Source organism: Polypterus senegalus, chromosome 9 (genome assembly GCF_016835505.1).
Source record: "Polypterus senegalus isolate Bchr_013 chromosome 9, ASM1683550v1, whole genome shotgun sequence".
Taxonomy (NCBI): Eukaryota; Metazoa; Chordata; class Cladistia; order Polypteriformes; family Polypteridae; genus Polypterus; species Polypterus senegalus.
In genome coordinates this window covers 168993690-169055498 of record NC_053162.1, presented here as the reverse complement: position 1 = coordinate 169055498, position 61809 = coordinate 168993690, and the positions used below count along the sequence as shown (strand labels likewise).

Genomic DNA, 61809 nt, shown 5'->3' with positions numbered 1-61809 from the left:
AGGATTGTCAGACATGGCATGGCACTAAAAAGTCAGAGAGTGTTTGTCAAGGTTCAAAGAATTCACTAAACCTAGTTCATTAAACAAATGCAAAGTCCTCTCTAGAATTCTTCTGAAGATAATTAGCCTGAGAACAAAGGCCAGGTCCTTCTTTGTTTTTAATAAAGTTTAGGCCCTTTGTTAACCCTGTAGCCATTTGGCATCGAATGCCAACCATTATGTCAGAGCTCATGTCGTACATACATCACGTGCTGAGCAACCACATGGTATTATAGTGAGCAGACACATAAAAGGGTGACATTCATGAAAAAGGAATTTTACAAAATGATGCGGATGATGGTTTTAGCATCACAACAAAAATCTGCAAGTGCAAAATCACATAAAAATGTAAAATTATTCACATTTCTGACATTAGCAGGCATAAAAAGATATGAAACACACTATATAGTAGAAATCTATAAGATAGATAGATCCCAGCTGCATAGGCTATCCAGCCGTCCGCCACAATAGATAGATAGATAGATAGATAGATAGACATGAAAGACACTATATATTAGATAGATAGATAGATAGATAGATAGATAGATAGATATGAAAGGTACTATTAGATAGATAGATAGATAGATAGATAGATAGATAGATAGATAGATATGAAAGGCAATATATAATACATAGATAGATAGATGTGACAGGCACTGTATAATTGATGGATAGGTAGATATAAAAGACACTACATAATATCTATCTATCTATCTATAATAATCTATCAATCTACAGTATCTATTTATTAATTATATAGTGCCTTTCATATCTATCTATTATATAGTGCCTTTCATATCTATCTATCTATCTATCTATCTATCTATCTATCTATCTATCTATGCCTTTATATCTGCCTATCTATCTATCTATCTATCTATCTATCTATCTATCTATCTATCTATCTATCTATCTATCTGCCATTAATAGATAGATAGATAGACAGATAGATAGATAGATAGATAGATAGATAGATAGATAGATAGATAGATATGAAAGGCACTATATAATAGATAGATAGATATGAAAGGCACTATATAATAGATAGATATAAAAGGCACTATATAATTGAGAGAAGAAGAAAAGCACTGAATAAGATAGATGGGTGGGGATGGCACTATCAAACAGATGTGAAAGGCACTGTATATGCTATAACACTATAAAACAAACTAATTTGAAATAAAAAGTCTGATTAATAATTAACAGTCATGTCCAATCCAGTAGCAGGTCTGCTTATTCTAAGAGGAGATTATCAGAGACAATTCTATATTAAAGTTGTTAGTTTTGGATGACAATGCAATGCCATTTTTCTTTTACTTTTTGCTAGGATTGCAGTGTCAATGTTAGTTGAGTGCGTTTTTCCGTAAGCCAGTGGATGATGCAGCTCAGCACTCTGTGTGGTCACCTCTGTCGTGGAGCCTGTGCCTTTGGCAGCCATCATCCTGTGCTGATGCTTGTTGTTCTTTGTGTTGCAGAGAAATGACAATGTTTAGCTTTTTTGAGCATCTGGATGTCTTGAGCATTGGATTTCCCTCTGGTCAGTGTCGGCATTACTAACATCCATTGCCTTGTTCTACTAGTAATGCTTTCTTAGTAAGTCATCCTGAAGTGGGGCCAAATGTCCCTAAGAATGTAAAGACTTTTAAACAAAGGGAAAGCTTTTGCGCCTCTTGGGGCTCCCAGGTGGGTGGCTACTGTAATTGATGACGGCATATTCTGAGCCGGTGCTCAGTTTCCGAGTGACTTCCAGTGGTCCAACTTGCAGTCTGTCCTTAGTGTCTTTATCAGCAAATTGGTAAGCAGAATTTAGCACGTCCGTGCCTTCATCCTGGATTTAAAAGAAAATGAAAGAAATCAGAAATGTTTTGTACATTAGTAGACGTGTGTATCTGTAGACTGCTGGTATCAAACAGCCTGTCTTCACACATGTCAAGGCTACTGGGATCTGACACAATCCCACTCCTAGAAATGATAGTGATGAGATCAAACTTCTGGGAACTGAGACACAAGTCTGATTAGCTGTAATCAGACTGGAGTGGAAAGTCAAATTAATCTATACCAGATCAAAGCACCATAATACATAGATGTGATGGGACCAGACTGCCAGCAGGGAATGGTGATGAGGTAGAGCCAGTGTGGAGCTTCTGGGTAATTCTCTGTTTTGTCATGGTGGGGTCCTAAGGTGACCCTATTTTCTCTTTAAGACCATAGCAGAAGGCCCCAAATCTCTTACTCTTACCATACTGTCAGGGTTTTAACTTCTAGTTCATTTCATTTACATCAGTAACCACAGACAGTTAGGAAGAGTACAGAAGAGGCAGGAGAAAACAATTCTGCATTTAATCATACATTATAGATAATACTGAATGCCCAAAACAGCAGAACACATGAGTGTTGGTAAAATAACTCAACCTCATAATAGGCTACCATGTGGCTCTTTGTTCAATTATGCTGATTGTTCTCTGGTCAGACGTGTCCAGCATGGCCCTTGATACAGCATGCCGTCTGCATGGCTAAAACAGAGACAGACTGAGAGATGACCTGTCCTCAGGATGGAAAATGGCAGAGAGAGAGAGAGACAAAAAGACCACCATGTCTTTGCAGGCCTCTTTTATCTAATTCTAATGGACCCTGGCACACCTCTTGCACAGGTGGGAGTGTATAGTTTCCAATGAGCCAGCCTAGGCAGATTCAGCCCTCATTCTAGCTCATACTGTTGTCAGGGATGCCAGGGGCAACGACCCGGCCGGGACGCCGTGAAGGACCGGAAGAGGGTCAAGGCCCACCCTGGATCACGTGGGGGCCGCCTTCCTGGTTGCTCTGGGGGCCACGGGTTGAGGGCATGGAAGCCCCACCCTGTAGGGGCCCGTGGTCACCGCCAGGAGGCGCCCCAATGCCTTGGGGACCTGTTACCTCAGCACTTCCGCCACACCAGGAAGTGCTGGGGGGAAGAATAAGGACGATACCCAGATAGCTGCCGGGAGAACAGCCAGCACTTCCGCCACGCTGGGGAGTGGCCAACGGGGGAGTGTCGGAAGCACCTGGAGCTCATCTGGGTCATAAAGGGGCCGTCTCCCTTCATTCAAGGCTAGAGTCAGGTGGAAGTAGGATGAGGCATGAGGAGAGTGTGGAGGCGGCCCAAAGAGAAGACATTTGTGGCCAGGACTGTGTTTGGGGTGTTTTGTGCACAATTGACTGGGTCTGAGTGACCATATTTGTAAATAATTGTAAATAAACATGTGGTGGCATCAAAAACAACATGTCCGCCTGTCTGTGTCCGGGTTGGCTCCACATCGTCCTGAAATATGGTACCTGACTACAGTCTGGCATTTGAGGCATTTGGTCAAGTCTGCATAATAAATGACATAAAGGAGAAAAGAGGGTAACCTAAGACCCCATGAAGACAATACAACAGGTAAACAGAGATGTGTACAGAAGGTTTTAAAGAGCAATATTAATTGTTTTGCAATCCCAAAAATGACCTTCCCACCCCAAGGAACTCTTAGCATTTCTCAGTTTCTCAATCACAATAAAACAAATTTTAGCATCAGTTTTGAGAAACTTTGTGAGAATCAAACCTTCCCTGTTTCGGACATAACGAGCAGAAACCAACCCAGCATGGAACGCCAGTTCATCGTAGGATACACTTATAAACAATCAGTCAGACCACCTATCCCAGCAGGCATAGATGTAGAACAGAGAAAGTAGAGAAAAGGAGAGAAAATACAGTATGTTAATGTAAAATTAAAGAAATAGAGACCTTATGGTGACTTGCCTTTGTTCCCACCTGTTCTTGAGATTTCATTGATTGTAATAAAACATAATACAGTAAGACCCCGCTTAACTTGGAGGACACGTTCTAAGAAATCCCAGCGCTAAACAAAACGGCGTTAAACAAGGCATCTTAACACATAAATAATGGGTCTAGGTGAAACAGGGCAGAGAATAAAAAAGTTTAGGTTTTTTTTGTTTTATTTTGTAACATTCACTTTGTTCGTCAACCCCTTACCCCCCATACACCGTTGTGAAGAGGGGGGCTGAACACACCCCAAGGAGACGCTGTCGCTCCTCTGAAACCCCTCTTAATACAAGAAGCACCTAGTGATTAACTACTGGGTTGGTTTTAAGATGACATTTACAATGGTCTACTTCAATAATAAAATAAACTACGAGATTAAAGTGGACATTTCAAGATTTAAGCCGAAATGTCCACTTTAATCACAAAATAGAAATTTTCAATGTGTCCCTAACTTTTTTTCTCTGTGGCTGAAATACTCTTCTTCTTCTTTTGGCTGCTCCCGTTAGTGGTTGCCACAGTGGATCATCTTCTTACATATCTTTCTGTCCTCATCATCTTGTTCTGTTACACCCATCACCTGCATGTCCTCTCTCACCACATCCACAAATCTTCTCTTAGGCCTTCCTCATTTCCTCTTCCCTGGCACCTCTATCCTCATCATCCTTCTCCCAATATGCCCAGCATCTCTCCTCTGCACATGTCCAAACCAACACAATCTCACCTCTCTGACTTTGTCTCCCAACCGTCCCACCTGAGCTGACCCTCTAATGTCCTCATTTCTAATCCTATCCATCCTCATCGCACCCAATGCAGATCTTAGCATCTTTAACTCTGCCACCTGCTCTGTCTCCTGCTTTTTGGTCAGTGCCACCGTCTCCAGCCCATATAACATAGCTGGTCTCACTACCGTCCTGTAGACCTTCCCTTTCACTCTTGCTGATACAAGTCCATCACAAATTACTCCTGACACAAATGTCCAAATTACACAACTAAAAGCCACATAATTTACAAAAATACGCATAAATGCCCCACAGAGGAGAGGAAACACAAAACCCCTGGAACAAGAGGCGAGTCCAAATAAAAAAAATTTTAAAAATGAAAAAATATTTACTGATAATTCCCAATAGATTCAAGAATGGTATAAACAAGGCAGAAATGTATGCCTGAAAAGGCACAAATCCTAAACAAAATCCATTACTTGAGAACTAAAGACTGAAGCACGAAAAATCCAGAAACCAGAAAAATGAATTATTATTATTATTGATTAAATGTGCATTCCAAACAACAACTAACCACTGAAGGGCCTACTCCCAGCCTATAGAGTGACGGGGGTCCATCAGCAGTGATGTCAGGGTGGCCCCGCCTCTTAGTTCTACCCACAAAATACAAGGAACATAGGAGAATACACAGATAGTAAATACTTAAGAAACAAAACAACAGTAACAGAAAATACTAAAATACAACAAATACCCCCAAATAATACTTTACAATAAACAAAGAAGACACAGAAAAAAAAAAATAAACATAGGCCAGGACAGACACTCTGGATGAAGCATGATATCCTTTATCAGAGTAGACAAGAAGTGAAGAGCGCCACAGAGTGGTCATTCCAGACAGGACAGTCTGTGTCGCACATCCTCACCTGCACAGCGTAGGCACATACGACAAATTCTGGAAGTCGCCTGTCCTCTAGCATCCCGCTGTCCCGGGCAGAGATGACAATGTCAGCATAAGGAATTTCATAATCATTGGGAACATCTACACATGAGAGAAAGAAACAGGAACAACTCTTTTTAAAAAGCTGCGTGCTTGTCCTCTTCATTATGCTTCCATCCATTACTTCATTACTTCATGACTGCAGAAAAAAGTACTACAGATGATCATTTATTACTGATAGTCAATACAATAAACTGCGTTGATCAATTGTTAAGTAGACTGTGCTGTTTTGTTTATGGCAGCGGTTCTCAACCTGTAGGGTGGGCCCCTAAGGGGGCGCGAAGTAACAAAAAGGGGGGCGCGAAGATGTAAAAAAAAGAAAACAAGAATCAAAAATATAAAGAATACATCTGTTGAACCCAAAACAAATTAACTTAAACTACATTCTGATGCTAGAACAATAAATATAGAGTAAGATAAATGTCGATAAAAGTTAAGTAGGTATAATAAAATATGCATCTATGATATATCATTTATTAAGAAAGAACAAATTGGCATTAGTGGGCTCCTTTCAAAAAAACATTTGGGGGGCGCGATTAAAACTGTTATGAAAACTCGGGTCGCAAATACTTAAAGGTTGAGAAATACTGATTTATGTAATAATTAGCCTCAGCTATTTCAGGGTCTCCTTTATGCCAATTACAAAAACCCATTTCCTACTTCCATTTAATTTTATTAGGCATGTAAAAGTACAATTCACTTCATGCTTTACTCTCTTTTTTCCTGTTCTTAAAAATCTTAAAGCTTTCAAAGCAATTAATGATGTGGTGGATGTCAGTTAAAGAAAGGAATATTCACATATACATATTGCAGACACAAGAGGCATAACTAGGGGGTCTTCAGAGGCTTGTGGGCCCATAGAGGTGGGGATACATAGCCTTGCTATCTGCTTGTAGTTGCAGGTGAAATTATAATGCTTTATCTTCAAGGAGTATAGCCCCCCATACCCATAATTCATGTGGATCTTCAAGCAGGAACTGTTAGTGAGATGCTGACTGATGTTGATCGCTATTGAGAAAGGCTGGAGGGCACTCTTTAATTTACAGACCCACCTCTAACTCTAGAAGTAATTTTTGGGCAAAGCCACTATGAAACCCTCAGAATGTGGTTTAAAGCCTACCCTCCTGATAGAGCAAATAGTCTGTAAAGAAGAGATGAGTTGGGGTGATAGCTCAGAAATATGGGCAAGGACTTGATTAGGTGACTAAGGCATGGAAAGTGAGGAAGACTTCATATAGGATGGGTAAGTGGAGGCAACAGGCTTTTATTTGGATAATGTCTGATACTTAATGCTCTACCTGTGTTGCTCGTTTCCTTTTGTGCGTCTTCACTGAATTTGCCATGTTTACATAATGTGTATTTGAGTTTCATTATGTTGGGAGCAGAAGAACACCAGGGAGCATCTCCTTATTAAAATATCCATCCATCAATTTCCAAGATGTTAACTCAGGTGCTGGGTCATAGGTAACCTTTGTCTATATTGGAAGGCTGAATACTGCTCCACTGCAGGGGACGCTAGAGATGGGAAAATGATACCGAAGCGTCGAAGCTTGTGTCAGTCAATCTGAAGCATAGTGAATCCTATCACTGTGCCAGCGCTTGTGTCAAAACACCACTGTCACGTGACACGGGATGTTTGCAGCTTCGAACGTCATCCGTGTTTCACAGCGCACTTTATTGGTTTGATATCGTTTCCTTGGTTTGATAGCTCTGGCGTTAAATTAACAGGTAGCCTATATAAAATGCATCATTCTCATTTAACAATGTTGGGTTATGAGGAGAGAGAGATTTGGAGAGCTTTGGTGACAGATGGCGACTAACAGCGGAAAAGGGTGTTCAAAAGTTAAATAGTATAAATGGACAAGGAACTTAGCAGAATAAAATGAACAGACTTTTCTGAAATTTTACTGGTGACATGAGGATGAAACAGTGAGTGCTGCTTCACTTGCGCTTTTGAGAGCTTGCCTTGACCTTAGTTAATCACCAGATGTCGCTGTTCATACTGGGGCTGAGGTTTCGGTGCTTCGTAACAAATAGAAAGAAAGCTTCACGAGGCTTCATTTCCCTATCACTAGGGGACACTCAGTAATAGTAGGTTAGAGTTTCCAGTTAACTGAATTCACAAACCTTTAAGAAATCGATTGCCAGCAGAACACTTTAGACCAGTGCTTCCCAAACTCGGTCCTGGGGACCCCCTGTGGCTGCAGGTTTTTGTTCCAAGCAGCTTATGTTTTTAATTGGGCTCCTGGGGTAATAAAGTGAATTGTTATTTCCCAAATTCTGTATTTTGGGAACAATATTGAAATTAGAAAACTAAGGTTGGTAAAAAAACATACTGTATATATATATATATTAAAATGTACCAATCAGTTATATGGGAATAATTCATTTTTTTCTTTTTAACTATATTTTCATCTTGATTTTCATCCTTCTTTTCCAGGTGTTCTAATTGTTTAATTAATCCATTATTTACTAATCAGTTGGTCTGAAGCTAAAGTAGTCGCAGCCTTTGATGATTCAGTTCCTGGGTGTCTGCACTGCTCATTTTGAATGGTCATTAATAAGATACAACGAAGGGGGAAAACTACACAGAGAAAGGGCAAACTACAGTATAACAAAATTAACAAAAGAAAGTTAAGCATTTAGATCAATAGCAAAAGCAGGAATATTTCTAAATGTCTTATAAATGGAAAAATCATGCTGTTGTGCTTTTCTGAATGTAGAATAAGATAAAAAACAAAATACTAGCTAATTAAATGAGATCAGCGATCTCAGGTGTTGTCACTGATTATGAATCTGGTTGGAACAAAAACCTGGAGCCACAGGGGGTCCCCAGGACCGAGTTTGGGAAGCCCTGCTCTAGAAAAATGTATTCATTAAAATTTAACTAAATGAGGCCACCTAATGACTATGTCTTTCACTTGTTATGGGAAATAATAATAATCTTCTTATTGTATGCTTCAAATTTTGGGCATCCTTTATTTTAATTTAAGTGCAGTTATTGCATTGTCTGCATCAAGTGTGCTGGTTTTGAAAAAGGGAAACTCTTTTCTGCTTCATGGAAATGTTCAAATTCAGCCTGGTAAGAGTGAAAGTTAATGAATTAGTCATCAGTCTCTCACTTGTACGATTCAACAAAATTCATTTACTCTGGAGATTTCTCAATCAGCCTTTGCGGGATTAGTGTTGTGTTTAAATGAGAGTTTTAATCAAACACTTTGGTCAGTAGACACTAACCAGTCCAAAGTGAATTGCTAGATATTTGTGCTTGGTGTGTTTGTGCGTGTCCTGTGGTGGGTTGGCTCCCTGCCTTGCGCCCTGCGTTGGCTGGGATTGGCTCCAGCACACCCCCGTGACCCTGTAGTTAGGATTCAGCGGGTTGGCAAATGGATGGATGGATGTTAATTCATGTTAAACAGATATCCCTCTTCCAATGGGAGGACAAGAGGATTTATTACCACCATGTTGTTAAAGATGTCACTTGTCACATCAGAGCTAAGACATAAATTAACTCCTTTTTTAAAATTGTTTTTCACTTATTTTTCCACATCCTGCAATTTCAGTATATATGCACTGTAACCTCTTTGAACCAAATGCCTCTAAATGGATCTTCCACTTACCATCCTCCAGGACTGCTGAGTAGATGGAATCTCCCGTAACCTGAGGGGCTTCTGTCACTGTTCAGCATATGGGCAATGATGTCACTTTAACAGGCCTCTCTATCTCCTTTACTCTCACTTAAACAGCTGTAGTCATCAAGTGTGATGTCACCCCAGCATAGATCCCTTTATCAAACAGACGCTTCAATAACCCAATTATTCACAGAAACCTTATTTCTAAAATTCTATGAAATTCTTATTCTTGTTAGAAAAAACAGATTATTGGCCTCTGAGAAACCTGATAAACAGAGGTAGATTTCTCCACGAATAACCCAGTTAAGTGGCACAATGTCAGACTGTGCATATATTTGCTTTGCAATGCACTTACTTTCAGCAGGCGCAGGTAAAAAGCATTCACAATGTACATTTCTAGAGTCGAATGTTCGGGCTATCACATTATTCCTTCTCCTGGCTAAACAATTGGTGTCAAAAGTTTAGACATCACTAAATATATGTTGATGTACTGAATGTACAGTGCTGAACTCAACAAGGCACTCTGGAGAGCAGTAGGGTAACACGTTAAAGGTGACATGTGCAATGTAGTCCGATGACATCTTAAAGTAACGAGTGTCTTACTGAAGTAAGAAATACCTGCGTTATTATTATTATTGTTCCAGCAGCACTGCGTGTAGGGCACTCATAGCGCGTCCTTTGTAGGGCTCAAAAACCCAGCCAATCAGAAAAGAGTTATCCAGTAACAGAAACATATTAATAATGTATCAGTTTGATTAAACAAATTTATAAAATAATCAGAGGCTTTTGTGCTTCTTTTTGGATTCATTGGGGGGCAATCATAATGTTTAACTTTTTTTGAGCAGTTTCCTGAGATCAGAGTGTTTTGACAAAGCAGAACTCCAAAAGATTATTTACACACATAAACAAGGAATTTTAAGAAGCCAGGTTTCTTGTCACAGTCAGGTTATTCACCGTAACCTGGTTATGTGCGTGCATGTAAACACACCGTCTGTCACTCTCACTTAAATTACCTGCGACAGTGAGCTTCTCTTTGGATCACACACAAAGGTACAGATGCAGGGTGGGCTGGATCAGAACTTGTAGTAATGCATTGTGGGAACTCAAATATAAAGTGGAAAGTGAAGTCAATGACCTGCATGCAGATAGGAGTCCCTCCTATTGCCTGAGGGGCTTCTGTCATCCATCAGCATGGGTGTAGCAATGTGTCTCTGCTGACCCTAACAGGACTTTGTTTGATCTCCCTTATTATTTTTTCCTCTTAATTTACATTCTGCAGTGAGCTTCTGCCATCCCATCATCCAAATTCAATAATGATACGTATGTATGTCAGCCACATGCCTCCTTGATGATGATAAAAATATAATAATAAGAGAACTGAAACATAGGTGACTGGCCTGCTGCACAGATAAACTGGTAGCCTCTGGGGGGGCTCCCGTTAATCTTCAGCATGGGGGCAGCAATGTCACTGAGCCTGCTACAGCTGGCCTTCACTTTTTCCGATTGCCATTTCAATTATCTTCACACAATGAGCACCTCCACACTCCCCATGTATGTATGTATGTGAGTCTCCCTCCTCCACTATATGATCTCCTACAGTCCTACATTCTGAAGAACTCACATTGAGTTGACAGACAAGTCACTGGCCTGATAATCTAAGCCTCAGGGGGTCCTATTGCTCCTCATCTTGGGGTTGCAAGGTCACAACATTGACTCTAATAGGCCTGTGCTTTATCTCCAGACTAAATTGCCTCTTACACTTACAGCTGGCTGTGGCCACAATACCACATTTTCTGATAAAAATGCAGACATTAGTCTCTGTGCCGGCATTTTTAATCTCTGAAAATGGAAATTTTTTTAAGTGCACTCCTGAGTCATGCATTATGGAAACGATGGCCCGGCCTTGCAATATGGATGAGTGAAAAAGTAGAGCTTTGAACAGGCAGACTCTAGCCGCAGTCTGATTGGTTCGTGCTTATTACGTTGCCCTTCCCTGATTGGATCCTGCTCAGTACACAGTCTCAGCCACTGTGCTCCCCTTCCTACTCCGGTCATGAACTATTCTATAACGTTTCAGTAATTATTTATTGCTCTGATGCTAATCTTTTTGATCATAAAATCGGTCATTATGATATCATTTGACGAGAAGAATTTATAATTAATTACAGAATTACTGTACTTGAGGGTTCCTCTAGAGCAGGGGTCCTCAATCACAGTCCTGGAGGACCGCAGTGGCTGCAGGTTTTTGTTCTAGCCCAGTGGCTTAATTAGAAAGCAATTCTTGTCAATAAATTAATTTCATGGCTTGTTAGTGACTTAACTCTGCTCTGTCAGGTCGTTCTCATATCCTAGATTTTCTTCCCCTTTCTAAGGATATCATCCAAATGATTTGAAGGCTAAAATGGATGAGTAATTCTCAGTTCTTCACTTTTTTCTCTTCACTTTCCTTCCAAGTATTTAAATTAAACCTAATAGTGCATAATGAATACACACAGGTGTAAATGGTAACAAACTAAATAGAGAAATGCTGGTCTCTCTTGTCATTTGCATGTTATAGCTAATTAGGAGCAATTAAAAACCAAGAATACAACTGTTTAAGACTAAAATAAGCAATAAGGGTTCAAATGAGCAAGACAGCTAAAGTGAAGCAGAAGTGTCACTTGAGCAATAAGTTCTTCTTAAGTAATTGGGTTGGAGCAAAAACCTGCAGCCCTCCAGGACCGTGATTGAGGACCCCTGCTCTAGAGCGTGGGTGTCGAACTCCAGTCCTGGTGGGCTGCAGTGGCTGCAGGTTTTCATTCCAACCCTTTTCTTAATCAGTGCCCAGTTTTCACTGCTAATTAACTCCTTTTCCCTTCATTTTAATAGCCCTGTTTTTAAAGATTCAGTCCTCTGAATGGATTCGTTTCTTCATTAAATGGTAGCCAAACAAAAATGAGATGTGAAACAAGCCAACAGATGACCAGCTAAACTGGAATGTCAAACTCAAACCAGTTTCACACCAACCAGTTTCTTAATGAGAAGCCAATTCTTGCTGTTAATTAAAGTTGTTATTGGATATCAGGACTTGTTGCTGCTCTCATTTTGCCACAGCAGACTGTTGATTTTCTGTTTTTTTCTAAGACCACCGTCAAGATGTTTTAGTGACCTGAGAAGCCCAGCATGACCAAGACCTTCACCTTTCTTTATTTTCAGGTTAGCTGGTCCTGTTTTTGCTTATTTTGTATCTCATTATTGTTTGGCTGCTCATTAAGGAAAAACAACTGCTAAGGGGTCTGAGTCAAGTCAAAAACTAAGGCAAAAGAAGTTAATCAGCAGCTAAAATGGCTCACTAATTAAGAAGATGGTTAGAATGAAAACCGGAAGCCACTGCGGTCCACCAGGACTGGAGTTGGACACCCCTGCCTTATACAAGTGTGTTACTCTCAAGAACAATTCCGCCTCATCGTCAGTTTGTATTCGCCATTACTGTTCTCCATGTTTAAACGCAAAGTGTAAATGAATGTGTAGTGCTGAGGACACTTACCCCTTCTTTTCATGACAATGCATGCATGCCAAATGTATGCAAACTACTATATTGTATGTGTTTTTGGTCATTTTAGTTTGGGCAGAGATACCTTTGTAAAGGATATGGTAACATTAGTGTGGATGGAGATTGTTTTGGTGTAAAAAAGGCATTTTTAAATGAAAATGTAGCAGCAGTGGATGTAGCCTTAGCAGCTCTCTGCTTTCCAAATCAAATATATTGTGTGTGTGTGTGTGTGGATAGGTAGGTGTGTGTGTGTTAGCTGCCACCCTCCATGATGTGACATTCCTCTCTTATGTTCTGAAATGTTCCAATTCAATAGAAAGACAAGCCAACTGCCAAGTAAGCTCCGGCCTAACAGACTCTCAACATCGCTCCTCTTGTTTACAAGGCCCACTACAACAGTACCACCTTGCAGGAGCGAAAGATGTCACCGAACCTACTTGTAATCCACTCATGTCATGTCTGTTGATGACGTGAATGCAGTCTTGAAAGTTAATCACCGCTTGCTTCTATGAAGTACTTTTGATTTCAATTGTTAATATCTTTTAAGAAGGGACTGGTAAGAATCACAGCTACAGTCCAAAAGGGGAGATGCAGGGCAGGAATCAGTAAGACACTAAGGTGCCCTGGTGAGAGTATAAGAACACCATGTGGTGTTGCTATGTCCAAAATGAGTAATTGCCTAGGAGTAAGTCACTCCCTGGGCACATGGCATTATGGGGAAGAAGTGTTAAAAACACACCAGAGAGAGTGACGGTGACAGAGAGGTCAGACAGGTGAGCTACTGGAACAGGTAACTGGGGGTAAGCCAGTAGGTGTTGAGAGCTGGAGGTGTAGGAACACCTTAGAAGTTCCATAAGGCACTGCTGACCATTGAAGTGGCCCTTCTGGTTACCAGCCATGTTGAGCCTGGAGTCAGGTCTGGAGTAGAGGTGAGGAAGAGGAGGAGGTGGAAGACAAGAGGCCAGAGATTCAAGGAGGATCAGGGAGATGAGAAGGGAGAGCATTGGTGTTGTTTGGGATGTGGTAATTCTTTCAGAGACCCCATACATTAGACCGAGGGAGAACCTGTACAAGTAGATCCAGAGGGGCAGTAGGTCTGTTGTTATCTAGTTTATTTATTCTTTTGCGCCCTCCCTGAGTGTAAAACTTCTGGTGTATTGTTAGTTAATAAACACCCTTCTTTAAAATTTGTGAGGTCCTTTTCATCATTTTGGGTTTGGGGTCTGCTGTTTTGCACTTCACGAAGATAACAACAGATTTGCAGAGATGAATCTCTGAAAAACTTTCAAGTTGTACACTTTACAGTAGCGTTACACAAAATACTCATTTATTCTTTTCACACTACACAAAAACAAACCGTCTAGACAGTCAATAAAATGTACTGCTAATGACGAGTATAATCAGGATTTAACACAGTAAAGTAAATGTAGTATATACTGTAGTATTTATTCACAGTATTGAATCCTGACCCCTGAAAACCCAAAAACGGGTGTTATAACCAAATGTTCAGTCCAAGAACCATCAGACAGATGCTATTGAAATGCATTCATGTTTTAGCCTGGAGTATAGTGGTGCACTTCCCAGGCCTAAGATTACAAGTGCATACAACAGAAATAAAATTAAAAAAAATTACCAGCATCAGCTGCTTTAGAGGTCAAGTCATTTCCATAGATTACTTCATATTGAGCTGCCAAGCAAAAGAAGAGATGGTAGAGTTAACTTCAATCATATTTGAAAAATGCACCAACTTTTGTAAACAGCATATTTGCTGATTAACAGTTTTCTCACTTTTCTCTATTGGCTTTGATGTGCAAAGCAACAACAACAACAGCAACAAAAAAAGCCATGCTCCAAAAAAAAAAGAACTGTGCATTCTGAAAATGGAAAAACTATCAGACTTCAACAAGAAAAGAACTGCACAAAGGTGAAAAGATGCAAAAAGTTATGAGAGTGGGTTGTCTGCATATGTGACAGGGTGCAATCACACCTTGAGACATGGAAAGATGCATTCAAATAGGAAAGGATAGGTTTAAATAAGAGCCAAATATATATACAGAATACAGTGGGATGCAAAAGTTTGGGCAACCTTGTTAATAGTCATTATTTTCCTGTATAAATTGTTCGTTGTTACGATAAAAAATGTCAGTTAAATATATCATATAGGAGACACACACAGTGATATTTGAGAAGTGAAATGAAGTTTATTGGATTTACAGAAAGTGTGCAATAATTGTTCAAACAAAATCAGGCAGGTGCATAAATTTGGGCACCGTTGTCATTTTATTGATTCCAAAACTTTTAGAACTAATTATTGGAACTCAAATTGGCTTGGTAAGCTCAGTGACCCCTGACCTACATACACAGGTGAATCCTATAATGAGAAAGAGTATTTAAGGGGGTCAATTGTAAGTTTCCCTCCTCCTTTAATTTTCTCTGAAGAGCAGCAACATGGGGGTCACAAAACAACTCTCAAATGACCTGAAGACAAAGATTGTTCACCATCATGGTTTAGGGGAAGGATACAGAAAGCTGTCCCAGAGATTTAAGCTGTCTGTTTCCACAGTTAGGAACATATTGAGGAAATGGAAGACCACAGGCTCAGTTCAAGTTAAGGCTCGAAGTGGCAGACCAAGAAAGATTTCGGATAGACAGAAGCGGCGAATGGTGAGAACAGTCAGAGTCAACCCACAGACCAGCACCAAAGACCTACAACATCATCTTGCAGCAGATGGAGTCACTGTGCATCGTTCAACCATTGGCGCACTTTACACAAGGAGATGCTGTATGCGAGAGTGATGCAGAGGAAGCCTTTTCTCCGCCCACAGCACAAACAGAGCCGCTTGAGGTATGCTCAAGCACATTTGGACAAGCCAGCTTCATTTTGGAATAAGGTGCTGTGGACTGATGAAACTAAAATTGAGTTATTTGGGCATAACAAGGGGCGTTATGCATGGAGGAAAAAGAACACAGCATTCCAAGAAAAACACCTGCTACCTACAGTAAAATATGGTGGTGGTTCCATCATGCTGTGGGGCTGTGTGGCCAGTGCAGGGACTGGGAATCTTGTCAAAGTTGAGGGACGCATGGATTCCACTCAGTATCAGCAGATTCTGGAGACCAATGTCCAGGAATCAGTGACAAAGCTGAAGCTGCGCGGGGCTGGATCTTTCAACAAGACAACAGCCTGAAACACTGCTCAAAATCCACTAAGGCATTCATGCAGAGGAACAAGTACAACGTTCTGGAATGGCCATCTCAGTCCCCAGACCTGAATATAATTGAAAATCTGTGGTGTGAGTTAAAGAGAGCTGTCCATGCTCGGAAGCCATCAAACCTGAATGAACTAGAGATGTTTTGTAAAGAGGAATGGTCCAAAATACCTTCAACCACAATCCAGACTCTCATTGGAACCTACAGGAAGCGTTTAGAGGCTGTAATTTCTGCAAAAGGCTGATCTATTAAATATTGATTTCATTTCTTTAATGTGGTGCCCAAATTTATGCACCTGCCTGATTTTGTTTGAACAATTATTGCACACTTTCTGTAAATCCAATAAACTTCATTTCACTTCTCAAATATCACTGTGTGTGTCTCCTATATGATATATTTAACTGACATGTTTTATCGTAACAACCAACGATTTATACAGGAAAATAATGACTATTAACAAGGTTGCCCAAACTTTCGCATCCCACTGTATATACATGCTGTCTTGAAATGGGGCAGGATGGGCTTAAATAAGTGAGGGGTCAACACCAACCAATGTGAAACAAACCAAACAAAGAAGAGAACACATTTAAAACGAAAAGCCCAATGAAAGAATTGAGGGCAAAGTTACATATAACAGGATATGAGATGGGGTGTCCTAAATGGGATCTCATCAAATGTGACAGGTGGCTTCAAATCAGGGCACACATACACAACAAAGTGCAACCAACTCAGTGAGCGTGATGGATTCAAATACAAAAGAGTTACAGTAATTCACAAATATTATAGAATCTATTCATATCAAGTATGAAAAATGACAGTTCACATAAGAGACACAAGACATCTTCATATCTGACCAAAGAGTACATTAGAGCCTACATCTACCACAAATATAAGGTGAGAAGGTAATCCGGTAATGTATGGCCGAATGGGTTCAGATCAAATGTAGAGTGGCTGAAAATGTGAAAGGATTGGTTCAGATATGAAAGTATAATTTCACAGATATTAAAACACCCGTGACTGAATGAGAGAGCATATTCACCAAGAACATCGACTTTGTTCAAATAAGTATGAGTTCAGACTACATCTCCCCATCTTACACAGTATTTCAACCTGCATGATCTTTGTATTCAATGTAGTCATTTTATCCATTATATAAAGTAGTAACTTTCATATCTATCTATCTATCTATCTATCTATCTATCTATCTATCTATCTATCTATCTATCTATCTATCTATCTATCTATCTATCTATCTATCTATCTATCTATCTATCCATCTATCTATCTATCTATCTATCTATCTATCTATCTATCTATCTATCTATCTATCTATCTATCTATCTATCTTGTGTCAGATGGCCTTTATATTAAAACATGTTATGGAAATGTAAAAGTCTACATTGGAATTGGTAATAGTGGGCTTGGAGGGGCTTTGCTCAACATTGCCATTAGTAACGTGTACCTGATTCTGTGCTGGATTCTTCCTTTTGGCTGACAGGTGCTGAGCTGTAGAAAGAAAATCAATGAATTGTACATTCAAAATGGAAGGGCACAACACATACAGAATTTTACTGCTAAGGTTAATAGAAGGAAATTTTTTGTGTAAGAATTTGTGAGAAATTAAAGTAAAGTGAACTTTTTCTAAGAATTTTGGAGGAGCTTCTGCATTGAGAAGAAAGGAAAACCATGATTACCCTACGGAGCTGCGGTGCATTTGTGTTCTGTTATGAAAGGCGTCAGGTAGCCTGCGTTCACCCAGTGTGCAGACTGATTGTCAATGTGGATGTCCAGCTGATTGTAGCCACAAAATAAAGCACTTCTGAGTGGACCTTCCTGACTGGTAATTTCAAGTGGACAGGCTTATGTCAGTGTTAGGGGAGCTGGTCCTGTTGTCGTAAACCACAAGGAAGCTAACAGATGTGAACAGGACAAGAGCAGAGTGGTGCTGATGTGCTGTTGAATGATAAAATGGCCCTTCCAAAAAGTTCTGTGGGTGTAATTTAACACAATAAGGGGTTGGTATCATCAGGATGGACTGCTCTTTGCGTTTTTGCTTTGCAGTTGTCAGCAAATTAAATCTTCAAATATGTGCCATTAGGGCTGAAGGAATGGACAGAAGCCTTTATGTAAGTCTGTGAGCTTTGCTTTCCTGGATGTGGTGCTAGATCTTTAAATCAAACTACCAGAGCAGCATGTCACCTGAATCTCCTTATTCTGTTACCGAACTGGTTGAGAGTCTCCTCCTGATGAGTGCTGTCTGTAGGTGGTTAAGGGGACTAAAAGCTGAGTAAACAGACCTGTAAACAGGATGTCAAAACAGACGAGGAGACAGCGAGAGTGGGAGGCAACTGCTGGGAGCTACAAAAATGGCACGGCACCAGGTATGTGACGCTGTGTTTTGCTGATGTGACTAAGCAGTGTCTGTCTTAATTACAAATTATAATATTGAATTTTAAATCAATGTGGCACTATAATGTGGCTGTTTTGGGCACTGTGGTGCAGCCATAAAGCCTGAGATGTAGAGTAACAGCCACCAACAACAGCGGGTAGGCCAGTGTCCAGACAGAGAGATAAAAGGCAGGATGCCTTACCTTGAAGACCTGGCAGGATGAGGCTCACCTGTAAAACAAAGAGACAAAGCAAAGAAAACAAAAAATCAATTTTAAATAAAGAAAGAAAATAAAAAATGAACATTAAAGAAAGAAAGAAAGAAAGAAAGAGAAATTTTCGCCCTGCTGACTTCCCACTGGGCGCTGATAACCAGAGCTGCTGCCATCTAGCGTGCTGGGGGACTTAAAACCCCCAATCGATCTCTTTTCTTTTTAAGGGTCTATCTGTCCACCCTTTCCAGTCTTTCCTTCCAAGTCTGCTCCCTCTCTTGGCTCCTGTGCAGCTCATGTGGCATCTACATTGCCAAATTGCATTTTAACAACTTGAGGCCATGAGGAAAAAGATTCTCAGATTTGATGAGGTAAAAGTGAACTGTTTAGGAAGAACCCCTAGCATTATGCCTGGTGAACCGCTCATCACTTGCCTTATACCATCCCTATGGTCAGGGTTGGTGCCACCATTAAGGCAAATTAAACATTCACCTGGGTTGCAAATCACAAGGGGAAATAACCCAGCCGCATGGGTTAGCTACAGAATAGCAGTACAGTAAGCTTGGTCTAGGGCACAAAATATCCTAGCACGGGCACTCCCTACAGTGAAGCAGGTGGTGGCAATATCATGCTATGAGGGTGCAGGGACAGGGAGATTGTATGATGAAAGCAACAAATACAAAGATGTTCGTGAAGAAAACCTGATGCAGAGTTCACAGGGTCGATGATTCACCTTCCAGCCTGACAATGATCTGACCGATACAGCCAGGACCATGCTGGAGTAGCTTATGGATGAGTCTCTGACTGTCCTTGACTGGCCCAACCAAAGCCCAGACTTGAACCCAATAAAACATCTGTGGAGAGACCTGAAGGTGCCATTTTAAAGATGCTCCCCATCCAATCTAACTTTTGAGGATCTGCCAGGAAGAAGGGCATAAACTGCACAAATCCAGACATACATAACTTATAGAAACTTACCCTAAGAGACTCGATCGCTGCCAAAGAGGTTTCTACAAAGCACTGAATCAAAGGTCTGAATACTTATATGAATGTGAAATTTCAGTTTTTGATTTTTAATATATTTGCAAACCTTTCCAAAAACCCGTTTTCACTTTGTTGTTATTGGATATTGAATGAAGATTGTTTTGCAAAAAAGGTAAATGTATCCTTTTAAAATTAAAACTACATCATAATAAAGTGTCCAGAAAGTAAAATGTTCTGAATACTCTCTGAATCTGCTGTATAACATGTTATCAAGTCAAAGCTCTGAAAACCAAGCTGTGCCAATGAAACCATCACCATCACACCAATGAATGCACTTCTCCATACTTGCCACCCCTTTTTCTATGAAGTTCCCATGGCTGACTTTCCCCAAGTTTGGCTGACGTTCTTGAACACTCCACCCTTTACCAGGAACTTTCACTTTTGGTTATCTGAACTGATCAAACAAACAATGAAGAAATATGAAGTGAAGCTCACAGTTCTGTGAAAAGTATCTAAAACCTCAAAAGGGGGAATTTTGTAAAAACTGACAGCAATAACAAAAAGAGGAAAAGCACAAGCAGACTGTGTGGCAGAAATAAAGTGCAGCGCTGGGCAGGGAGTTTCTGTCCTCCACATGCAGTGGGAAGCAGGAGGTGCCCGCTAATCAGAAAAAAGGAAGTGTGGGTGCCAGTGACTGATAAGGACGCCCTTTGCTACTCACCTGTCTGCTTCCAGTTGTTGATGACGTAGAAGAAGATGGCCAGCAGGATTAGGATGAGGGTTATCACCACAATAACCACAGTCAAAAGCTTTAGTGGGCTGAGTCCATCTGAAGAGAAAAAGTGGTGTAACAAGAAGATGCAAACTGGTTGGGTCACCTGGAGTGGAGCCCATACACGTTCTGCCTCCAGCATCAGGATTCTCAGAAATTAATTCATGCATTTATTTCTGGTAGGATTGACTACTGCAATGCGGTGTTCACTGGATGTTCAAATTGTTCTTTATACAGCTTCCAGTTAATCCAAAATGCTGCTGCAAGAATTATTACAAGAACAAGAAAATACGAACACATAACTCCAGTTCTTAAATCCTTACACTGGCTCCCGGTTAAGTTTAGGGCAGATTTCAAAATCCTCCTTTTAACATATAAAGCCTTAAATGGCCAAAGTCAGGCTTACTTATCTGAACTTATCATGACTTACAAACCTGAGCGCACATTAACTCTTTGAGGGCTGAAAATATTTTCCCAAAACAACTCAGCACACCAAACAATGGTTTCACACGTAAATCAACATCAAACATCTGTTGCTTTGTTCTGTGCCGGCTGTCGCTGCCTGTTCGCTGTTTTTGCCAGCTGCACGGGGCAGCAGGCTGGCTGCCTGGCTGTCTTCACGTGGTGGTGACAGCCACAGTGAAAACGCAATCTTAGTTTGTCCCTCTTGTCGTGGCGGTCCTCCCAGGCACATCAACTACGCGAGCGTGTTCAGCACCTCAGTCAGCTGGGGACAGATTAGTACCTCACTTTCGTTTTCGGTCTCTAGATCACTTTCACTAAAATAGGAGTCCGACAAGTCAAATGGCAAAATAGGCAAAATGTCGTCCACAGAGTATGTTGCTTTGCATGTTCACATTGGTCGATGCCATTTTAGAGGTCGTTTGCTCTTTGCTTCTAATGTGTGTGCAGGTAAGCGAGATCAAATCAATCAAACCATCTTTCCTTCTAGCAAAGAGAGTCAAACTAAAACATAACAGCGAGTTTTGTCACCATTTACAGCCTATTACTGTCCTCTACCCCGAGCTTTTCGACAAAAGTCATCATCCGCCCTCAAAGAGTTAAGATCTCAAGATGTCGGTCTGCTTATGATTGCAAAGATTAATAAAATGACAGTGAGAGGTCAAGCGTTTAGTTACAGGACCCCTAAACTGTGGAACAGTCTGCCTGCTACTATAAGAGATGCCCCTTTGGTCTCAGCTTCCAAGTCTTGGCTGAAGACTCACGACTAGTATTTTACCTCCAGATTATCATTGATAAGGAAAGCTCCATCTGGGCAAGTTTTATGGCCTAATTGTTTTCTTTTTTTGCTTGTTTGTTTGACACTACAGATAGCATTAGTCTGATGGGTTGAGATTGCACGAGTGGCTTCATTGGTGAATGTTACACCCGCACTGTAAAGGCGCTTGTGCATGAGCTGTTGGTGTGAGATCTCAGGAAGTGTTCAGGTGTGTGTGTATGTATGTGTGAGGAGCTACAGAGGAATGATAAAGAGGGAGACCTATAAAGGCAGGCTGTCTCTTTTGCCGTCTTGCTATGAAGAAAAGACAGCTCTGTCTCAGCAGCCTTATTAAGACAGGCTGACTATCTGGTTCTGTATAGATGATGAGCTGACCAGGAAGAATCAAATGTAACTACTAGTTATGGCACCACCTGAAACATACACATCAAGCATTATCAAGCTGTATTGGTTTGTAATCAATAGTCATTGTATTCTGCTTCCTTATTATTTGGGCATATTATCTATAATATGCAGTTAAATAAACGTTTAACTCTCCTGCCTGTTCTTTCAGTCTATCTAGTTGCATGATGTTATAGAAGTAGAAGGGAAGGATGGAGAAGTACTGTACTGCAGCACCTTCTAAAAGTGGTAAGTGTATGGGATGTGAAACATTTTGTTAGGGTCAACATAATAAAGAGCATAAAAAGGAGAATAGGGTCACGTAGGACTCTGTCAAGACAAAACAATCCCCTAAAGCCAGCGGTGTTTGTTGAAATGTCACAGACAAATTAATTTATATTTGAGGTTTTCACACTTTCTATTCTCATATGTGTATTTATAAAATGTTTCGTTTACCACCACTTCTACAGCATCATGGATGTAAAAACACTAAGATTTAACGGTTCTCTTTTCTGTGATTTACTGAAGTGTTGAACGGTTTGCTTATCTCAGCGTTTCTCAGCCTTTAAGTATTTGTGACCTGAGTTTTCATAACAGTTTTAATTGCGCCCCCCCCTAACATTTTTTTGAAATGTAGATGCATATTTTATTAAACCTACTTAACTTTTATCAATATTTATCTAACTCTATATTAATTGTTCTAGTATCAGAATGCAGTTTAAGTTAATTTGTTTTGGTTTCAACAGATGTTTTTTTCATATTTTTGATTCTTGTTTTCTTTTTTTCACATCTTCGTGCCCCCTTTTTGTTACTTTCCGCACAGGTTGAGAACCACTGGCTTATCTTAATGACCTTTCATTGACTGCTGTAATAATTATTTTACAAAAGACATTAAAGAGAAAGATTGGACAATCAATTAAACCAGCGGTTCTCAAACTTTTGTATTTCGCGCCCCATTTTCTCACTGGAATAAAACTGCGCACCCTGCATAATATAAGATAGATGAGAACAACCCACGATACAACTAACAAAGGTATGATACTCGTGCGATGTTGCGGTATCCTATCATTTTTACTTCCATAAGATTTGCATGTGTTCGGCTAACTTCGATGAAATATTTACAATTTTTTTTTAAAAGTGCTTTAATAACTGTTAAAATGCCTTGTGTGGTTTTTGGTAGTAATTCTAATCCCAAAAACAAAGAATAAATTATTTATTGTTATTTAATCATTATTTTATGTAAAGAAATGATTAAATATGTTTTCATTTTTTAAAATCTCGTAAACGAGCACACTGGTGAAGTCAATCTGCGCGAGATGAATGTATATTCCTCCGACAAATATTATACCGCTGTTAGTTGTATCATGGAAATAACCCAATATGCAGTAAATTATTTAACTAAATTTGGCAATATTGTGCAGTCGTGCTGCATTATCACCTGATCTACTGTTACCTGAATGTTCGTGACAGATACCGATACGTCTCAAACTTTCTGGATTGAAAATACGCGGCTATAGAAGCAGCAGCAGTGGTGCCACTTGTCATAGAAACAAACTTCAAATAGTAAAGGAGCTCAGAGTGTCTCTCGAATATCAAACCAAACCTGGCCAGGCTGTGTACTTTAAAGCAGGCACATATTAGTCATTAGATCGATGCCTTAGAAATGTTTTATTTTAATATTAGTTATAATGCATTTGTTGTGATTATATGCTTGGAAATTTAAATTTGAAATAAAAATGTAAAAAATTAATTTTGATGTCTTGTTCATTTATTCGACACCCCCTTGTACAGCTTCAGTGCCCCCTTAGGGGGGCGTGCCCCACAGTTTGAGAACCGCTGAATTAAACCATCGAGCTACCATCCCATTAGCCTTTTCCTGGAATGTCTCCAGTTCAGTCACATGAGGGTCTTAGACATGCAGCCAGTAAAAATATGCATTGAGTTCTGAAAGCTTTAACTAGGACCATCCATCTACCAAAGAGGGTCCAAACCAAAATGAACAACAACAGTAAGCATGTCCAAAGTGAATGCTGGCTAATATCATGGTCAAGCCAGGGTTCCTTTCCTGCCTTATGTTTACATTATTTTTTCCATTTTCTTTATTATTTTCTTGTTTTCCATTGTTATATTTCTGTTAATTTATTATTTGTTTAATCGTTATTTATATTTTATTTGATTATTATTTAGCATCTATTTGTGTTTCACGTTTCCCTGCTGTTCCAGGTATTTTGTAGGTGGATCCCCAAGATGCCGGCCCACCCAGCCATCACCATTAAGGGACCCGCCCACAGCCCTCTAAACGTTTCAAACGCTTCATTTCAAATGTGCTCAGGTGTTTGGTGGAATTGCAAGTATTGTGCTCTTTGTGATTTGATTTTTGTTTTCAGCTTTTTGCTTTTTGTGGCACTGGATTGAGGATACTCTTATTGATTTGGTTTTGGGGGGCTGTGGAGGGGTGTTTTCCTGAATTGCCTTTAGCAACTTGTAATTTTTTCTCTCATTAAAGCCTTTACATGTTTTTCTCTTGCTAATAAACATCCTTTTTTAAGACTTTAAGGACTTGTCTTTGTTCCAGTCGGACTCTGGAGAGATTTGTTTGTTTTTTTTTGGTATTTTTGGTGCTATTTTGTTGAATTTAAATGCTTCACCTCCCCATTGAGGCCTAGCTGGCCTTGAAGCCTCCTATTTTCCTGCTACTAGGCCTTGGGCTTTTCTGGTGGTCTCCTCCCTTAGTCTTTTTAACTGCTAGAACATTCCCAATAATATTTTAGAAAATGAAACCCTGTCCATTGTTATTGCAATGTACTAATAGTACAGCCTGGCTGTATATTGACCAATTGCATTATACCTACCTGGTTGTAGGACCACCAAGGTGATGCTCTTGCTGGCGTTTCCAAGCGCATTCTCTGCCAAGCACCAGTAATCATTGGACTGGGCCTCCTGGATGTGAGTCCAGCTCAGCTCCCTGCCATGGGCCTGATCAATCCGTCCTTGCCCTCTGGCACTTGTCCAGTAGATACTGGAGTTGGGATTGCTGTCTGCTGTACATCTGAGTTCAAAGTAGGAATTGGCGAGGACTCTCACGGGGCTTGAAGGAATCTCTTGAAAGTTTGCTTCACTGGAGGTTCGATGGAGTATCCTAATGAGCCTCGGTCCATCTAAAATAAAATATATATATATGTTGTGAAACAATCAGCCTTGACACACAAAAAAGGTTTGGGGCAGCAACCCGGATACTTGACCTTTGGCTGCAGAAGAGCAAAATAAGATGCACAGTTGTGCACAGACCAAGTCCAAAACAGAACCGATTAACTGAAGGTACTTTGTGGGGTTTTAAGGTATGTCAGGGGAAGTGACATCATTGAGGCAAGAACCTGAAGTGATGTCGTCAGACCCAGGCAGGATTTCCCATGTTGGGTCTGCAGAGATAACAGAGGGAGGATTGATTCACTCTGCCACCCCCTGGCCTGGTATGGAATTAACTTCTTTTGAGCCCTTTAGCTGCCTCCCATGCACACATGTGTGACAATATATATAAGATCAATCCTTCCTAACCATGTGTGGAAACTGTCAAATGAGAAATCATTCAACTTTCATTTAAAAATCAGGTTAGATTTATAATAGGACTGAAATCATTTCAAGGTGTTAAGATAGAACAACACTGATATTATCAAGTAATGTGCTGTAACTTGTAACTAAAGGACACGGTTTGTCTGTTCATTTTTCACCCTGAATGTGGTGTTACAGCCTGAGTTTTTTTTCATCCCTTGCTTGTGTTAATCTTCTGTTCCTTGGTTGTTTTTGTTAAGTCTAAAGTATTCTTTTTCATGTTTTTATTCACTGATTTAGCTTGATACAGAAATATAGAAAGAATTTGACAGTGATTTGCATTTCACTTTGCATGAATTGCTGCCCCCTAGTGGTTATAAGCTAAAGGTTACTCTTTCAATTCACTCAGCTGTTTCACTGTGAAGCCTCAGGTCACTTTACCTGCTGAAGCAACACGTGTAAAGAGATGGACGAAAATTCTCCATGTCATTTATTCATTGCTTTGACATTTGCTCTATCTTGTCATAGTACTTACTTACTATGAATGGCACTTTAAAAATATACCAAATAATCAAGTAATATAGCTCAGTAACTGAAGCACAAGGCTTATCTGGTCCATCGCCACTCAATTCACTCTAATTTCAAATATCAGAGCTCCTTTATTGAAATGTGATCAATGTACTAATAATCAGGGGTGTAACACAGAACTCTGGGCCTTATACACATGCAGTATCTATGAGCCCCCATCCTCTCGAAAGCAAACTTTTCATTACCCCTTTTCCCCCACTATGACGGCCATGATGATAATAAGAAAAATAACCGTAATATGTTTTATTAATATAGTGCAATTCTCATGCTCAGTAAGGAGTCCTGGGTTCGCTTCCCAGGTCCTCCCTGCGTGGAGTTTGCATGTTCTCCCCGTGTCTGTGTGGGTTTCCTCCCTCAGTCCAAAGACATGCAGGTTAGGTGCATCGGCGATCCTAAATTGTCCCTAGTGTGTGGTAAATTGTCCCTAGTGCATGCTTGGTGTGTGGGTGTGTGTGTGCGTGTGTATGTGCGCGCCCTGCGGTGGGTGGCCGCCCTGCCCAGGGTTTGTTTCCTACCTTGCACCCTGTGGTGACTGGGATTGACTCCAGCAGACCCCAGTGACCCTGTAGTTGAATACAGTTGAATAATGGATGGATGAAAATGAATTAATGATGTTTTCATGAAATATTCGACGTGTCTCATCATTTTCTAAGCCACTCATTCCAGATCAGGGGTGTGTGGTTTCAGGGTCTGAAGCCTCTCCCAGGTGGCATAGGGCACAAAGCAGGAACAAACCCTGCACTGGGTGCCAGTCCATTGCAGGGTGAAAGCACTCACATACACACACATCAAACGCACACACAAGCGCACACACGAATGCACACACACATGAAACACACAGACAAACACACACACACATGCACACTCACATTAGGGACAATTTCGCATTGCTAAGTGATTTTCTTGTTAGACCAATCACTTCTCACTCAGTTCAATGTTTTATTACATATCACCTTTCACAGCTGAATGGCGCTGTGCGCTTCAAATTCCACAGTGGATTTGTAAAGTACTGAGACCCCTTCACTGTCTGCACATTGTACCGTGTTGTCGATTTCATTTTCAATTAGTATAGGGTGGTCCAGATCTAATTATACAATTTTCATTACGCTATAACTTATTAACTTTATTACATAGAAAATCACCTGAAAAATCCTGGACCATCGAGAAGTGTGCGAACTGACGACATGAAGAATTTTCTTTGTGCCAAACTGGAATCGTCCCCACATAAATCAAAGTCATCCAGACGATCTGGATCTGCATAATTAGATCTGGACCACCCTGTATATTTGCCATTATTTTCCTTCAGTCTACTTGCAATAACCCACAATAACAAAGTGAAGACATGTCTTCAAAAAGGTTTTCTATTAGCTTTATTAAAAACCATAAACTGTAATCTCTCATTTTCTTCACGGAAATCTCAACTTATATTGCATTGTTTTTGCAAAGCGAGACACTGAGTTACGCTGTAAATTCAGTTTTGCGTGAATCGCTTCACTTGTCACTTTGCTCTGTCAGCTACATGAGATGCAATGCGTCAGGTGCTACTAGAGTCTTTGCTAACTCAGACGCTTTGTGTCCAGTTTATGGCAGGGGGTTCAGACTCAGTCTGCTCATGTTGATAGATAGATAGATAGATAGATAGATAGATAGATAGATAGATAGATAGATATGAAAGGCACTATATAATAGATAGATAGATAGATAGATAGATAGATAGATAGATAGATAGATAGATAGATAGATAGATAGATAGATAGAGATATGAAAGGCACTATATAATAGATAGATAGACAGATAGATAGATAGATAGATAGATAGATAGATAGATAGATAGATAGATAGATAGGAAAGGCACTATATAATAAATAAATAGATAGATAGATAGATAGATAGATAGATAGATAGATAGATAGATAGATAGATAGATAGATAGATAGATAGATACTTTATTAATCCCCAAGGGGAAATTCACATAATCCAGCAGCAGTATACTGATAAAAACAATATTAATTAAAGAGGAGTCCCACCCCAGGATGGCAGGGAGTGCTCACGCTCCTTCCTCCTCCAAAGACAAGGAAAGACTCCCATGAAGGAGGATTGAAGAGAAAACGCCACCCCTTCCTGTCTCAGCCCTAGAAAGCCCGCCCATTCCTGGATGATTCTCTTATCTTATTTTATTATCTCTCTGTCAGAGACAGAGCTCCTGAATACTTGCCTTTGTGAAATTAGGCCTTGCACCAGATTGTTTAATGGAATCTTGGAAAGTGAGAGGATGCCTGAGGAGTGGAGAAGAAGTGTACTGGTGCTGATATTTAAGAATAAGGGGGATGTGCAGGACTGTAGTAACTACAGGGGAATAAAATTGATGAGCCACAGCATGAAGTTATGGGAAAGAGTAGTGAAAGCTAGGTTAAGAAGTGAGGTGATGATTAGTGAGCAGCAGTGTGGTTTCATGCCAAGAAACAGCAACACTGATGCAATGTTTGCTCTGAGGATGTTGATGGTGAAGTTCAGAGAAGGCCAGAAGAGATTGCATTGTGTCTTTGTGGACCTGGAGAAAGCACATGACAGGGTGCCTTGAGAGGAGCTGTGGTATTGTATGAAGTCGGGAGTGGCAGAGAAGTACGTAAGAGTGGTACAGGATATGTACGAGGGAAGTGTGACAGTGGTGAGGTCTGCGGTAGGAGTGATGGATGCATACAAGTTGGAGGTGGGATTACATCAGGGATCGGCTCTGAGCCCTTTCTCATTTTCAATGGTGATGGACAGGCTGACAGACGAGATTAGACAGGAGTTCCCGTGGACTATGATGTTTTCTGATGACATTGTGATCTGTAGCGATAGTAGAGAGCAGGATGAGGAGACCCTGGAGAGGTGGAGATATGCTCTAGAGAGGAGAGTGTGGCATGCAGCTGAGGGTGGAGCCCAGCCGGGACGCCCAGGAGGACTGGAGGAGGGCTGGTGCCTCCTCCCGACCACGAGGGGGCGACCGCCCTGGTTTTGTTGGTGGCCTCGGGTAGGGGGCTTGGAAGCCCAACCCTGTAGGGGCCCATGGCCACCGCCAGGCGGTGCCCCGGTGCCTGAAGAACCCTGGAGCCCAGCACTTCCACCACACCCGGAAGTGCTGGGAGGAAGAAGAATGGGGACACCCGGAGGGCTTCTGGGTGCGCACCCGGCACTTCCACCACACGGGGGCATGTTCACGGAGGAATGCTGGGAAACAGCTGGAGCTCATCTGGGGTGCTATAAAAGGGGCCGCCTCCCAACAGTCGAGAGCGGGTGGAAAGTCGGGTGGAAGAGGACGTAGCTGGAGAGAGGGCTGGAGGCGGCCAGAAGAAAGGCACTGGTGACTGTGTGAAAGGCCTGGACTTTTGGGGAATTGGTGCTGGAGGCACTGGGTTTGTGCACTTGAACTGTGAATATTGTAAATAGTTGAGGTGTAAATAAACGTGTGCTGGGTGATCAAACGTTGTCCGTCTGTCTGTGTCCGGGGCCACTTCCACAAGAGGAATGAAGGTCAGTAGGAACAAGACAGAATACATGTGTGTGAATGAGTGAGGTCAGTGGAATGGTGAGGATGAAGGAGTAGAGTTGGGAAAAGTGGATGAGTTGAAATACTTGGGATCAACAGTACAGAGTAATGGGGATTGTTGAAGAGAGGTGAAAAAGAGAGTGCAGGCAGATTGAAATGGGTTTGAGAAGAGTATCAGGAGTGATGTGTAACAGACAGGTATCAGGAAGAGTGAAAGGGAAGGTCTACAGGACGGTAGTGAGACCAGCTATGTTATATGGGCTGGAGACGGCGGCACTGACCAGTAAGCAGGAGACAGAGCTGGAGGTGGTAGAGTTTAAGATGTTAAGATTTGCATTGGGTGTGATGAGGATGGATAGCATTAGAAATGAGGACATTAGAGAGTCAGCTTAAGTTGGACAGTTGGGAGACAAAGTCAGAGAGGTGAGATTACGTTGGTTTGGACATGTGCAGAGGAGAGATGCTGGGTATATTGGAAGAAGGATGCTAAGGATAGAGCTGCCAGGGAAGAGGAAAAGAGGAAGGCCTAAGCAAAGGTTTATGGATGTGGTGAGAGAGGACATGCAGGTGATGGGTGTAACAGAACAAGATGCAGAGGACAGAAAGATATGGAAGAAGATGATGATCCACTGTGGCAACCCCTAACAGGAGCAGCCGAAAGAAGAAGAAGAAGACTTTTTTTTATTTTCTATTTTTTGAGCCATTTGTCGCATGTTTCTTCTGTTGAGATTAAAAAGGGTTACCAGGGTGGTACCACGACCTTTCCTTGGCATTTCAAGACACCTGCTTTTCTGGCCACCATTACAAAGGTTACTGCAGTGTGTGTCAGGCACTCACCTGTAAATGGTCCCATTTCTCATCAGTATGTGGATCTCACCATCAAGTCATTCATTGTAGGACCTGAGAAATAGCAAGGACATAGAAAAAGAGAGGCCATTCCTGCACGACAAACCTGCCTTTCTCTGCTTTGGATTATCCTGAACTGCACCTTGTCATCTCGCATTGTCTTCCCGTGCTATTAAATGTAAAGCTTGAATGGTTTATTTTGCACTTACATTTAACATCCAGAAGCAAATCTGTCTTGAGGGGCTGCTGGAGGGCTTCATGTGAAACCTGACAAGTGACTGTGCCGCTTAGGTGCTCAGCAGTGAGAAGGAAGGAGAGATGACTGACAGCCGTAAATGTGCCATCAGCGTTCATAGTGACGTCCTCCACATCTGTTGCGATCACAGGCTGGTGGTTAAGGAACCAGGTCATCGAGATATTCGAAGGGTAAAATCTGTGCGCCAGACAGCTGATGTTGAGTTTGTAACCCAACACCTGTCCTCCTTCAGATGAAACCGTTGGCCTGCTTGGAGCGGCTGTCAGTGAAAATGAGAGAAATGTATGTATTAAAATGTCTGATGTTTTGACTGCACAGATTCTTCTCTATTACTGGATACCAAAAATGTACATCTTCTTATATGCTGGTCAATGCTGCCTGTAATCAGTAATCAGGCAGGAGAAAAACTGGTCACTATATCTTTTAATTACTCCTCGGCAAAATGCCTTGGAGGGAGCATTCTTCAAAAGCAGTCTGTTAAAGCACGGTCAGAATGATCAGAGAAACAATGAATAGAAATTAATTTTATAAACTATTGAATTTACATACAGTGTCAATCAATGCAAACATTTACTCTGGTTGGTTCGCTGGTTTACACCCAAATGACTTGTATAAAATAAAAGTCTATTGTATTATATTCTGGTTCTTTTTATACCTTTGAGTTGAGCTACCACCCTTGAAATTTCTGCGCATATGACATCTGTCCATTCTCATTTATACAACACCTCCTGATTTCTTAGTCGTCTCTTTGTCATCCTTCAGTTCTATTTGTATATTACATCAACCTTTCTTCTGGTACATTATTTACTTGACCATCTCAGTATTTTTCCTAAACCAATTCTTATATTTCAGTAACCATCAATTATATAGCGCCTATCTATCTATCTATCTATCTATCTATCTATCTATCTATCTATCTAATTATTATATAGTGCCTTTCACATCTATCTATCTATCTATCTATCTATCTATCTATCTATCAATTTATCATTTAGTGCCTTTCACATCTATCTATCTATCTATCTATCAATTTATTATATAGTGCCTTTCACATCTATCTATCTATCAATTTATTATATAGTGCCTTTCACATCTATCTATCTATCTATCTATCTATCTATCTATCTATCTATCTATCTATCTATCATATAGTGCCTTTCACATCTATCTATCTATCTATCTATCTATCTATCTATCTATCTATCTATCTATCTATCTATCTATCATATAGTGCCTTTCACATCTATCTATCTATCTATCTGGATTGCAGCGGTGCCTCAGATTCCCGCAGGGCAGCATTAATGCAGAGTTCTTTGACTCAGCTCTGTTGGGTTCCATGGGTGCCACCAGGGTGTGCTGCAGTGTCTGGGGAGCTCTATTTCACCTGGAAGTGCTTCAGAGTTGCCTTGTGATGTCACCAGAAGCACTCCCAGGGACCTGCCTGCCTCACATGGATGAGCCAGAGTCAGGTGGAAGTTGGACGAAGCCTGTGAGGAGGAGTGGAGGAGGCAGTGGAAGAGTGACCGGGAGAGAGAAAAGATGACAAAGAGTTCCTTTACTGTCCTTATTGTATTTTACGTGTGGCTGTGGTTGTGGGAAGCTCTTGATAAGGAAGAGATTCCCACAATAAAAGACTCTTTGCACTTTTTAACTTGTGTCGATGCCTGTCTGTGTTGGGTGTTTGGGGAGCTGGAGCTCCCCCTGGTGTCCACACAATTTAAATGTTTTATAGTGCCTTTCCTAACTATTGTATCTATCTGTCTATCAAATAGTGCCTTTCATATCTTCACTCCAGCAGGATGCATTTCCAAATACAGTCAGATCCAGAAAACCCGCACTTGTAGACTTTGCAAATTGCAATGTGCTTGCAGTAATGCAGGATGGCAGTACTTCCTCAATTCTCAGTGCTTCTGATATCTGCTGAGTGTCTCACTTATGAACACATTTTGTGATGAGTCACCTTTTGTCTGGTTTGTAAACTAGTGAGACCACCACAATGGAACAGTAAAGAGCTGATCTGACATTATAAGTGACAAGCATGCCGAATTGTCAGGCGGGTCTGTTGCTGTGCTGTGCAACATCTCGGGTGACTTGATATGTAGTTGCGGTTAAAGTATTATTCATATTATTCATATCCATATTGTTCTTAATGGAACATTCACTCAACAGAAATTCGCCCCCTTACCCTAAAACATTTTTGGTTTTCTGAAATTTAGGCATGCAGAGGATGGAAAAAGTGATGCCAACCTTAAAAGTTCAAATTAACACATTTATTAAAAGGAAATGCTTTTTCGCCCACAGATTCTGATTAGAGTCCCAAAAACAGAAACAAAATGAACACATTTCCGTAGAACACTAATTAGCCTTAAAATGTTTTCCCCAGTTGAAAAACAAAGAGGCAAAGGTGCAAGGTGGTCTCTAACAACACAGCTGGAGTTGAACCAAAAACAGCAGCGCTCATGTGTAGTGGTACCATACCTCGAACGTAGAAGGTCTGTGACTGGTCCGTCCACAGTTTGGGTGGCTGCTCCTCGACGTTCTCCACCACACATTTATAGGATCTGCCTGACTGAGCCAAGCTGATGTTGTGAAGAATAAACGACAAGGTGCAGGTGCTGATGTTCCTGTCGGAGTCTGTAATGGAGCAGGTGGGCTTCACCTCCCGATTAACGGTGTCATTCTCATACCAGTAAGCCCGAAACCATTCTCCGCGGCGGCGGAATGAGCAGCTTAGTGTGATGTTGTCTCCAAGGACTCCATAAATTGTCATCGTCTGATGGGGCAGTGAGAGAAACTCGATGTCGTTGTCTGGAGGAAAAGATAAAGATCAGAGTGCGGTCTTTATCCACCTGTAATCAAACCCACTAAGCCCAATTGTGGCGAGTGCATGGCAGGAACAAAATCGGGACAGGATGCCAGATTCTCACAGGGCATTGTCCTGCACCTTCTCACACCCATTCCTATGAGGCCAGGTTGGTGTCCACCATTACTGTAAAATCCACATGTTGTGGGGGGTTTGGATCGCACCATTCAGAAAACGTACTTAGACATGTGGAGAACTTGCAAAGTCCGCACGGATGCTGGTGGCCAAGCCCAGATTCTGTCTCAAAGCTCTGGGGCCACTGCCTGCTACAATAAGCAAATAAATCCAGGCGCAGGCAGCGATCGCCACACACAATACATTCACTTCATGATATTCCTGCTTTCTCAACATTTAGAAAGCTAAGATAAATTACCTGATATCATTTTATGATGAAATGCATTAAGGCATGCATTAAACATGTGGGGGTACGGTGGCGTGGTGGTTGCACTGCTTCTTTTTGGCCCACTTTTTTTTTTTTCTTCTCCATGGTCCTAATACGCCTCCCTACAATAACACCCACATATTGTGTCTACACTTTTGTGTGAAGCAGCTTACACTTCATAATCCATCCATCCATTATCCAACCCACAATATCCTAACCACAGGGTCAAGGGGGTCTGCTGGAGCCAATCCCAGCCAACACATGGTGCAAGGCAGGAAACAAACCCCGGGCAAGGTGCCAGGCCACCACAGGGCACACACACACACATACCAAGCACACACATGGGACAATTTAGGATCGCCAATGCACCTAACCTGCATGTCTTTGGACAGAGGGAGGAAACGCACGCAGACACGGGGAGAACATGCAAACTCCACGCAGGGAGGACCCGGGAATAAAACCCTTGTCTACTTTCTGTGAGGCAGCAGCGCTACCACTGCGCCACTGTGCCGCCCAAGCAAATAAATTGATAAAATAAAAAGAGATAGAGGGAAGAAGAACTTGGCTTAGATTGTGGAGCTTTGCTTTTTGCAAACCCCTCATTGTGGTCGTGAACACTTTATATTATTTTTTTTATCTTTTATTGAATTTATTAAAAGCATGTAAATTCCACACAATCAAAGGTACTTGTGGACTAAAAAGACGGCATGACAAAGGATGAATTCATAGCATATTTATTGGGATAAAAAAAAAATATGGAAATTTACAGAAATTGGAATATTATAGAAATACATACGTAGATTTGGAACTTATTATTATGTTTCAATGTTGAGGCCAGGCGGCATGGTGGCGCAGTGGTAGCGCTGCTGCCTCGCAGTTAGGAGACCCGGGTTCGCTGCGTGGAGTTTGCATGTTCTCTCCATGTCTGTGTGGGTTTCCTCCGGGCGCTCCGGTTTCCTCCCACAGTCCAAAGACATGCAGGTTAGGTGGATTGGCGGTTCTAAATTGGCCCTAGTGTGTGCTTGGTGTGTGGGTTTGTGTGTGTTCTGTGGTGGGTTGGCACCCTGCCCAGGATTGGTTCCTGCCTTGTGCCCTGTGTTGGCTGGGATTGGCTCCAGCAGACCCCCGTGACCCTGTATTCGGATTCAGCGGGTTAGAAAATGGATGGATGGAATTTTGAGGCCAATGTCTAGCTTTTATGTTGAATGCCATTTCGAAGATATTGTCTGCTACTTTTTTGAGGAACATGAATTCCATCAAGTACGGTTCGGTCATTTCTCGCCTAGTCCCTCTCTCCCTCTTGTTTCGCTATTTGGCGCTGCCTCAAAGTCTCTTGATCGTCTGCGTGTGGACTCCAGTTTCTGGGTCGATGAAATTGTACTTGGCATTTCACAGTCAGATGCTGGAATCCTTGCCTTTCAAACTCATTTGTCACGTATGCCTTCCAGGAGTCGGAGTTTTATATGATTCACTATTTGCTTACTAAAGGTGGTGAAACTGTGGTCAGGGACTTGTCTGAGAAAATATTCCCCAGTTTCTCGGCAGACACCTCCAAAAATCCACTGCTGGAGAGGAGCTCACCCCGTGTTATGTTTCCTTTTGCTGAACAGGCTTTCGCCAACTTCAACAATAGGGTTAGGTCCACCTAATTCCATCCATCCATCCATTTTCTAACCCGCTGAATCCGAATACACGGGGGTCTGCTGGAGCCAATCCCAGCCAACACAGGGCACAAGGCAGGAACCAATCCTGGGCAGGGTGCCAACCTACTGCAGTACACACACACACCCACACACACTAGGGCCAATTTAGAATCGCCAATCCACCTAACCTGCATGTCTTTGGATTGTGGGAGGAAACCGGAGCGCCCGGAGGAAACCCACGCAGACACGGGAGAACATGCAAACTCCACGCAGGGAGGACCCGGGAAGCGAACCCGGGTCTCCTAACTGCGAGGCAGCAGCGCTACCGTGCCGCCCTCCACCTAATTTACCCGTCCAAATATTCATTTCTGCATGGATTGGAAAACTAGGAGTATGCATAATGTTTCCATCCATCCATCCATCCATCCATCCAATATCCAACCCGCTATATCCTAACACAGGATCATGGGGGTCTATTGGAGCCAATCCCAGCCAACACAGGGCGCAAGGCAGGAACAAACCCCGCGCAGGACACCAGCCCACTGCGGTGCATAAGGTGTGCCCTACCTGTTCTAGTGTTGTCCTCCGTGGGAGAGGTTTCACTGCCGCCCGTTTAGCACACAAGTACCACAAAACTAAATTCAATTCAACCTCCAGCAATGAGAAAGAGAGGAAGGTCATCAGCCGGAGTTAAAACTTGTGGTCCTGAACACTTTAGAGCAGAGATTCCCAAACTCGACCCTGGCGACCCCCTGTGGCTGCTCGTTATTTCCCAGTTTCTGTGTTTTGGAGTCAATGTAGAAATTACAAACTAAATTTGGTAGATTTTGATTAATATGTAATAAGCATTTACTGTATATTGGAAATATGTATTTTTTAAGTTGTTAACAGTATTTTCAAGCACAATTTTCATTCTGCTTTTCCAGGTGTTCTGTTTTTTTTAATTGATCATTTACTAATTAGCGAGTCTGACATCGAAGTCGTTGCTGCTTTCATCATCCCGGGTGTCAATTGTCACTATTAGGGTTAAATGAAGGGAGCAAACGATACAAGAAAAGGGGAATATAATAGGAAAACAACAAAAAAGAGTTCAGCATTTAAATAGAAAATAGAAATATTTCTAAACCTCTATATGCCAAATACTGTACCACCGACTCACTCATCACGAAATCTCCCGAACCATGAAGACTTGGGACTTGAAATTTGGAATGGAGGTTACCCTTGGCCCATAGGTGCTCTCTAAGAAATGGTTTTAAAAATGTGGTCCAAGCGTGAAATTTATTATAGTTTTTTGGACCCGTTTGTGTGTCTGCCCGCTTTTCACAAGTAACGAATTTCGATTTTTTTTTTTTTGTACTATAATTTGCTTGAACATTCCGTTGATTTTGCGACTTTCTCATCGCGCTAAGTATTGTAGCGACCCTGCAGTCAGCGCTGCCGGAGTGATGCATTGTGGGAAGGTTGTACGTTCACTGCTTTTTATAATGTTTTTCCTGTTGTATTTATTAATGTCTTAACTTGTAAATAATTGTTGTGTTGTGTTCAATTAGTTGGGTGGGTTTGGGTCATCGCCGTCCGGGGTTATTTATTTTGTAAAAAGTACCGGTTATGTGAAATGTGTCTTCGTGCATGACCTTGACCATGGCAGTGCAATAATGTCGAGCTTTGTTTACTGGCTATCTCTGAATAAAGAGACACAACACAACACAACACAACACAACACAACACAGCTGTTGTTCATTGCTAAAATTTTATCTAAGCAATTAATTCCGAGACACTCGGAGTCGTGCGGTGTATGGGACACGACTGCTCGTTACTTGAGAAGCTGGGTACAGCTGCGTGCTGCCGAGATACTCGTAGTCGTGCTGTGTATGGGATACGAGTGCTCCTTACTTAAAGAGCTGGGTACCGCTGCGTGTTTAACGCTGGCAATTCGCTAGCCGACAGCTTGGGAAAGGTGCACGGCAGCGATCGGCTTTGAAAAACTTCAAGACTCGACCCCAAGTCGCTACAGTATCATAGTTCGCTTGCGGTGCCGATTTATTAACGCGAATCCAAGAGAGACTCATCGGGCTGCGGGGCCCTCCTCACTCAAGCGTCTGCCTCGGGGCGTAACCTTAACTCCACTTAGCTGGCGAACGAGAGAACTACGTAATGGATTTAGATCGTTTTTTCTATAATTTGCTTGAACATTCCAGTTGATTTTGCGACTTCTCTAACTGCGCTAAGAATCATAGTTCACTTGCAGGAGTGATTTATTTCGGGCTAATCTGAGACAGAGGCTGTGGCCGAGGGGAGGGGGAAGAGGGACGTCAGGAGTAGAGAGCTGGGCAGGACCCTCCTGACTGTCCTGTTCACTAATATGCAAACGAAGCCACGGGGGATGGCTAGTGTCTTATATATACACACACATACACACAAGTATATATATATATATATATATATATATATATATATATATATATATATATATATATATATATATATATATATATATATATATATATAAACATAAACTTGTGTATGTGGATGTCAAACTTGATGAATCCAATTCCGAGTCACGGGTGATAAGTCTGTCCTGTCATCTGCACTGGACGCTTGTGTTTTGTTCTTTTTTCACACAACACAGTAAACACTTGTCACTATTTTTTTATAAAGTGATTGTGTAAAATGTCTTCACTGTTTTATTTCCTATATGGGGTTATAGATGGTAAAAAGTTTTTAAAAGAAAGGACGAATGATGTAACGACCCTCAGGCTGTGGGTTCTCAGCCTTTATTTCTCTGTTTTTCATCCTGCACAGCACTTGACAATAATACACAAAAGCAATTGAAAAATAGACACGTTCATTCATTTCATTTATATGTACTTATTTGGCTGACACCTTTTTCCAGAGCAACTTACGAGGTGTGGCAGAAAAGTAATGAGACTGTTTTTTTTTATTTACCAAAGTTTTTCTTTTTTTCAAACATCAATGTTATCCCCTTCAAAGTAGTTCCCTTGGGCAGCTACACACCGATGGAGACGTTGTTCCCACTGTTGGTAGCAGCGCTGGAAGTCTTCAACCGGTATGGTCTTCGGCATATCCGTTACACTCTTTTGGATGTTTTCTAAAGTCCCGAAATGACGTACTTTGAGGACATTTTTCAGTTTAGGAAAAAGGAAAAAGTCACACAGACTGAGGTCAGGTGATTAAGCGGGCTGGGGAACCACAGGAATGCGTTTTTTCGATTGTTCTGCTCAATTGTGAGGTTTTTCGGCACCATTTTGGCACAGACCTTTCCCATGTGCAAATGTTCAGTCAAAATTTGATGAACGGTAAATCTGTTCAAATTTAATTGTTCACTCAACATTCTTAATGTTAAACGACGGTCTGATCTCACAAGAGTGTTCACACGTTCGATGTTTTCATTGGTTTTCGAAGTTGAAGGAAACTTGAGCTCGGGATAAAGAATGTTCCCCATAGGCCTGTTTTAACTTTTCAAACGTCACACTTGCCGTTTAATGGCACAACGTTGCTCCAAATTCCGCTGTTCCATTTTGCGTGACGCACAACCAAAAACACAGCTTCGCTAATAGCAGTCACAAAAATCACGTACACTGAAAAAAGTATAACATTGATGTTGTTCATTCAACGTAAATTTTCTCTTTCAAGCAACTTAAGATTAGTCATTTAGTGTCGTGGCTTGAAATATTTGGTTTCAGATCTCAATCAAAGTAAAAAAAATGTTTCTACCAAAGTAAGTTATGGTGGAATAAATAAACGTAAAATCCTATTTTAGTTAACCTAATATTTTAGGTTGTTCGTGTGCTGTGCGGGAGGGGCCGTTTGTATTTTCTTCCAGTCGAACTTTCCAGCGTGTTGGCTTTCCAACTGCCAAAAAAGAACAACTTAAAAAATAGATTTACTTCAGTATAAAACAAGTGAATTGCACCCAATCAATTATTATTGTGAATTTCCCCTTGGGATTAATAAAGTATCTATCTATCTATCTATCTATCTATCTATCTATCTATCTATCTATCTATCTATCTATCTATCTATCTATCTATCTATCTATCTATCACTCTAAATGATTTGCCTCAACTTAAAAATTGTGGGATCAATAAGCTAAAAAGATTTATATTGGTTCAGATTGAAAATATTAAGTGTGAATCATTATCTTAATTATTTTAAGTTGAATGGAGGTTATACTTTTTTCAGTGTAGTTAACGGAAGGAGTTGAAACTCGCACTGAGCTATGGGAGGGGACTGATACACGTGCTCTATCAAGGAAAACAGCGCAGCGCTGCCAGATCGCTTGCAGTGTTGCCAGTCTCATTACTTTTCTGCCACACCTTGTAAAACATTTATGATGCAATTGACACATTCAAAATTACAAAATGATGACTTCTACACACATATAAAGTATGTACACACACACACATAAACCATACAATTTTCCAAGATGACTTAATCCCACGCAGGGTCACTGGAGCCTATCCCAGCCAACTGAGGGCACAAGGCAGGAACAATCCCATGGACGGGGTGCCAGTCCCTCACTGGGTGAACACACACTGGGCCAAATTAGCGAGCATCTAACCTGCATGTCTTTGAACTTTGGCACAAGGAGAACATGCAAGCTCCATGCAGGGATGACCCAGGATGTGAACCCTGTTCCCCTTACTATAAGGCACCAGTACTAGCACCGCGTCGCCACATTTATATACTTCCATTCTTCTGTTATAATGAGGCCAGGAATATTTTAAGGCACCCATGTACCTTTTAAACAAATAATTTCAATATGATTCCCTCAAATCGTTCAACAAAGTATAATCTGTGCAATTCCCCCCTACCCGCGTTTCCCCTCAACTCCCATTTTCTTCTTCCTTTCCTAATTAGCCAAAATTGAAACTCAGACAACGCCCAGCTTATGCACTACCAGGATTTTTCTTCCTTCCACAGGCACTTGCTTTTAGTACACCTGCTAAAGTGATGGTATCATATTTAATGGACCGGATGTAATTTATTTTGTATTTAGCTTGGAGGTGGGATATCCCTGCTGCATTTTTCAACCGTCAACTTCTTCTTTTCTCCTAAGTGCTGATTTATGATTTATTATTTTCAATAAACTGGCAAACCCGTGGCACACCATACACCACAAAAGCAAACTTTTCTCCTCTACAACACATAATTTCATTAAATATTGACTTATTTTCAGTATGTTAAGTGAAATGGCAATCAATGAATGAATCACAGGGTGATGGGGTCCATGTACAGCTGGGCAGTTAGGGCAGACTTTGTGTGTAGTCAAAGCTGAAACACTGCAAAGAAAATGTAAGTGAAAGTGGACAAGCAAAATGGTTTATTCAAAATAATGGTTTTAGACCAAAAAGTTTTTGTTATTGATCTCAGTTATTATACTGATTAAACCAGGGAACTGTTCTGTGCTTCTGACAACATTTTAATGGTTTAGTTAAGTGCTAAGTAGATTTTACAATGTAGATTTTAATTTACGATAAAATCTTAATTTGGGCGGCACGGTGGCACAGTGGGTAGCGCTGCTGCCTCACAGTTAGGAGACCTGGGTTCACTTCCCGGATCCTCCCTGCCTGGAGTTTGCTTGTTCTCCCCGTGTCTGTGTGGGTTTTCTCTCCCAGTCCAAAGACATGCCGGTTAGTTCAGTGGTTCTCAACCTGTGGGGTGGGGGCGCGAAGTAACAAAAAGGGGGACGCGAAGATGTGACAAAAAGAAAACAATAATCAAAAATATGAAAATAAATCTGTTGAAACCAAAGCAAATTAACTTAAACTACATTCTGATACTAGAACAATAAATATAGAGTCAGATAAATGTCGATAAAAGTTAAGTAGGTATAATAAAATATGCTCCTACATTTCAAAAAAAATGTTGGGGGGCGCGATTAAAACTGTTATGAAAACTCGGGTCGCAAATACTTGAGAAACGCTGGGTTAGGTGCATTGGTGATCCTAAATTGTCCCTGGTGTGTGGATGTGTGTATGTGTGCCCTGCCTTGCACCCTGTGTTGGCTGGGATTGTCAGACCCCCATGACCCTGTAGTTAGGATATAGCGGGTTGGATGATGGATGGAAAATCTTAATTTCTATTGTAACGTGCTACAAACAAACGACATTTTTTACTGTGCAATATACAGCTTCAAAAACTTAATATTTGTAATCCCAAAACTGCTGTTGCCATTTTTTATGGTAAAATTCTGGTAATCACACCTGACAGGTTTTTTTTTTTTTTTACCATAAATGTACTTTTTTTTCTGCAATGTACGAGATACCGCACAAGCCAGTAACGGACCCTAAAGTGCCATTAATAAACCAGTTTAGGCTGCCCTAACAAGAACAACAATAATAAGTTTTCCTCATTATAATACAACGGCGCCTTGCAGTGAATCCACTTGACTTGAGCGCTGAGTTTTCATCCTCTTTCTCTGTCTCTATTTAGTATTCGTTTGATCAGAGGTTGATGCGCTTGCTTCTTTCTGAGCAGCTCTTCTTTTCTTCACCCTAGCGGCGCGCTGCTTCTCTTCTTTTGTCGGCATCTTTTCACATTTAAAACTGATTAAGTCAGTGTTTGTGTTGCAATTATTTAGAAAGTTTCCTTAATTTTTCACTTAAGATGGCACTTGAGGCAGATTGAAGACTTCGGAATGATTTAAGATACGAAGAAGTAGGGGAAGTGACGGCGAAAGTGGTAGGGAATGAGAAGGGCGCCCGTACGCATGCGCCTCATGGCTGCCCTGCTGGCCGCTGCCGAGAGTTAACTCTACAATAAAATAAAATAAAAACAAAAGGAGGAATAACCTTGGAAAGCGGAGAGTAGGCGTCAGGTAGTATATGTGTACCAAATTTCAGGTCAATAGTTCAAATGGTTTGCGAGATACAGGTGATTTAAAATCCTGGACAGACAAACGGACAGCCACGGTATTATATATAAAGATACTTAATTAAATCACGTTTTCCTTATTTTTTCTATCTCAAATTTCCTGCCCAGATATGTTTTCTGGAAAAGCAGTTCCTGCGAAATTTACGCTGCAGCTGAGCCTCCTTGTTAAATCCTGGACTGTATAGCACAACGCATTAAAACACAGGCTGTTATTTAAGCGTCGCCAATAAGCCGAAGACCCCACTTTACTGCCTGGGCTCCATTTCATCTGTGAGTGCCTGTTGCGATGTCGGGACATTTTTAGCCTCATTAAAACCTGAACGGGATTAAATTAATAATAAATCGGTTTATGCCATTTATACACCAATAATTGAATGCAATACTTAAAGCGGAAAAACCATATTTGGACAACAGTCAATTAGTATTCGCGGGGCATTATAGTTTCGTAAACTTTCAGTATTTCTCAGATGTACATATTTCAGATGATTTTACGTTGACAGACGATAAAAACATCGCCGAGTGAGAAATCTAAACCAGCCATTGCTCCGCATCATTACTGTTGAACGTAACTCGCATTGTTAGAACTTCTGAAGATTCTTTCCTCACTTAATTACACTTTACTCAGCAGAATACTTTTTACATTCAGTTATCTTCACGCTTAATTCTAGTCTCCCAGTGTTTTCCGTATATCAAGTGCCAGGACATTTCGAGTCATTTACAAACTGTGGCTTGGTAGGCTTTGTGAAATTTTGATAAATGGATAATCATATAGATTTAGAGCAAGAACTTGTATCCTTCTTTCACTTGGAGTTTTTATTTATGTAATTAAGTTACGTATGCATGTGACACCACATACTCGCCTTACGGATCAATGTTGTCTTCTCCATAATGAGAAGCTAATAAAAGTAGCGGGCCGAACGGGAAGTGAAGGCACCCCATTAAGACTGTGACCGACGTGAAACAGTGCAATGTGAAACAAGCTCTTTACCTTGTCGTTGACCTCGCGAAGGAGCAGCGAACGTGAGGGCGAATAGAAGCAACATCGGTGGTCTTCCCTTGCTGTGACAAGCTCGTTGGATGGAGTACAGCAGGTTTTTGCGTCGATGCTCCGCTCGTGGCGGCTTCAAATCCGAGTGCACTTGACAGACGCTCCCACGTAAGAGACACTCGGGCGAAGCAGAATATTTAAATCTGAAACATGAAAAAGCGAACCATGGAAAGGAAGTGGCAGAATAACGGATTAAACAGATTTGCTGCTGTGCGCTATAAACAAGATGAAGGCGTGCCGTGTACTAAAATGTCACATCACACCCCTTTACCGGTGAAGATGCGCGCTGATTCACCCCTTTGTCTTATGCATCAGTTTCGCTAAGCAGGGTCAAAAGTCTAATTGCCTTTATCTGTCTGTATGCACTTTAAACCACGATGCGACCGCTTTCATCTTCCAGCTGTGGCTTGTTATTTACCGGATTAGCTGTTCTAAAATATGTGCATCCTTTCGTTTGGTACATCCGATTATTCTTGTTTAGACCGTAAGAAGAAGAGGAAATCAGAATGGACCTCTTGTCCTGCTTTATCTCTCATACCTGCGACTTTGAATTGAAATTAAAAAGTTCGGACTTTGGACGTCTGATGTGGCGGACCAGACCATTTTATTTTGCCCATCATTATACATTCACACATCCATCCATTTTTTCATGTTATTGATTGTATTAACATCAAATAACATTCCATACAAGCAAGTCAAGTTTAACAAAACTAGGTTCGAAACAAATTGACCCCCACCCATGAGAAAGAGAGGCCAGCAAAGTAAAACTTTAAACTAGTGTAAGCAGGAGTTCATGTGAGGAAGTTTTAATAAAGTTCATTGATTGATTATTTAAGGGAGGAGGAATTTGGTGGGTGGAGTAGTGAGAGAGAGAGAAAAAAAGAAGTGTTCTTGGGTAGCTCAGTGCTGTATCTCCACCGTTATAAAATATAATTGATAAATAGTCGACAAACTGGGGTGACCATCTCTGTGTGCCTTTCCACAAATCGAAGACTCAGTCTGCTACGCAACCGATGTCGCCCGCAATGAACCGACGCCGAATTCTGGTAAGGAGTGTAGCGGACTCTCAACACCCGCTCTTACACTAGTATAAATAGATAAATTAATAAATGAATAAAAATAAACAGAATAAAAAGGGAGAGAATCCGCTTCCTCGACATCCATCCATTTTGAAACGTTATTCATCCCACTTTCACAATCGCAAATAGCATCGAATGTTGAATGGGTGCCATCCAGGACGGGACGCCCGTCCATACCTGCAGAACCCCGACATGGACAACACTCGACGGGTGCACATTCGGCCATTTGTTAATCTGATGTCCTCTAATTGAGGTGTGTGAGAAAATTGGCGCTTGGGTTTAGCCATCACTTAAAAAAAAATTGTGGGTTCAGTTGAGCTTGCCCTGTGCCCTCGGTAGCCGGGATAGTGATAGAGACCCCGGAGGTCGTGAACAGAGAGTCGGAATAAAAAGGATCAGTGAGTGCCGCGGCGTGACAACGAGCACACCACAAAGTTAAAAGAACGAATTTTCACTTGGTAATGCAGTTCTGCACTCTATAGTTCGACAAATACCGTGACAAGCCATTCATCATCTAAACATTTAGTACAATGCAGACTGCTGGGATGCGGGGGTCTACCTTGGCAGGAGTGAGCGTAAGCAGGAAGACACCTTTTGGCAGGATGTCAGTTCTACAAATAAACGATGCCATAGTGGTTCCTTCAGAACGATGGCACAGGAGAACCAAAAGAACCATCCCGTGAAGGATCCTCAAAGGACCTTTATTTACTTCGATCACTAACAGGTTAATTAAATAGTCAAGAATAGTCGATTTCAGATTCGTGAAACACCTTTGCGATTTTAAGAGGACAATCGCTGCATACAGTCACACAGGCTAAGCTCACTTCTTCTTTCTTATACTGAAGATGTCTGTTTTGTTCACATATTAGGTACACTTCCAAGGCCCAAAGAACAAGGTTCATGTGCAGTCAACCCTTCATGAAATGGCTCTTTGCAGTCAATGGCTCTACTAGGAACCACAGAACCCGGTAAAGTGCCCTTTGGGGAGTCTTACCTCTAAGAGGGGTATATGCCAGGCGTGCCCCCACATTCGCACACGACCACTTCATCGAAATTAAAGTTCTGGACGTGGGAGGTAGACCACCGGGAGGAAACCACAAACCAGCACAGGGAGGGAGAATGTACAGTCGGCAAACGAACGACGAGGAGACGTGCGAGTTGGACAGTGGATTCGTGAAATTACTGTGTAGATATTTCAAAGAGGAAGCTTTGTCATTTAATGAGGTTTGAAAAGAAATGGAAACAAAAAAACGAGCATGTCGTTGCTTATCTGTTTTAGGTAAACGTCAGCAGTGTCAGAGCCCTAGGCGGGGGGGAGTCCTCAACCCTTCGGTGTCCGGAGCGCGCGCCTCTTGAGTTCCACTAACGACATTCCTCGATGTCCGGAGCGCGCGCGCGCGTCCTTTGAGTCATATAAACTGAGCCCCTCGGTGTTCGGAGAGCACGCTGCGGTCACATACGTCGCCTAATTGTTCGACGGGCTCTGTTCGTCCGTTTTGTATGCGTCATTTTATTCAGTTAGTATCTCTTCCACCCATCACAAAGTAATAACATCTTCCAAATCTCCTGATCCAATTTACAACCACAACTGAAGTCAGGTGCTTCCCATGGGCGGTGTGTGACATTTAGGTGGTTATAAGGGGGGGTTTTCGGGTGCTGGGGTTTGAGAGGGGCAAGCGAACCACTAAAATTATTGCAGTTTTTATTTTAGACGCAGAACCATACCGGTGCATATTTACATCGCATCCCAAGTCACATTGTTTGTAATATAATAAATGTCATTTACACGAGCACTTCTAAAACTTTGAAATTACGGAAAGGTGCACACCTAATTTAAACGTCAGAAATATTGCTCTTTTACTCTTTTCGTCAGCTTATTGTATTTGTGACAAAATAAGTAGTTTTGAAACGTACATCTTCTTCTTCTTTCCTCTGCTCCCGTTAGTGGTCGCCACATCGGATCATCTTCTGCCATATCTTTCTATTCTCTGCATCTTGTTCTGTTACACCCATCACCTGCATGTCCTCTCTCACCACATATCCTTCTTCTTCTTCGGGCAACAGTAGCCCAATTTCCGCCAGCACCCTGTTGGCTAACAGTACTGGTGGTGGTCGTTGTTAACCCGGGGCTCGGCCGACCCGGTATGGAAATTTGTATTGTTGTCCGCATATTGATTTGTCAAAATTTTACACCGCATGCTCTTCCTGACGTAACCCTCCCCATTTATCCGGAATTGGGACCGGCAGGAATAAACTCACAGGTTTGTGCATCCCCAGTGGCTGGGTTAGTTTTGAAACGTACTAAAAACAATAAGAAATACATTATATTAAACGTATGGTTTCGGCAGAGAATTAAAATGATATTCAATAGGTATATACATGTAAATTTTACATTTAAGCAGCGTTTTAGATAACAGTACCAATACATTTTTTCAACGTGTTAGACTATTTTAATGAGTAATTGCTGCACTGCAGTAAACTCATGATGGTACCTTATTATAAATTTGCATGACATTCATGTATTTGCATACAGGAACGCCCCCTTTTACAGCAACGCTGTCAGTTCTTTCTGCACATCCCATACTTTTGCACGACGAGAACCTAAAATTTAATGCTGGTTAGCAAATTAATTTTGCACTATGCCCTGAATGTTGTGTGTGGTTATGGATGCTGATTTATGCGGAGTTATTTCTGTAACGTTTCCTTCTTCTCTCGGCAACATGAATTGGAAGCTTTGGAAACACATCCAATAATGAATGGAGTTGATGTGAACTTTAATCAAGTAAAGGTGCTTTGTGTATTACATTTTGTACTGTGCAAATAAAATTTACTTTTAAACATAAAAAGATCGTGGGCGTGCTCTGGGAGTGTAGGTGGGTAGATGGAGTGAGGGTTGATGTGGAAGATTATTGCAAAATGTAGACGATTTACCTGTTCTCTCTTATGATTTTGGTAGGTGAGGGTAGAAATTCGAGGGAAACCATTTGATAAAACTTATTATTAGTCTGGCAAAGGAAGGGGATATGGGATGCTAGGTGTATTCGGAAAAAGTGAAATGTGACCAGAGATTTGCACTGGACACAAGAGGCTGGATAAAGAGCTGGAAGGGACAGTAAAGAGAGATAGAGATGGAGAAGGTCTGCTAAGGAATGATGGAAGGCTTTGTGGGGGATTTGGGGCATTTACTGGGTATCGATCATCTATATTCAAAGATGGGTGTGTGTGAACGATGATTTAAGTCATGAAAGAAAATATAAGAGAATATGAATGTTTTTCATCAAGAGTGCTTGTTATATTGTGTAAGTATGTGCTGTAATGGGAATTGCATTTGTTTTGTGAGTGAAAATGTAACTGCTGTGCAGGTTCGAACATCATTTGTGCATTGCATGTAGTGTGTAAATTACTTTTATATATACATATATGTGTTTTGATGTTGCATGCATAAACTGAGTATTGTTGGTAAAAGTTACATCATTGAACTACAAGGGACGTTCAAACAGTTTCCGCACATTTTTTAAAATTCTATTTGTTAAGAATTTCAAAAGCAAATGACATCACTTTTCTACATAGTCACCTTCGTTTACGATGCAATTTTCCCAGCGTCGTACCAACTTTTTAATGCCTAATTATACTCCTCCAGAACTTCACCGTTTCCAATGAAAATATTAAGTTGCGGAAGCTTGAATTGACTTGAATAATTGTAGGATGTACAGTAAATTTAAAACAGAAAGAAACAGTTCAATGGAAGATTAATAATGATAGCATTATAATCGCTGGCTGCATTGATTTCACTGAGACAAACCTTACACATGTTCTATACGTCTGGCTGTTTTTTGACTGAACAGTTAAATTACGACCACAACGTCGTGATATTCTTAACCGGCTGGGATTAGGTTAGCTGTTCTGAAAGTTTGCGTCAGGTTTACATTTTTTTACTCACTTCGTGGAGGTGTTTTTGTTTATTATATGCGTAGTCAAAGTGGTGTGTGTGACTTGTCATTAAGGTTTGCTCAGAACGCCGCACCGCTGGCTGCACGTTCATGTTTAAGCCGCGGGCACGCGCATTAGTGTCGTAGGCCGTTTCTGGAGCTCTGACGGACCACTGAACCCATACACTGAACACCTGCTTGCCGATAGGAGGGGCGATCTGACATATAAAGGAGGAAACTGCTGTGTAATGAATACACAAGATGAGGTGACCACTCTCATGTTAAATATGAAACAGGAAACGAATTTATAACTGAAGTCATCCAGAATGATTCTGTTTTACGGAAAGGTGAAGGAGTAACTTTTAGGTGAGGACGGATTTATTTCTGGTATTCGTTAAATAGCATATTTAAATTAGCCGCGGCCTTAAAAAAGCTTTTGAGGAAAAAGCAACTTTCACTGCAGATTTATTTTAGTAATAGACTATAGTGCATTCATTGAGAGATAGCCCACCCCATCGAAAGTCTGCACAGAGGGTGCCACATGTACAGTATTCACGAGTTGGTGAGGAAGTGGCGTCAGTTGCAAACAGCAAAAAGAATCGGGCCCCGTCCGTTCTTACACCAGCAGATATTCGGGAACTGATCGATGCGCTTGCACAACAAGCGAATGTTTCGCGCAGGTCTTGTGTGTTGCACTCACTACAGATGAAGCCGTACAGAATGACTTGCGCCCGAGAACTGAAGACGTGTATTTTATTACACGTGGCTCCTTCAAACAATAATAAATTGGATTTTTGTATTGCATATCTTTCGTTTTGTGTACGGGCTAAGAAACGTAAGTCGACGTTGGAGTCGGAGAAGGTTCGATTATGTTAGCCAGTCAGGTAAAGCTCCGCCCACACAACTGTGTACGACGTTTCCAGTGATTTTGTTCAGTAATTTTAAATTTTAGCTGTCATGGTTTTGTGTCCTTTGTTCTCTGTTTAAGTTATTTGAGTAATTTAACGTATGTTTAATATATTATGTGTATTTATTTAGTCTGCAATTTATTATTGTGCGGTTTAGTTTCTATCAGGAGTTCTGTTTTGTCCCTTGTGCTTTGTGGGTGGCCCCTAAAGAAGTGGGGCAACCTGTCTGCCTCAATGTGGAGGCACCCCGCCCCTAAATAGGCTGAGCAGGCCAACAGGTCAAATGTGGTTCACTGAATGCACGAGCAGGTGGTTTTGGTGAGTAATTGTGATTTCTTGTCCTTTTGGAAATTTGTGATCTCTGCTCTGTTTCTGACATTCTCTCTGAATTTCTGTGCATGGACTTGCTTTGCTTTAGGATTACCTGTTTCAGGCAACTCCTGCTGTGCCTTTTGCACGTGTTGGAGCTTTTGTTAAGAAGAGAATTTCTGTAATATAATAAAGGATCCTTGTCTGCTGTTTATGTCTACAAACTAAAGGTTGACAGATCTTTCCACTTCTTGGCAACAGTTGAAGGAATTCATGCTAAAGTTCTCTGCAGTTCATGATATTAGCGAGTCATGGCAGCTGCATTGAGTAGTTTGACATTTCCAATGACACAGCCAGACCTGGCTGTGACTTACTCTCGATTTTGTCCTAGTCATGGGTTTTGTGTGCATGTGACAGCTGATAATAAACAAGGAAATAAAGAACACTGCTGGTGTTTTGGATCACACAAATAAAAGTTAAACATGTCTGATGTCTCGTGTTTGTCATACTACCAGAAAACTGAAAAAGGAAAACGAAAGAGCTGAGGTTCTGGCCAAACTTGCCAAATCAGCATACTGACTGCGGCTCTGTCAGGCAGCACGCTATTTGCTGTCAGAAGAAAGGGGCGGGCTCACAGCACTTAGGAAATGTCAAGTTGTGCTGAAAAGATATCACAGAGTCGTGTGGTCTGTCATCTGCTGCGATTCATAGTCATGTCATTTAACATCTTAAAGTGACCTGATGCAGCAACTGAAGTCATTACGTCTGACATCCTCTCCAAATAGAAGATGTCACCATGCTCTTTTAGCACAAGACATATTCTTAATATTATATGCTTTTTCCATGTTATTGGACTGGCAACTTAGTTTCCTCTGGTGAGGCCTCATCTAGTGTAGGATGTGCAGTTTTGGCCTCTGTTATATATCAGTATAAGTGTACATTTCAGTTCAGCTATTGATGTCTGATTGTGGGTTGACACCTGGTGATTTGATTGGTAATGCCTTGCACATTTGTTAGTTGTTCAAATAAAGACAAGAAAGAAAAAGGCACGCGCTGTCTGCTCGTCCGTTCTTATCAAATGAAGGTGAACTGTATTATTAATACATGACAGTGGCGACGAGATCAAGCAGTTAATTTTGAGCACTGTGACACTGAATAACAGCAGCGAGAACCGCACCGAGTAAGCGGAAAAGCAAGGACCCGACGCGATAGTGCAACGTGAGTACGATAAATTGCAAACATGTCGTACATCGGAAAGATAGATATTTTTGATAGTTCCACGGAAGATTGGAATATGTATGTTGAAAGGCTGCAACAGTATTTCGCTGCAAATGATATTCCAGCTGAAAACACGTTCCTGTGCTACTGAGTGCCATGGGAGGGAAAGCTTACGGCCTCCTCCGTAGTTTAACTGCCCCAGACAAACCCGCTGAGAAAAGTTTTAACGACTTAGTCCGTGTAATGCGGGATCATTTGTCACCAAAGCCATTACTGATCGCGAACGTTTCAGATTCCATAAGCGTAATCAGAACGAGGGAGAGACAATTGCGGCTTATGTGGCAGAACTGAAAAAGTTATCAGAATATTGTCAGTTTGGTGACGGGCTAAACGATGCATTGCGTGATCGTTTGGTTTGTGGAATCCTTCAAGAGGGAATCCAGAAGAGGCTGTTAACTGAGGCAGATTTGACATTTAAACGAGCAGTAGAAATTGCTATTTCAATGGAAACTGCAGCTAAAGATGCACTTGAACTACAAAGAGGAGTGAATACGAGCAGCGTAAATAAAATGGCGGCAGCCAAGATAAACAAAGTACATAAACGGCCCTGCTATCGCTGTGGACGCGACTCCCATCTTCCCTCACAGTGCCGATTTAAAATGAAGAGTGCAGACAGTGCCACAAAACGGGCCATATTCAAAGAGTTTGTCGTAGTGGAAAGGCAAAGTTTAGTGCGGAACACAAAATGCATCACAGCGACAAGAAAAATGTGCATAATGTTGCAGAAGTCTCTGACATTGATAGTGAAGATGCATTAGCAAGTCTGGAATTATTTAGCCTTAGTGGAAAAGACAAGCAGGCAATCTGGCTCACCCCCAAGATAGATGGCCAGGTGGTAAAAATGGAATTGGACACTGGCTCAGCTGTTTCAGTTATGTCACTGAAAGATTACAAGGTGTATTTCAAGAAGGAGAAGCTGAACCCTCTTCTGTTCTTCTCAGAACATACACAGGTGAAAAGGTTATGCCTATTGGAGTGCTGCATGTGACAGTAGAGTATAATGGAAGAAAAGAGGTACTTGATTTACACATAATACAAAATGGAGGTGCACCATTATGGGGCCGTGAGTGGTTAAGAAAGTTGGGAGTTGACTGGAGAGAGATTAAAAGCCTCCGTGTTTTGCCTGTTGTGCAACAGACTACAGAAAAGAACCTAGAGCTGATATTAAGAAAAGCCGCCCCGGTATTTAAGAGTGGCATTGGGACTCTTCAGCACATTAGAGCTAAAATTGTACTTAAGAGTGGTGCGACCTCACGGTTCCACAAGGCACGTCCAGTACCCTATGCCATCCGACCCCTGGTTGAAAAGGAATTGGATAGGTTGGAGTCAAACGGCATACTTTCTAAAGTAGACTGGAGTCCTTGGGCAACCCCAGTTGTCCCAATAATAAAGAGAAATGGTACAGTCAGGCTCTGCGGGGCTTTAAGGTCTCCATTAATCCTGTGCTACAAGCTGAACAGTATCCTCTGCCGAGAATTGAGGACATTTTTGCCAGTTTGTCGGGTGGTCAGCGTTTTTCAAAGTTAGATTTAGCAGATGCATACCTCCAGATGGAAGTAGAGGAAGACTCTAAAGTGTTCCTGACCATTAATACAATAAAGGGTCTTTATCGTTACAACAGGCTGGTGTTTGGGGTAGCCTCTGCCCCAGCTATTTGGCAAAGAGCAATGGATCAGATCCTTCAGTCACTGCCAGGCGTCCAGTGCTATTTAGACGACATTATTGTCACTGGAGCGACAGATGAAGAGCATTTAGAAAACCTCAAAAAGGTTCTGAAAAGGTTAGAAGAGTATGGACTAAGAGCCAGGCGAGGAAAATGTGAGTTCCTGAAGCCCAGTGTCAGGTATTGCGGGCACACCATAGATGCCCAAGGTTTGCACAAATGTCAGGACAAGATTCAGGCTGTATTGATGGCACCACAACCACAAAATGTTTCACAGCTTAGATCCTTCCTGGGGTTTGTGAATTATTATAATAAGTTTCTTCCAAACCTGGCAACTGTGCTATATCCACTCAATGAGCTATTACAAGCTGGAAAACAGTGGAAATGGTCCAAAGAATGTGAAAATTCATTCCAAGATGCAAAGAGACTGGTGACATCTGACACAGTCCTAACCCACTTTAATTCGTCCCTTCCAATCAAGCTGGCTTGTGATGCTTCTCCATACGGCATTGGAGCAGTGATGTCTCATGTTATGGAAGATGGCAGTGAGAGGCCTATAGCTTTTGCATCACGCTCATTGTCTGCAGCTGAGAAGAATTATGCCCAAATCGATAGGGAGGCATTGAGTCTAGTGTGGGGTGTAAAAGGTTCAACCAGTATCTTTTGGTAGGGAATTCATCCTTGTCACAGACCACCAACCGCTAACCTCAATTTTCAGCCCGCAGAAAGGAGTTCCTGCCACAGCTGCTGCCCGAATGCAGCGCTGGGCATTGTTTTTAGGTGGACACAGGTACAAGATTGAGTACAAACGTACAGCCTGCCATGCAAATGCAGATGGGTTGTCGCGACTGCCACTGGAGGCTGAAAAAGATGAGTTTGGAGATGAGGAAACAATAGATATGATCTCCATCAGCCAGATTGAAAGTCTGCCCGTCACGGCAGACATGGTGAAAACAGAAACAAAACATGACAAGGTCCTGTCTCAGGTGTATGCTGCCACACTGAATGGCTGGACAGCCCAGCACAAATCCCTGCTGGCTGCATATTACTCGAGACGTGATGAAATTGCCTTAAATGCTGGATGTGTGATGTGGGGGTTAAGAACTATTGTACCCACTAAACTAAGACACAGAGTATTAAAAGAGCTTCACAAGGGACATCTAGGTGTGGTGAAAATGAAGGCACTTGCCAGAAGTTTTGTGTGGTGGCCAGGCATTGATGAAGACATCGAGAAAATAGCGCAGCAATGTAGTGGCTGCCAGATGGTTCAGAATGATCCAGAACGTGCACCACTTCATCCATGGGAATGGCCTACATTACCATGGCAGCGGCTTCATATCGACTTTGCAGGACCATTCATGGGGACAACTTTCCTGGTGGTAGTCGACGCATGCTCTAAATGGCCAGAGGTTTTCATTATGAGCTCCACCACTACTTCTCACACTATTGAAGTACTAAGGAATTTATTTGCTAGAACTGGAGTTCCACAACAACTGGTGAGTGACAACGGACCCCAGTTCACAGCAACAGATTTTCAGATTTTCCTCCACAAAAATGGCATACGGCACATTACATCTGCCCCATGGCATCCAGCCACAAATGGCCAGGCAGAGAGGTTTGTGCAAAGTTTGAAACGAGCCCTTCGAGCAATGACAAATGAGAAGCTGACCCTTCAGCAAAATTGGCCAACTTCTTATTTGCATATCGAATTCCATCCATGCTACAACTAACCAGACTCCAGCTATGTTGTTCTTTGGGCGTCCTCTTCGCTCTAGATTAGACCTGCTGCAACCAAATATTAAGCAGACTGTGCAAGACAGACAAATCAAACAAGGTCATAAAGCAACGGACAAGGTTACACGTAGCTTTGCCATTGGACAATCAGTTCTTGCCAGGAGCTACAGAGGAGATCAGAAATGGGTTCCTGCACTAGTGAAAGAGCAAACTGGTCCCTTGTCATACAAGGTAGAGGCTACTCAAGGTGTCATATGGCGACGTCATGTCGACCAGTTGAGAAAATCAGGGTTGGTTAGAGCTAAAGAGATACCCACACTGCCTGTTGACTCCCCTGCTGTTGCTCCTACAAACTGTCCAGAGCACTTACCATCTCCTCAAGCAGCACAAGTACAGAGCCCATGTGCATTATCTCCATCACCTTCTGCAGAGGCTAACACTGCTGTAACAATTCAAGAAAAATTACCCTGTGAAGAGAGACGTTACCCAATTGCATAATGCAAGCCTCCACAGAGACTAATTGAAAATTAAATGTAAAGATAGAATTCAATGTTTTGATTTCTTCAGAGAAAAAAAAAGGGAATAAGTTAATTACTTCTAATTTTTAGATGGGAGGAATTGTTATATATCAGTATAAGTGTACATTTCAGTTCAGCTATTGATGTCTGATTGTGGGTTGACACCTGGTGATTTGATTGGTAATGCCTTGCACATTTGTTAGTTGTTCAAATAAAGACAAGAAAGAAAAAGGCACGCGCTGTCTGCTCGTCCGTTCTTATCAAATGAAGGTGAACTGTATTATTAATACATGACAGCCTCAATGCTACAAAATAATAATAATAATAATAATAATAATAATAATAATAATAATAATAATAATAATAATAACAGCATTGGAAAAACTCCAGAGAGGAGACTCTGGGCAGATTCCAGATTTAGAGGGGATGAGTTATGAGGAAAGATTAAAAGAGCTGAGTCTTTACAGTTAAATAAAAAGAAGACATGGAAGAAACCCCCCTGAGAAAGACAGGAATAGTTCAATCAATTCGACTTTTATTCAGGCACAGATGAGTACACAGATTCTACGTTGCAAGGCAGAAGAGCAAAGTTCAATTTTTTTGATTGGCTTTTTATAATTTCTCCTCCCCCCTTCCCCTTATTTATAAAAAAAACACAACAACATAATATCCATTACTTAAGCATTTTAATTTATTATGCTAATGGGCCATCTATTCTTATTTTTTTTTACTTGTCAAATAGACCCTGTGGGAAACAGCCCGGACACAGACAGGCAGACATCGTTGGTTCACCCAACACATGTTTATTCATTCTATACAATATATACAGTGCACACACAACCCCAAAACTCCCCCAATGTCCAGGCCTCACACAGTGCCTTCTTCACCACCTCCACTCCTCTCCACCAAGCTCTGTCCAGCTATGCTCCCGACTCCAGCCATTGAATGGACGGAGGCGGCCCATTTTATACACACCCGGATGTGCTCCAGGTGCCTCCCGATTAGCCTACGCCAGCACTCCCAAGTGTGGCGGAAGTACTAACTCCACACTCGGAAGCACTCCGGGTATCCCTGGTCTTCTTCCCCCCAACACTTCTGGGTGTGGCGGAAGTGCTGAGGGCCAGGGCTCCTCAGGCATCTGGACGCCCCCTGGAAGTGACCATGGGCCCCCAAAGGGTTGAGCTTCTAACCTCTGTTCCCGTGGTCCCCAAAGCCACCAGGGCGGTCACCCCCTTGTGGTCTAGAGGAGGTGTAAGCCCTCCTCCGGTCCTTCTGGGCGTCCCGGCTGGGTACCACCCCCAGCCACTCGCCACAACCCTAAAGAAGGAGAGGTCATCTTTCCTGTGTCAAATAGACGAGGCGTTCCTAAAGAAATTGGAAATTGTCCTGGGACAGCTTTCTGCACCCTGTCTTATGACAGACGCCTGTATGAATAACCTGCCGTTAGAGCAAAATGGCTTTGTCAGCTATTAACCCTAAGTAGCTTGCAAGCAGTTTCTTTCACAATCATTAAGAAGAGACATGACTAAAGTGTTTAAAATAATGAAGGGAATTAGTCCAGTGGAACAAGAGCATTACTTTGAAATGAACACGGGGACACAGTTGGAAACTTGTGAAGGGTAAACTTCACACAAACATTAGGAAGTTTACCTTCACATAGAGAACCACAGACACATGGAATAAGTAAGTGACCAAGTAGTGTGGTGGACTGTAGGACTTTAGGGACCTTCAGATCTACAGCTACCTACCTTACAGCTCTAACACCATCCTCAAGTTTGCTGATGATACCACTGTAATAGGTCTGATCAGTGAGGATGATGAGATGGCCTACAGGGAAGAGGTCAGACACTTTAGCAGAATGGTGTCAGGAGAACGACCTCACCCTCAATGTTAGCAAAACTAAGGTGAGGCTGTGGAGCAGGTCAGCAGGTTTAGCTTCCTTGGACTCACCCTCACTGATGACCTTAAATGGTCAAGTCACACCTGCGGCAGTAGTCAAGAAAGCCCAACAATGCCTCTACTTCCTCAGGAGACTGAGTAAGGCCTGGATGTCCCCCACAACCTGTGCAGATTCTACAGGTGTTCTGTGGAATCCATCCTGACAGGGTGCATCACATCCTGGTACAGCAACTGCTCAGTTCAGGACTGCAGAGCTCTGCAGCGGGTGGTGAACACAGCACAGCAGATCACGGGCACACAGCTCCCTGAGATCCATGACATCCACACTACACGCTGTCTCAGGAAAGTGAACCGTATCAGGCGGGACCCCTGCCACCCTGCACTGTCACTTTTCACCCTCCTCCCATCTGGGAAGCAACTAAAGTCCATTCGGACGCGCACCTCCAGGTTCAGGAACAGTTTCTACCCAACTGCAATCAAACTCGTGAACAATCAGTAACCTTGTGTCACCTCCACTGCTACCTGCACATATACTTCTGCCACTGTCTCTATTCATTCCTAGGATTCTGGTTTTATTTATTTACTTATTTATATAAATTTATTTATTGAGTGTTTTTTTTGTCTATGTTCACTGTCTGCTGGGGCACATGAAAGCAAGCATTTTATTGTACATGGTACTCATACACATGACAATGAAGAATTGAATTGAGTTGGTCTCGAATTGATGATATTTTGGAATAATTAAGTGATTAAAACTAGCAAGCTTTGTTGGACTGAATGGCCTGTTCTATTTGAGATTGCTCTAATGTTCTCTACATTAAAATCATTTTTGCTCCAAAAAACTTTCTTATGATAGATAGTCTATGATATCTCAATTCATGCTCAATAATCCAGGTAAGGAAATTCTAGAAAGTTGATTCTGTTCATCTGGACATAGTTTTTTTTCTTATACGTTTCATAACTCATCCAAGTGACTTCCTCAGTCTCAGCTGACTGCAGGTTTTTCCAACCTCATAAACAGTACCTTGGCCTAATGACCGAACTAGCACCATTGACTAATAATGGGCAATGTGATCAATGATATTCAAATTGTCCATTGATCACATGGCCCATTGTTAGCCAATGGTGCTAGTTCGGTCATTAGGCCAAGGAAGTCACTTGGATGAGTGATGAAACGTATCGGAAAAAAGCTATGTCCAGATGAACAGAATCAACTTTCTCGAGTAGTCTATGGTACTAATGGTGAAAAATTAAAATAAAATGAGCGGATAGCATTGATGTCCTCCAAAAATCAAAATTGACAATGGTGGGAACAACTGACAGAAGGGTGGCCTGCCAAATAGCGTTAAGAATGGCCTTCTAATTAACCTAATTGGTTTTAACGTCCAGAGTGTCCCAGAATGAGAATTCATTGGGTAAACAGTAGTCTATTCATAACCTGTTTTATTGAGATATACAGCACTGGGCCTGAATAATGCATGGACCAGCATTCTGCTGCCATCTTGTTTGTGAAATATCACACTTAGAAAGGCATAATGCATAGAAAAGTTCATGAATTTTTAAAACAGTTCATCAATATTCATGAGTGGGTGGAGCCTTCCACCAAAACACAATGGTATGTAAACGAGGAGCTGTAAAACCAGTTTTAGAAGAAAATGAAACTGAACCATGAGCTGAATCGAGTGACAGTGATGACAATGTGAACTGGTCATCTGATGCTGACACAGATAAATAAACTAAATATAAACTCATCGTAGGATTGAACTTCCATGATAGTGACTGACCCTGCTGAATTCAGTTTCCTGAAGGTTCACCGTGGTGCAAGTAGCTCTGTGGCAAGAAGGCAAGCTGATTGTGGCCAAGTAGAAGGACAAGAGAGATGTTAGCCCCGTGAGCAGTGTTCATAATGCAGTAAGTGTCCATGTGGAAGTCATTAACCCTTGCACTCTGTTAGTCTACAATAACACAAAGGGCTTGTCGATCGTGTGGATCAGGCACTGACATTCTACTCTGTCATGTGCAAGCAACAGAACAAAATAATTCAAAGTAAAGTCTGTGGAGAAACTACTGTCCTGATTGGGATGGTGGGTTGTGTGTTGGTGACTGTTTCAAAACATGTCACACGAAGGACGTGCAACTAATTCTACATCAGTACAGCAGTGGACCCCAGACAGATCTTTCTGCTCTGTTTATATTGATAGATTGGTATTTCCATGTTTCAGTTACATGTAACAACATTTACTTTTTGAAAATAATTCAACATTTTTTTTTGCCTTTTCTTTCTGGTGGTGAACAAGAGGTTTAAGGGGCTGGCTGGGCCAAATCACCTGCTGACAATGTGGCCCACCAGTCTGATGGTCTGTGCTCCCACACTGATATTTGACTCACCATATTATTCATTCAAAGAGCTGATTTAACATTAGAAACTGTGCCACTTGTGAAAGTAATCACCTTTGGAGGCACAAAAACATTTGGGGCAGCCACCCATATATTTGTACCGAGCTGCAAAGGTTAATTGAATTCACACAGATGTGCTCCGGATCAACTGATGAGTAGTGGCCAAGATGGCGGCTTTAAAGGCCATCCAAGGAAGTGATATCATCTATGTCAGAAGTGGAAGTGACACCACTCTAGGGGCCTGGAACTGGAAGCGATGTCTTTCTTGGTGCTGGTACCGGAAGTGACGTCTTATTGGGTGTCGGAGCAGGAAGTGATGTCACTCTTGGGGCCAGAACCGGTAGTGATGTCTTTCTTGGTGCCAGGACCAGAAGTGACATCTGTGGAGAGACCTGAAAATAGCTGTTTACTGCCGCGGGCGAAGTGGGCGTCCATTTTGGCACCGTATTTGAAGGGCCCGGCGCAGCTGCCCAATATGACCTCCTGAAAGCCGAGATATGTAAGTGCTATGGCGTAACCTCCGGCCAGCAGGTGAGGGAATGGTGGCAGTGAAGATTTGACTCCGGCAGCCCGGCTACAGCTCAGGGGCCTCATGTATAACGCCGTGCGTAGAACTCGCACTGTAACATGGCGTAAGCACAAAAGCCAAAATGTGCTTACGCACAGAAAAATCCAGATGCAGGAATCTGTGCGTTCGCCCACTTCCACGTTCTTCCGCTACATAATCCCGATCAGCATGAAACGTAACACTCGTGCACGCGCCTTCTGTCCCGCCCCAACTCCTCCCAGAATTACGCCTCTTTGAATATGCAAATCAATATAAATCGCCCTTAAACTCAGCCTTCTGTGAAAAGACAATGGAAAAAGCACGGGGAAAATATACGAATTTCAGCGAATACCAAGTGGAGGCAAAGGAAAAACATACAATTTGTTCAAATAAACCGTGTTATAATCAACAAAATGAAGTTGATGACATAGCGTGTTGGAGAAACTTGAAAGCTCACGTTCACAAAATCGCACAGTGCCGGAAATAAAAAAGAAGTCACATATCAAAGTTGCCGTGAAAAGCCGAGTTGTAGCCCACCGTCTGAGTGTCATATGAAAGCTTATTAGGGTACAGAGAAAAAAAAATGGGGACACAGTGGAGGAAAAAGCACGAAATGTCAACTTCAATCTCGACATTTCCACTTTAATCACGTAGTTTGTCATTAAAGTAGAACATCATAAACTTCATCTAAAAATCATTTAATTAACCAGTTTCTCAAATCACATCGTAATTAAAGTAGCACGTTAAATGCTTTGTTTTGTATTTGATCTTCTACTCGTATGTGCTCTATGTGTGTGACTCACTACTTGCTTCTTAAACTGGCTGTCTTCCTCCAACTGGACACAGAGTCCATTACATTTGTGATATTACAGCTCTCTGAATAACTAAAATACTGAGATGTATACGTGATGTCATTTTCATGATGATAGGAGTTAAAGCACGTTATTAAACATGTGTTTCTCTTCGATGAAATAATTTATTGCAGCAGTACAATCAGGGACGGCTCTACACTGTAAAAAATTTGACAGTAAATTACTGGCTACTAGTTGCATTACTTTTATTTTACTGTATTATATTACAGTACATTACAATAAAATTACCATACCACACTGTGACTTCACAGTAAACTGGGCAAGAAAATTACTGTGATGTAGTTGTATGTTGCTGTTGAATTACAATAATTAACCATTTTCAATTTACATTAATCTACTGTATTTTTACATGCCAACTGTAAAGGTAGTGCAACTCAGTAGCCAGTAATTTACTGTAAATTTACAGTTGCAATAACAACATTAAATACTGTAAAGGACATTAAAACTACCTTGATCACCCATCCTATTTACCAAATTTACATCAAGTTAAGTTCTGAAGGTCTCTAAAGTCCCCTTGTCCACCTCACTACTTGTTCACTTGTTCCTTGCATTTGTGGTTTTCTGTATGATGTTTGTACAAAATATGTTTCCATCAGTGTCCCTGTAGTCAGGATTAGACTTTTATCAGTCACTTTACAACACATATAATCTTTAAATTATTGAAAATGAATAAAGTTAAACAAAAATAAAAACAAAAACACATTACTGTATGTGTTTTGCATATTTATTCAGCAGTGTTTCTTCAAAAGTTAAATGCACAGAATACCTCAAGTATACACTTTTAAATTCAATAAAAGTCTTAACAGGCAGCTCAACTTTTTATTTTTAAATTGCACAAACAAAATGACGTAAACCTCACATACAGTAAGTATATGTACAATAGACAAAAACACATTTTTTACTGTACTGTATATCTAATATCCTCTGTAGTAAACAACTTGCCACATACTGTACCTCAGTGCCCGCAGTTATTATTGGCTGTCTAGTAGTCAACAGTGTATTATTTGTAAATATGTGCTACTTTCTCCAGATATGCAGACATCTGAAAGAGTCGAGTGCAGAAAATCAATCAATAATTCTGAAAGCAGGTCTCCTTTTAAAAGGTATATTTTAAGAAATTAAATTAAAGACATAAACTTCAGTGTTTAACATTTAAAGAATACTGTT

The 61809-nt window shown here is 41.5% G+C and overlaps 1 protein-coding gene and 1 pseudogene across 1 annotated transcript; one reads left to right on the top strand and one right to left on the bottom strand.

Moving 5' to 3' along the window:
- Positions 1 to 1094: 1094 nt before the first annotated feature.
- LOC120535957 lies at positions 1095 to 43666 on the bottom strand. Its single transcript, XM_039764189.1, has 10 exons — positions 43450 to 43666; positions 33155 to 33484; positions 30630 to 30935; positions 24758 to 25063; positions 20234 to 20341; positions 18520 to 18547; positions 17391 to 17434; positions 14352 to 14405; positions 5481 to 5596; positions 1095 to 1867 (listed from the first exon to the last, which is right to left on the bottom strand). The coding sequence occupies exons 1-10, from the start codon at positions 43502 to 43504 to the stop codon at positions 1682 to 1684; spliced, it is 1533 nt and encodes a 510-aa protein (XP_039620123.1). The 5' UTR covers positions 43505 to 43666; the 3' UTR covers positions 1095 to 1681.
- Positions 43667 to 51956: 8290 nt separating this feature from the next.
- On the top strand, positions 51957 to 54405 carry LOC120534929 (annotated as a pseudogene).
- Positions 54406 to 61809: the final 7404 nt, after the last annotated feature.

Bases quoted from the DNA above. Each gene is read 5' to 3' on its own strand.
- LOC120535957 (XM_039764189.1), bottom strand. From the start codon at position 43,504: ATGTTGCTTCTATTCGCCCTCACGTTCGCTGCTCCTTCGCGAGGTCAA. The intron at 25,064-30,629 runs GTAAGTGCAAAA...ATTTTATTTTAG, and splicing joins TTTGCTTCTGGATGTTAAAT to ATGGACCGAGGCTCATTAGG. The intron at 1,868-5,480 runs GTGAGGATGTGC...TTTTAAATCCAG, and splicing joins TATGTGCCTACGCTGTGCAG to GATGAAGGCACGGACGTGCT.